At 44.5% G+C, this 53,298-nt stretch overlaps 4 long non-coding RNA genes across 4 annotated transcripts; all 4 read left to right on the top strand.

The window, feature by feature from the left end:
- The first annotated feature begins 218 nt into the window (after positions 1-218).
- LOC309529671 lies at positions 219-17,966 on the top strand. Its single transcript, XR_014218278.1, has 3 exons — positions 219-367; positions 1,090-1,206; positions 17,766-17,966. It is a non-coding gene; the product is annotated as an uncharacterized lncRNA (long non-coding RNA).
- On the top strand, positions 12,095-15,186 carry LOC309528617. Its single transcript, XR_014217850.1, has 3 exons — positions 12,095-12,287; positions 13,808-13,918; positions 15,005-15,186. It is a non-coding gene; the product is annotated as an uncharacterized lncRNA (long non-coding RNA).
- A 9,351-nt stretch (positions 17,967-27,317) lies between the features above and the next one.
- LOC309528931 lies at positions 27,318-30,405 on the top strand. The gene is made up of 3 exons (XR_014217993.1): positions 27,318-27,510; positions 29,029-29,139; positions 30,223-30,405. It is a non-coding gene; the product is annotated as an uncharacterized lncRNA (long non-coding RNA).
- Positions 30,406-44,085: 13,680 nt separating this feature from the next.
- Positions 44,086-47,747, top strand: LOC309530026. The gene is made up of 3 exons (XR_014218590.1): positions 44,086-44,278; positions 46,156-46,266; positions 47,351-47,747. It is a non-coding gene; the product is annotated as an uncharacterized lncRNA (long non-coding RNA).
- The last annotated feature ends 5,551 nt before the right edge of the window (positions 47,748-53,298 follow it).

Genomic DNA, 53,298 nt, shown 5'->3' with positions numbered 1-53,298 from the left:
ATTATTGAGTATGCCACGAAGCTCTGGTCTTTTTGCACCTGATCATCTCCCTGCCCCATCCACATAGATATCTCACTGCAATCTTTCTTGTCCTGCCTATGAGGGGTCAAAGTGTGATTTCATGGCCCAGAAATCTCCACCTACATTTGCTTCTTCAAAGACAGAATCATCTTCCGGGTACTTCTGCATGCAAGCTATAAATGGGAACAACTTGCCCATCCTGTCGAAATGAACAGAGACTAGTCTTCCTTCTTTCATAACTTTCAGCTGTGCTGTGGCACACAGAAGCCTCCAGATAGGAAGATGTCCACAGTGTTTCAGATCCTGTTCCTTGCATTCTGTGCTATCCTTTCTCTTCCATCTGAAGGTAAGTTCTTCTAAGGCTGTTAGAAATATTTTTATGTCACTAATGTGGTATGAAGCATTTCACATAATGCCCTCCTCAGGCATTCACAAGAGAGGAGGCACATAAGTGTCCTAGGACTATTGCTGGCTAGAGATGGATAGCACCTTCAGCATCCCCGGTTCTCCATAGCTAGTGTGGTGTAGTGGTTAGAGTGTCAGACTTGGACCTGGGAGATCAGGGTTCAAATCCCTACTTGGCCATGAAGCTCACTGGTTGACCTTGGGCCCTCAGTCTAACCTATCTCAAGGGTGGTTGCGGGGATTAATTGGGGAGTAGGGAAACCATGTATGCCCCTGTGAGCTTTTTGGAAGAGCTGTCCAGAGTGGCATATAAATGTTGTTGTTATGGTGGTGGTGTACCCAATCACTGTACCTTAACTTATAGTTTCTCCTTGTTTCTTTCTCTATTCAACTTTCAACTCGCCCCAGATGCCTCCTGGACTTAGATTCCTCGTTCCATTATCATGTGCTAGATGTTCTGAAGACAAGACAACATTATCTTGAAGAGGCTGTGCATACAACATATCCCATGCATTAAATCTCTGTTGCTAGTAACATGAGGGGTTTTTTTTTGTCATTGAGCATATGAAGATCTGCAAACCAAATGGCTGTGAAGAATACATTGTTGACCCTGGTGCAATGTTGGCTTGGTGTTCTTGTAATAGTCAATACTTGTCTTTTTAGGAGCAATTGTTCGTTATTGTAGTCACTGCAAATCGGTTGCACCAGGAGCTCTCTGTAGACCAAACCACTGCAAGATTAGCCCAGAAGGAACTTGTGTGGCCCTCATAATTTATAGAGGTAAGAAACCTATCCCAAACTCATATATTCTTTAGATTTTTTGCTCCTCACCCAAACACCTCATTTTCTCTTTAAGCCACATCTTCATTGGGTTTAATGTTTCAAGGAAGTGGGATATTCTGTAGAAGTATTGTGTTAGGAGTTTGCGAAGCTCCCAACATTGGCTGGAGAACCCTGGAAGGAATATTGAATATGTACATCCTAGCTTCTGAGTAGCCACGTAATGGTGGAAGGACAGGGATCTGATAGCTCCTGCTGAGCACTGTCAGATTCGGTTCTGCAGAGGGTCAGAGGAATAATAATAATAATAATTTATTATTTGTACCCCGCCCATCTGGCTGGGTTTCCCCAGCCACTCTGGGCGGCTTCCATAGAAACCAAAAAACACTAAAATATCATACATTAAAAACTTCCCTGAACAGGGCTGCCTTAAGATGTCTTCTGAATGTCAGGTAGTTGTTTATCGTTTTGACATCTGATGGGAGGGCGTTCCACAGGGCGGGCGCCACTACCGAAAAGGCGCTCTGCCTGGTTCCCTGTAGCTTTGCTTCTTGCAATGAGGGAACCGCCAGAAGGCCCTCGGCACTGGACCTCAGCATCTGGGCAGAACAATGGGGGTGGAGACGCTCCTTCAGGTATACTGGGCCGAGGCTGTTTAGGGCTTTAAAGGTCAACACCAGCACTTTGAATTGTGCTCGGAAACGTACTGGGAGCCAATGCAGGTCTTTCAAGACCGGTGTTATGTGGTCTCGGCGGCCGCACCCAGTCACCAGTCTAGCTGCCGCATTCTGGATTAGCTGTAGTTTCCGAGTCACCTTCAAAGGTAGCCCCACGTAGAGCGCATTGCAGCAGTCCAAGCGGGAGATAACTAGAGCATGCACCACTCTGGCGAGACAGTCCGCGGGCAGGTAGGGTCTCAGCCTGCGTACCAGGTGGAGTTGGTAGACAGCTGCCCTGGATACAAAATTGACCTGCGCCTCCATGGACAGCTGTGAGTCCAAAATGACTCCCAGGCTACGCACCTGGTCCTTGAGGGGCACAGTTACCCTATTCAGGACCAGGGAGTCTTCCACACCAGCCCGCCCCCTGTCCCCCAAAAACAGTACTTCTGTCTTCTCAGGATTCAACTTCAATCCATTAGCCACTATCCATCCTCCAACCGCCTCCAGGCACTCACACAGGACCTTCACCGCCTTCACTGGTTCTGATTTGAAAGAGAGGTAGAGCTGGTATCATCTGCATATTGATGGACACCCAGTCCAAACCCCCTGATGATCTCTCCCAGCAGCTTCATATAGATGTTAAAAAGCATGGGGGAGAGGACGGAACCCTGAGGCACCCCACAAGTGAGGGCCCAGGGGTCTGAACACTCATCCCCCACCACCACTTTCTGAACACGGCCCAGGAGGAAGGAGCGAAACCACTGTATAACAGTGCCCCCAGCTCCTAACCCCTCTAGATGGTCCAGAAGGATGTTATGGTCGATTGTATCAAAGGCCGCTGAGAGATCCAGCAGAACTAGGAAACAACTCTCACCTTTGTCCCTAGCTCGCCAGAGATCATCAACCAGTGCGACCAAGGCAGTTTCAGTCCCATGATGAGGCCTGAACCCTGATTGGAAGGGATCCACATGGTCCGCATCCTCCAGGTGTGCCTGGAGTTGTTCAGCAACCACACGCTCAATCACCTTGCCCAAGAATGGAAGATTTGAGACTGGGCGATAGTTGGCCATACTGGCCGGGTCTAAAGATGGTTTTTTAAGAAGCGGTTTAATGACCGCCTCTTTCAGCGGATCTGGGAATGTTCCCTCACAGAGGGAAGCATTCACCACCCCGCAGAGCCCATCGCCCAGCTCTTCCCGGCTTGCATGAGGAAGCATGAGAGTGACACAAACTCCCAAGAAAGCCCTGGTTCTGCAACTGGCAACAGTAATTCGGTGGGCTCCTTTCTCTGTCTCAGTGCTGGATAGTATGGAGAACCGGGGGGGGGGGGGTCGGTGGCGAAAAAGCTGGTCAGTTAGGTGACAACACAACCCTGTGGAGTGAAGCTTTTGTTTCCAGCCTTACAGCAGCTACTTATCAAAGAAATCTTCAAACCAAACTTCAAGGTGAGGAGTTACCAATTTAATTAGGTTGAATAATTCAGTTACAGCGGGGAGTATTAAAAGGAAGTCTACCCCTGTCTGTGGCTGCTTACGAGCATGAGAGACAATGCAAGTGGAAAGTTTGTGGATTACTTTGGAGTTAGAGCCAGCTAATGTTTGAGAAGGAAGTAGGATTATACAGTGTTTTTAATACCAATCTGCACTTTTGACCTTTTCAAATCTTGAATTTGAACTTGACCTGAAGTAGAATTAAGAAGTGAACTTGACTTGAATTTGAGATTGCAATTAAGGTTCTTAAATAAGAGACCCTGATGCTGATGGAAGAAAGGAACATTGGCTAACAGCCAAAAATATAAATATAGTTAAAGACAATTATGAAAAAAACACGGAAAGAGATAAAAAGGAACTTAGAAATTTGGGGAAGAATGAATATTTCATTGATAGGAAGAATATCAGTTATCAAAATGAATGTATTACCAAAAATGTTATTTTTATTCCAGTCAATTCCAGTAATCAACAATGCTTCAAAGAAGGGCAAAGAGATATTTCAATATTGATTTGGAGAGGGAAGAAGCCAAGACTAAAATATAAATCACTAACAACTATAAAAGACAAAGGAGGATTCTTCCACATCTTCAAAAGGGGCAGGGTGCAGGGAGGCTCAAAAGGGGCATTTAATATTTTATATATTTTGTTGAAAACCTCTGCCCAAAATTTGGATTCCAGAGTGAATTTATGTTGACCTTAAGCTCCAGAGATCTGGATTATAATCTTTGATCAGCAGTGGATTTTATTTCCATTGTCCTATCTATAAAATGGGAATATGTTTGACTGATTCCAGGGGCAACTAGTGATTTCAAATGGGGTTGAGCATTTCATGTGAAATCAAGTTGATTACTGGAGAAAATGCTAATGTTTAATCTCCTCACCCCCCCTTCCTCTTCTTCACTCTTCATTTCAGAGGGGAAGGTTTTTGAGAGAATACTTGGTTGCCGGAAGAAGACAGATGTGACATGTGGCCTCATCCATGTTGATAATGAGAATGCTTACCGCTATGATATCATCTGCTGCAGGGATAGACATTTCTGCAATGAGCATTACCCATGAGACAGCGCTTAAAGCAGCCTCTAGGCCCTCCACACACAAATAAAGCTTTTGCTGTGTTTCACTTTGGGTTTTCTCTTTTCGTACTTTCTTTCCTCACATTTGTTGGTTGGAACTTTCAATTCTGTCCATGCACAACAGATAGAATTAGATATGACCATCCAGGTGCTTCACTCATGTCTGGTGTGAGATCCAATAATTCCTGATGGAAGCTATGATTTAAAAAATAAAAAGAAGGTTGGATTATATAATAATCAGGACTACAAAGGGAAACCGATAACCCTACTCCATGATATATCAGGTTTGAAGGTGTGTTGAATCAGGGAAGCATTAAGACCTTCAGTTTCCCATCTGCAGTCAGAAAGAATCAGGACTAGCCTTCACAATGTATCCTTAAGGTAAAGGTAAAGGGACCCCTGACCATGAGGTTCAGTCGTGACCGACTCTGGGGTAGCGACGCTCATCTCACTTTATTAGCCGAGGGAGCCGGCATACAGCTTCCGGGTCATGTGGCCAGCATGACTAAGCCGCTTCTGGCGAACCAGAGCAGTGCACGGAAACGCCATTTACCTCCCCGCTGGAGGGGGACCTATTTATCTACTTGCACTTTGACGTGCTTTTGAACTGGCAATGGGAGCTCACCCTGTTGTGGGGATTTGAACCGCCGACCTTCTGATCGACAAGCCCTAGGCTCTGTGGTTTAACCCACAGCGCCACCCATGTCCCTAATGTATCCTTAGGTGGGTTTAATACAAGGTTGAAATGGTCCAAGTACATTTTCACTGGGAAAGAGCAGCAAGTGGAGTATCCTGCCCCCATCTTGGATTGAAGCCACAAGGCAACATGCACAGAGCTCCCCCTCCTTTCTTCTCTAACTGCATAATGCTTATGACAACCTGGCGTCTCATACTGAATGTAAATGAACTGTGAAAAGACTCTGTGAATTGAAAGTGGAGAGCAGTATGTACTATTTTGTCACACATGAAATTTTTTATTAATTGATTGATTGATTAAACAGAGTGCTTCTACTTCTTTTTTACCCTTACTTCCCTTCAAATAACACAGCATGGCAAAAAAGCAAAGCAATTTAATATGGAAATGCTACTAAATTGCCAGCTCTTCCCTTCTGATTCAGTGTGGATACCCTGACTCCCAAAGTAGGGACTAGGTGATCCATCCATCAGATCTGTTGTTCCAACCACTTCCTGTTCATTCCTGTCCCAAATCTTTGAAAATGTGCCTAGAAAGTACAGTACACCCCTGACTCACCCAATAAGCTTTGAAGATCAATGTGCCTAGTAGTGTACCTCCTTCCCCAATCGCTATGCAGCGAATGCTGACTTTGCCCAGGTTTTGCACTGAGGATCATTCTCTACTCATGAAATTTAGAACTCTGGAAGAAGCATATAGATTTGCATACAAGAGAAGGAACCTTCAGCCCTCAAAAACAGTCATGATGAGTGATGTCGCTGAGGCGACTGACAGGTGTGCAAAAAGCCACCTCCCGCCATGACCCGCCAGCAATGTTGTCCCAAGGGTCATTGGTGGGCAGGGGCTGTTTTTCTCCAAGCTGGTTTTTCAGGGGCGATGCTTTTATCCCTTGAAAATTAATAGCAACACTGCCCCATTGACACGCAAAGGGGGAACTTTCTCCCACAGAAAGTACGGATGGTAGCTAACCAGGATGGGTTGAAATGAGGATTGGTCATTTGGATGGAAGATAAAACTATCCACACTATTAGCCATGATGGGTTCTTCAGCTCTTCTGTTTTTTTTTTTTTATAATAATTTTTATTGCATTTTTTCCAAATTACAGAAAGAACAAAAGAATGAACAAAATAGAAAAAAAAGGAAAAAAAGAACAGAAAATCACAACCATTTCAGGAACTTATTTCAAACTTCCATTGGACTTCCCCACATCTCCCGCATAATGCATTCTTAATAATAAAGTTGTCAGCAAATTATACCCTTATTTCGTGTGTTTCTTTATATTTTCAATTGCAATTTAAGTTTAAATCTCTTATTCTCCATTTACTCTAAAAATATAACATAATGTCATTTTTACCCATTTAAACTTTGATTCTTTCATAAATGTTGTCCAATTTCATAGATAATTAAATTTCGTTGCTGGGGCTAACGTTCCAAATCATACGGCATCTTATGATTCATACAACTTATAATACTTTTGCAGATAGTCTTTAAATTTTTTCCAGTCCTCCTCCATTGCCTCTTCTCCCAGGTCTCGGATCCTTGCAGTCATCTCGGCCAGTTCCATGTAGTTCATCAATTGCGTCTGCCAATCCTCCAGTGTGGGCAAATCTTGGGTCTTCCAGTGCTTGGCGATAAGAATTCTTGCTGCTGTTGTGGCATACATAAAGAAAGTTCTATCCTGTTTTAACACCTTCTGGCCGACTATGCCCAGAAGGAAGGCCTCTGGTTTCTTAGGAAAGGTGTACTTAAACACCTTTTTAAACTCATTATAGATCATTTCCCAGAAGGCCTTCAATCTTGGACAAGTCCACCAGAGGTGAAAGAATGTCCCCTCAGCTTCCTTACATTTCCAACATTTATTATCGGACAAATGGTATATCTTAGCCAGTTTGACCGGGGTCATGTACCACCTGTATACCATTTTCATAATATTTTCTTTCAGAGCATTACATGCAGTAAATTTCATACCGGTGGTCCATAACCTCTCCCAATCTTCAGACAGGATATTATAACCAATGTCCTGAGCCCATTTTATCATTGCTGATTTAACTATCTCATCCTGGGTGTTCCATTTAAGCAGCAAGTTGTACATTCTCGATAATAACTTGGTCTTTGGTTCTAACAACTCTGTCTCAAGTTTCGATTTTTCCACCTGGAATCCTGTTTTTTTATCTAGCTTAAAAACCTCATTAATTTGGGCATAGTGTAGCCAATTTTGCACCTTATCCTTTAATTTTTCAAAGCTCTGCAACCTCCAATTACCTCCAATGTTTTCTATTATTTCCCAATATTTCGGCCAGTATGCCTCCATATTGGGTGTTTTCCGAGCTTTGGCCTCTATTGGTGAAATCCACCTCGGAGTTTTGCTTTCCAATAAGTCTTTATATTTTTTCCAGACCATATATATTGCTTTTCTGACAATATGGTTTTTAAACATTCCATGTGTTTTCCCCTTGTCATACCACAAATACGCATGCCAACCTAATGAATTGTTGAAGCCTTCCAGATCTAGAACATCAGTGTTTTCTAATAAAATCCAATCTTTCATCCAGCAGAAGGCCGCAGCTTCATAATATAACCTTAAGTCTGGCAGGGCAAACCCCCCTCTCTCCTTTGCATCAGTTAGTATTTTAAACTTTATTCGGGGCTTTTTGCCCTGCCAGACAAACCTAGAAATGTCCTTCTGCCACTTTCCAAAACATTCCACTCTGTCCACAACCTGCAAGGCTTGAAACAAAAACAACATCTTTGGCAAAACGTTCATTTTTATAGCTGCAATTCGGCCTAACTAGGATAGTTTCAATATTGACCAAATTTCTAGATCTTTTTTAACTTCTGACCAACATTTCTCATAATTATCTTTAAATAGATTCAAATTCTTAGAAGACAGATTGACCCCCAGGTATTTCACTTTTTTAACAATATTTAGTTCTGTTTCCTTCTGAAACCCCTCTGTTTCAGTAACTGTCAAATTTTTCCCTAACACCTTAGTTTTTTGTTTGTTCAACTTAAAACCCGCCACCCGACCAAATTTCTGGATCAATTCCAAAACTCTTTTTGTACTAGGTTCTGGCTCCTGTAGTGTTAAAACCAAGTCATCTGCAAATGCTTTCAGTTTATATTGTTTCGCTCCGACCCGTATTCCTTGTACCTGCCGATCCTCCCTTATCATATTCAGCAAAACCTCCAGAACTGAAATAAACAATAAAGGGGATAGGGGGCACCCCTGGCGTGTTCCTTTTTCAATATGAAGTTCTTCTGTCACCACATTGTTCACTATCAACTTAGCTTTTTGTTCTGAATAGATTGCTTCTATTCCATTCTCAAACCCCCTTCCCACTCCCATCCCTTCCAAGTTTTTCTTCATAAATTTCCAAGAAATGTTGTCAAAGGCCTTCTCCGCATCAATAAAAATTAGCACTGCTTTGGTGTTAATATTTGTTTGTAAAAGTTCCAGAATATCGATAATGTTCCTGGTGTTATCAAACAAATGTCTGCCTGGGAGAAAGCCTGCTTGGTCCTTATGGATTACTTCATTTAATACTTTTTTAAATCTGTTAGCCAAAATATCCGCAAATATTTTGTAATCCACATTTAGGAGTGAGATGGGACGGTAGTTCTTAAGTTGAGTCTTTTCAGTTTCCACTTTGGGTATCAGTGTGATGAATGCTTCTTTCCACGTATCTGGTGCCCTCCCTCCCCCCATAATCTGGTTGCAAACCTCCATTAATGGTTGTATCAAATAGTCTTTTAACATCCTGTAGTACTTGGAGGTGAGTCCATCAGGGCCTGGAGATTTGCCTAGTTGCATATTCTGAATGGCATCCTCGATTTCCTGTTGTGTTATTTTGCAGTTCAAGATTGATCTTTTCTCTTGGGATAGTTTTGGTAGGCCGTTGTCTTTCAAAAATTGTTCTATCTCAGTTGCTTCCTCGGACCCTTGTGTATACAGTTTTTTAAAATATTTCTGGAAACACTTTCTAATTTCTCCCGGTTTCTGAATGTTTTTCCCTTCAACTTCTAAGTTAGTAACATAATTTAATTTTTGTCTCTTTTTCAACTGCCAAGCTAGCAGTTTCCCACATTTATTCGCAGATTCAAAAGATCTTTGTTTCATTTGTTTGATTTTCCATTCCACTTCTTGGTTAATCAATTTCGCATATTGTGACTGGTGAAATTTGATTTCTCTTAAAGTCTCTTTTGATTTTGGATTCAATCTTAATTTTTTCTCTCCATCTCTTATCTTCTCTAATATCTTGTCTTTTTTACCATTCCAAAATTTTTTCTTGATCGTATTCTGTTGTATCAGAAACCCTCTCATAACAGCTTTGCTTGCGTCCCAGATTATTCTTTTTTCCACCGAGGTATTCAAGTTAATTTCAAAATAGTCCTTTAAAGCTTTTTGGGCCTTCTTTACAATCTCTTGATCTCTTAACAGGTTGTCATTCATTTTCCATCTGAAGGAGTCGGCAGTAGTAAATCTCATTTCCATTTTCAAAGCGTTATGGTCGGAGCAAGTCTTTGGGCAGATTTCTATTTTTGTAGTCTTAGGTGCCAGCCCTCTGGATGCCCAGATTTGGTCGATTCTTGTCCATGACAGGTGGGCCTCAGAAAAGAAAGTTCCTTCTTTACCTAGGGGGTTTCTCGTCCTCCATAAATCAATTAGGTCCATATTGTCAGTTAGTTCAAAGAAAGTTTTTGGTAGTCTTCCATCTTTGGTCAGATTCTGATTCTGTGACTTATCCATAAAAGTAGAGACAACCCCATTCATATCTCCCCATTCATATCTTCTCAGGAAATTGTAAATCCCAAACGCCACTAGAGGGAGTATTGTTCAGTTCATGAAAGAAGAAACAAAGTTTCAGTCGCCATTAAAGTTCCTGCAGTTAAATAAATTAACCATAGTCTTTAGAGAAGACCTTTTCCCTCTGGCAGAGCCCTCTCAATATTGCCACAATAGTTTCTTAAAAGGTGCAAAATACAGTTGCTTAATTGTATCCACCAGTAATGCCTCTAAGTATCCGTTTCAGCTTTGTAAGTGTATCCGCAAAACAACCTTTTGCCCGCTGCAAGTCCGGGACTAGGGGTTTTCAAGTCTTTAAAGTTTTTAAAAGTCCAGCAGAGGAGAAAATCCCCAAACAGAGTAAACACAATAGCAAAAAAATAAAGATAACTTGCCTTTCCCTTCAGTTTCCGACTTCTCCAGACGTATGCTGTCTCTCATTTAAAAACCCTTTTGTACTGCTTCCAGCTTGTCAGTTCCTTTGCCTTTGATCGCTAAGCACCACCGGGACACGGACTTCCTTTTTCTCGTCTCCCGCTTTCAGCCGAATTCATAAATTTGTAATCCAATCTCAGATAAATCTTACTCACGAGTAGTTGATTTGTAATCCAATGTAAAGGAAGAAAGGTCGGCGCTCATCCGTAACAGCCGCGCGGCTTCACTCCCGCAGAAAGAGCGATGAATCCACAGCACCGCTTCCCCTCCGCGCTTCCGGAGCCCCTTACGGGGTCCCTTCTTCGTTTTGGGGGTCGCTCTGGGTGCCCGCCGGATCCCACGGCCACGAGCTCACTCTGCTCGTGGTTTAACTTAATGGGTCGTCGCTTTGCCGTAGCGAACGACCCTTTTCTGCGGAGCCCCTCTTCGCTGCGCAAAGAGGACCGCCATTACTCGTTTCGCGCCGCCTCCGGTTCTTCAGCTCTTCTGCATTGCTCGGTCTCATGTCTCTCATCTTTCTCTTGGCAATGCCCCATAGATTCTCTATGGGGTTCAGGTCAGGTGAGTTTGCTGGCCAATCAAGCACAGTAATCCCATGGGTACTGAACCAGGTTTTGGTACTTTTGGCAGTGTGGGCAGGTGCCAAAGTCCTGCTGGAAAATGAAGTCAGCATCCCCATAAAGCTAATCTGCGCAAGGAAGCATGAAGTGCTCCAAAATCTCCTGGTAGATGGCTGTGTTGACCCTGGACTTAATGAAGCACAGTGGGCCATAACCAGCTGATGACGTGGCTATCCAAATCTCTTTTCTGATGAGAGCAGCTTTTGCATCTCATTTGGAAACCAAGGATCCAGAGTCTGGAGGAAGAATGGGGAGGCATACAATGCCAGATGCTTGAAGTCCAGTGTGACGTTTCCACAGTCTGTGTTGATTTGGGGAGCCATGTCATCCGCATGCTTCTCAGAGGTCCAATATTGCTCTATTTGCAATCCTTGTATTGCTGATTTCATTTAATATTCCAATTTTCTGAGATTGTTAATTTGGGGTTTTCATCAGCTGTACGCCATGATCATCACAATTATAACAAATAAAGGCTCGACATATCTCGCTTTGCATGTCATGAGTCTATCTCATATATTAGTTTCACCTTTTAAGTTGGATTACTGAAATAAATGAACTTTTCCACAATATTGTAATTTTCTGAGTTTCACCTGTATATATAAATATCAGAGCAATGAGCCTCATTCTGCTCAGTGGGACATATTTTTAAATAGGCATGCAACATGAAGCTCTGGCCTTTTTACACCTGATCTGGGAGGACGGTGCTTGAGGTGTTGTTGGGGAGGGAGTGGTTGCTCTTGTGGCTCCTGGGTTTGTTTGGTTTTTTTGTATCTTCTGCTGCGATTTATTGAAATTGTTCAGTTTGGTTTTGCATTTACTATTGATGGCTACTTTTGAGATGTTGTGGTTATGCATTTTTTCATTATGTAAGCTGCCTTGAGTATGGTTTGAACTGTAGAAAGGCAGAATGCAAATAAAAATATGTATGTATGTATGTATGTATGTATGTATTATTACACGTCTTGTCCTGCATGGCCAAATGTCCCAGTGGAGACTTGCAGAGCCCATTGTAGCCCTGAGCTAAAAGACTCTGTTCCTCCCACACATCATTATTGTCCTGTAATGAGTGGCCAGTTCATAATGTCACGGCCCACCAGTTTATCTTTATAAGTCCTTTCTGAGTACACTGTGATCTGTAGAGTGGTTCTAACAGGAACAGAGGAAGAAGCTTTTCTACTCTGGTGGAATCCAGTGAAGGTCTGCATTTGTTCCTCTATTACTTAGGCTTCTGCTGCGACATACACAGTGTCTTCTGCTTCCAAGATGTCCACCCCAGGCCAACTTTTTCTGGTAATCTGTGCTTTCCTGTGCCTTATACCTGGAGGTATGTTTTCTTCTTCTTCCGAGAGTTGGGGAAAGCATTCTCAACTAAGGGAGATAGGTTCAAGGCAGGTAGACTGGGCCAAAGGAGAAGGAAAATGTAACTTAGGTAGATTCACATCGAAATATGAACCAAACCAAACTTCTCCCTCCTCCATAGAATCTCAGCTAAGCCAATAAAATGACCCTGATTCTGTTATCTGCTGCCACTTGATGGAAGGATTGTTTTTAGCTGACAACTGAAGGAGAGGGAGAGCTAAAGACAACAGTAGTTGCAGTCGAGTGGATGGAGGGGTCCTGCTTCACATTTGCACCTTTCCTGCCAACTGCTACAGCCTGCTGAGATATACTTATTTATTTATATACTTATTTATGCATGCCACTCTCCCTAATATTTAAATTGGAATGCCAGTGTAGAGGTATCTCGGTAGAGATACTTTGCAAATACAGAATGAACTCAAGTTGTGGTCAAATCATGGGCTCCATCATCTCAGAGCTGGGGACGGATGGGTCAATTTATTTCCATCCTGTGCCAACTCCTTTTAATCCCATTTGGGGCAAATTATGTAAGGAAAAATCAACCCAGCTTTTCAAGCAGCAATATTGAATATTCTGAAGAGGTGGTCTGTGGAATGCCTCTTTCCCTCTTTAGTATTTTCCAGCTGCTTAGAGCAGCTCTGAGGCCATGTGGCAAAACAAAATTGTGATCTCAGGAATTGACAGTGCTGTCCCTTCCTGGGGAATGGTAATGTAGAAAGGGATGCCTGCCCCTGTGTGCCTATGGGGGCAGCAATTGTAAGATACCAATACAAGAAAGAAAGAAAGAAAGAAAGAAAGAAAGAAAGAAAGAAAGAAAGAAAGAAAAGGGAAGGGGACAGAAGGAAAGGAAGCTGAGTCTGGGCCCATTACCCTTTTTCCATTGTCTGAAAGTAAGTTTACAGATTCAAAAATCTGAAATCAGGCATTCTGAAAACAAGATAGTTTTCCATTTCTTTTTTTGAAGTACACTGTCTGTGAACATTCCGTCAATGTTGTTTTTGTAACCTAGGGGCTGCCAAAGTGTCACCCATAAGTGGATATGCATCCACAGGCACATCCCTGGTACCTACGATATCCCCTCTCCGCCCCTTGAGGAGGCAAGACTTGAAAGAAGAGCCCTATTTGTCACCCGTAGACCAGATAGAGATGTGTGCTTGGTTGCAATGTGTTGCCCATGTCAATTTTTCTTGTTTATAAATATGTCCATAGTCCCCAAAGAGTTAACAATCCTTGTACTAACGTAAGGCAGGGTTTCCCAAACTTGGGGGTCTCCAGCTGTTGTTGGACTACAAGTTGCATCATCCCTAAATAGCAGGACCTGTGGTCAGGGATGATGGGAAATGTAGTCAAAAAACAAACAGAGGCCCAAGTTTGGGAAACCCTGACCTAAGGGATTACTTTCTTGCTGAGAATATGAAGATTTCCAACCAAACGGCTACAAGGCTACCCTCGTTTATTCACATGGGACTTTGTCTTTTGGAGCAGATGCTCTCCAGTGTTCACTGTGCGTAGCCAAGGAAGAAGGAGGAAAATGCGAAATGAGTACTTGTGAAATTGATGGTGAAGGACAGTGCATTGCATTAATTTTCTATAAAGGTAAAAAAAAAAATCACCTGCTATAAGGTTGTACCTTATTTGGGCTCCATATTCCCTTTCCCCTTAAGTGTCTTTTTTTTTGGGGGGGGCTTAGCGATACAATAAAGGGAAATAGAATTCATTGTGGCACTAAGTGAGGAATGTGGGGGGTGGAAAAATTAGATTCTAGTGACAAATTTCAACAACAGAAGAGGTGGGGTCCCTAGATCCGAAGAACAGGGCTAGCACACAGAAAGACCCAGCAGGGTTTAAAATCATGTCACACTTTGTGCAGTAGGACAGCGTGGGGATAGGCTGTTAAAGCTGCTTTAATATCCCATATAATCCACTAAAGCAGTGAACCCATTTCTATCCCTCTTAGCATTTAAAACACCACACCTTGTTAAGGAAGTTTTCAAATACTTTACTTACAGATGCAAAAGACTGATTTATTATTATTTGTTCCACGCAGTGGCAAGCAGAAACCAGGTAGAACGCTCTTTGGTGGAAAACATAGAAGATTAGTTTCAAAAACGCAGTCTGAGCTTGTAGGGAGCAAGCTCAGACACATTGAATGGTGGAAGAGAGTGTGGAAAGGAAGAGAAGGCTTGACTACTTCCCTCACTGGAGAAGACAGTGTGGGACCTCAATGATTCTAGAAAACACAGTTTTCTGGTATTAACCCCTTCATACACTAACTAGCACTCATGCAAAATTATGTTTGACTGCAATGTCCCACAGTATGCATGTGGGTAGCAAGGTCTGATCACATAACAAGTATCCCCCCCCCACCTTCCCTTCCCATATGAACTGCTTAAACCTGTTCTGGGTTTCTGCTAGAGCAGATTAGGGAGCAGGGGAGGAGTGTGTGCCTATACCCAGAATAGCTTTGTTCCCCAATTTTGTGTTTCTTCTTTCCTTCAGTCATCAGTATTACCAGAGTATTTATTTCTAAGCTCTGCAGAACTCTCAGTAGGGGGCACAGCTCAAAGGAGAGCAGTTTAGATCTTTTAAGTGAAATTCAGTTAATCATTGTGGTGGCAATAGTGATGCAAACATTCACTCTTTTCTCTCCTCCTTTTTCCTGCTTTCTGTCCCTTTTCTCAGGTGAGGAAGTTTCTGAAAAAATACTTGGTTGTGCGAAGAAGGATGAGGTCACCTGTGATATAACAAGTGATGACCCAGAAAATGGCATGCATTATAAACTCAACTGCTGTGATGAAAGTGATCTCTGCAATTCAAAGTTTTAAGACTCTGCTCACTTGCAGACAATAAAAGCTTATGCTCTTAGCTTGTCAACTTTTCTTTGAATGTTCTTTATGCAGTGAGGTCATTGTCTGAGACAGTGGCACCAGGTGAGTTCAAAACAGCCAGTACTATTTCTGCAGCAGTGTCCCAAACCTACCCAATCAGCGTGAAAAGGGAGCTTTTGGGCCACTGTACTTTCTAAAGCTAAGCATCTGGAAACACTGCAATCACAAGGCGCTTTGGATTCAAGAGAATGGTGTGCAAGTTCTGTTAAGCACAATGTGTCAATTATTTGGTTAATTAAAAAGAATTCAATGGATTCCTAAATCCAAAGGTGGGGCTAAATACTCTTCAGTAAGAGAGAGCCCAGGGAAGAGTTTTTAGAAGTCACAAAACATGCAGCAGTAAAGCAGGGGAATATAGGCAATTAGATCATTTTAAATATCCCATTCTAAGTCAGTTCCAGTGCTTTCCTTTAGCATTTGACAGAGCACATTGGTTAGTAAGTTAAAATGGTTCTTACTTACAAACTTCTAAAGTTTGATTCATGCATTTTCCCATAAAGCGGCAAGAAAAACTGGAAGAAACCTTGGGTTAAAAATATGGTAAAGTTTATATAAACACACGGTCTAAGCCGGGAGCCCGTGGTTCAGACCTCCATTACATATGGCATTCACATGGTGGGCTGAATAAACAAAGCACTTTTCGAAGCCTTCAGCACCAGAGGGGAGGGGGCATGATCAAAGTCTTGGAAAAGAGTTCTGTGGTCTCAACCCCTTCATGCATTAACTGGTACTAAACACACTGGTTGTATGAGGCTGCAAACCCCCTGATGATCTCTCCCAGCGGCTTCATATAGATGTTAAAAAGCATGGGGGAGAGGACGGAACCCTGAGGCACCCCACAAGTGAGGGCCCAAGGGTCTGAACACTCATCCCCCACCACCACTTTCTGAACACGGCCCAGGAGGAAGGAGCGAAACCACTGTATAACAGTGCCCCCAGCTCCCAACCCCTCTAGATGGTCCAGAAGGATGTTATGGTCGATTGTATCAAAGGCCGCTGAGAGATCCAGCAGAACTAGGAAACAACTCTCACCTTTGTCCCTAGCTCGCCAGAGATCATCAACCAGTGCGACCAAGGCAGTTTCAGTCCCATGATGAGGCCTGAACCCCGATTGGAAGGGATCCAAATGGTCCGCATCCTCCAGGTGTGCCTGGAGTTGTTCAGCAACCACACGCTCAATCACCTTGCCCAAGAATGGCAGATTTGAGACTGGGCGATAGTTGGCCATACTGGCCGGGTCTAAAGATGGTTTTTTAAGAAGCAGTTTAATGACCGCCTCTTTCAGCGGATCTGGGAATGTTCCCTCACAGAGGGAAGCATTCACCACCCCGCAGAGCCCATCGCCCAGCCCTTCCCGGCTTGCATGAGGAAGCATGAGAGTGACACAAACTCCCAAGAAAGCCCTGGTTCTGCAACTGGCAACAGTAATTCGGTGGGCTCCTTTCTCTGTCTCAGTGCTGGAAAGTATGGAGAACGGGGGGGGGGGGGGGTCGGTGGCGAAAAAGCTGGTCAGTTAGGTGACAACACAACCCTGCGGAGTGAAGCTTTTGTTTCCAGCCTTACAGCGGCTACTTATCAAAGAAATCTTCAAACCAAACTTCAAGGTGAGGAGTTACCAATTTAATTAGGTTGAATAATTCAGTTACAGCGGGGAGTATTAAAAGGAAGTCTACCCCTGTCTGTGGCTGCTTGCGAGCATGAGAGACAATGCAAGTGGAAAGTTTGTGGATTACTTTGATGGAGTTAGAGCCAGCTAATGTTTGAGAAGGAAGTAGGATTATACAAGTGTTTTTAATACCAATCTGCACTTTTGACCTTTTCAAATCTTGAATTTGAACTTGACCTGAAGTAGAATTAAGAAGTGAACTTGACTTGAATTTGAGATTGCAATTAAGGTTCTTAAATAAGAGACCCTGATGTTGATGGAAGAAAGGAACATTGGCTAACAGCCAAAAATATAAATATAGTTAAAGACAATTATGAAAAAACACGGAAGGAGATAAAAAGGAATTTAGAAATTTGGGGAAGAATGAATATTTCATTGATAGGAAGAATATCAGTTATCAAAATGAATGTATTACCAAAAATATTATTTTTATTCCAGTAATCAACAATGCTTCAAAGAAGGGCAAAGAGATCTTTCAATATTGATTTGGAGAGGGAAGAAGCCAAGACTAAAATATAAATCACTAACAAATATAAAAGACAAAGGAGGATTCTTCCACATCTTCAAAAGGGGCAGGGTGCAGGGAGGCTCAAAAGGGGCATTTAATATTTTATATATTTTGTTGAAAACCTCTGCCCAAAATTTGAATTCCAGAGTGAATTTATGTTGACCTTAAGCTCCAGAGATCTGGATTATAATCTTTGATCAGCAGTGGATTTTATTTCCATTGTCCTATCTATAAAATGGGGATATGTTTGCCTGGTTTCAGGGGCAACTAGTGATTTCAAATGGGGTTGAGCATTTCATGTGAAATCAAGTTGATTACTGGAGAAAATGCTAATGTTTAATCTCCTCACCCCCCCTTCCTCTTCTTCACTCTTCATTTCAGGGGGGAAGGTTTTTGAGAGAATACTTGGTTGCCGGAAGAAGACAGATGTGACATGTGGCCTCATCCATGTTGATAATGAGAATGCTTACCGCTATGATCTCATCTGCTGCAGGGATAAACATTTCTGCAATGAGCATTACCCATGAGACAGCGCTTAAAGCAGCCTCTAGGCCGTCCACACACAAATAAAGCTTTTGCTGTGTTTCACTTTGGGTTTTCTCTTTTCATACTTTCTTTCCTCACATTTGTTGGTTGGAACTTTCAATTCTGTCCATGCACAACAGATAGAATTAGATATGACCATCCAGGTGCTTCACTCATGTCTGGTGTGAGATCCAATAATTCCTGATGGAAGCTATGATTTAAAAAATAAAAAGAAGGTTGGATTATATAATAATCAGGACTAAAAAGGCAAACCGATAACCCTACTCCATGATATATCAGGTTTGAAGGTGTGTTGAATCAGGGAAGCATTAAGACCTTCAGTTTCCCATCTGCAGTCAGAAAGAATCAGGACTAGCATCATAGCCTTCACAATGTATCCTTAAGGTAAAGGTAAAGGGACCCCTGACCATTAGGTCCAGTCGTGACCGACTCTGGGGTTGCGGAGCTCATCTCGCTTTATTGACTGAGGGAGCCAGCATACAGCTTCCAGGTCATGTGGCCAGCATGACTAAGCCGCTTTTGGCGAACCAGAGCAGTGCACGGAAACGCCATTTACCTCCCCGCTGGAGTGGGACCTATTTATCTACTTGCACTTTGACGTGCTTTTGAACTGGCAATGGGAGCTCACCCCTTTGTGGGGATTTGAACCGCCGACCTTCTGATCGACAAGCCCTAGGCTCTGTGGTTTAACCCACAGCACCACCCACGTCCCTAATGTATCCTTAGGTGGGTTTACTACAAGGCTGAAATGGTCCAGGAACACACTGGCTTAACAGATGGAATCAAAAAGTTGGAAAGTACCTCAAAGATCATCCACAGCAACTTCCTGCCAATGCAGGAAATCCACTGCTACATCATCTCCAATAGGTGGCAGCCCAACCTTTGCTTGACATCTTCTAACCATGGAGATTGTAACACCTTCCAAAGACGGCTGTCTTCTAGTAGGGAGAATTTAAATGACCAACAATGAAAGTGATTAAACATTATTGCATTCCTTGAGCCCAGAGAGATCGAACAGGCTGCACCACTAAGAAGGCCCCCTCTGGTTATAAAATCCAAAATTAAACTATGTTCTACTGTGCCAAATTCCAATTTTGAATCCATGAAAAATACATTCTGTTATATGTTTAACAACTCATAAGGCAGCGGACCACAAAACCATTCTTATTGATATCAATGTTGTTGGGAAAACGCAGCAAGGCAAAAGCCAGCTCCAGATGGCTGGAATGCAAAACAGGATGTTGTGGTTTGCAGATGTACTGTTGGGAAAAAGGAGGCGTTTTTTCTCTGTACTGAGCACCGGATGTTAGCTCAGAGTGTCATCTGACCTGTGCTGGAAGTACAGGGGAGGAGCTGTGTCTCTTCTGATGGAGTCTGAAGGGAGCAGTCGCGTTTCTATGTACTGCTGAATGACAGGAATAAAACATGTAAATGGGACTCCTGTCTGTCTCATTTCCCCTCCCTGGGGAGAATGCAGGGAGGGAGAGAAGCAGAGAGAAGCAGAGGGTGTGTTCTCTTCACGTCTAATGAGGAGAATCGCCGGTTTACGACTACGTCTGCCGGGAGTAGCAGACGGAAGGTAAACAAAGTATCTCACTCAATTGCCCGGGGGAGGCCAGTTTACCTCTGACTGTGAGCTGAGATACTGACATATGGTAGCAGAGGATGGTTGCGATTCATCGAACATCTGCATGAGAGGCTGGTGGATTGTCCTCCTCTGCTCCAAGGGAGAAAAGCGTCTAAGAGAAGCCAGAGGCTGAACAGACGGCTGGACCCAGAGGAAAGTGTTTTCCAAGCCTCAAGGTATGCTGAATTTCGGGCTAAAAGTGTGAACGCAGGTTGATTAATTCCCTGGTTCACGGGAGCTGCGTTTGAAAAAGCCAGCTCTGAAAGAGGAGACTTGCATGCCAGAAATTCTTGTGGTTAAGATAAGCTGTCCTGTAAGAATGCATTGTTGCTAAGTAACGGTCGTGGAAAGTTACTGGCAGAGAAGCTGCTCTGTGAGGCTGGGAAAAGCAAAACAAAACCACGGAGTGTTTTGGCTACAAGTTTACGAGCTCTTGGAAGGGACTTTCCATAGCAGCCAGCGTTTAGCTGCCAGGTGCCAAAAGCGTAAACAGCTTGCAGTTTGCCTGCCAGAAGGCAGAAAACAACTGTTGGATTTTACAGCTTGCTTGAGAGTGTGAGCTGGAGGCTTGGCTTCAAGATGGATGCCAAGAAAGGGGGGCTGCCTTACCCACCTTCCTTAAATAATGACAATTATTCATCTTGGTCTGTAAAGATGAAGGCCGTGCTGCAGAATCAGAGGCTTTTTGATGTAATTGAAAACCCCATCCCTGCAGCACCAACCGGAGGTTGGGAATCACGGAATGTGAGGGCCAGGACTGCTATAATTCTGTGTGTCTCAGATGCGCAATTGGTGCATATTCAGAATTTAGAACATGCGAAAGAGGTTTAGGACACGCTACGTACAACACATCAGAGAGATGCTGGTTCTTCAGCGTTGCTGTATTTTGAGAAGTTGACCAATCTGAGACTAGCACCTGATGGAGATGTTCAAGCGCACCTGACAGAAATGAAGTTTTTGCGTCAACAGATGGTGGAACGCAATTTCAATCTACAGGAGGAAGTGTTTTGCTTCATGATGATAAACAGCCGGAATCGGACTTACAAGGTTGTTGCCAGTCTGCTTGGTTCCCTACCGGCCGCGCAGCTGACCGCGGAGAGAGTGTGAGCTGTGGTCCTTAATGAACACGATCGACTTGCTGCACTGGAAGTGAAGGACAGGGGGAGGGAAGAACAGAGTTCTAATTCCCCCACTGGTGAATCTACTGGAGAGCGAGTTGTAGCATTGAGTGCTGTCCGATGCTACAATTGTGGACAGACTGGGCATCTACAGCAAAACCGTAGGAAGCTGCGCCGGTCAAAAGGAGCAAAAAGCAGCTCTACGAAGCCTGAGGCGTCAGGCAAAAGCCGTACCAAGTGCCAGGTGAAACCTGCAAAGGCTATGATGGCGAAAGGAACCACGCCAGATGTTGGGAACGCCTTCATAATCGACACGGGCGCCACGGTTCATATGTGCCCGCACAGAGAACTGTTTTCAACGTTGAAGAAGCAAAGCTTCGCTGTGAAACAGGCCAACGGTCAGGAGTTGGAAGCGACTGGAATTGGGACTGTGTATCTTGAGAGTCTGAACTTGACTATAAGCAATGTTTACCTGGATCCAGAACTGAGATTTAATCTGCTGAGTGTGTCGCAGATTGCAAAGAAAGGACTGAAACTGACCTATGATTCTAAAAGCTGCAAGATCTACAAAGATGGAGAACTGTATCTTACTGCCAGAGAGAAAGATGGACTGTATTTGTTGACTTTTGATCAAAGTGATTACATGAAATGTAATTCTTCTGATTCTAACGAAATCTCTCTTGCAGGTGTGGCCAAGGACACCAGGAAGGTGACCAAGAAGGTCGACAGAGCATTTCAGCGGGTGTATGCTGATGTGATTGGTCCTCTAGAACAGTGTTTCCCAACCTTTTTTGGGCAAAGGCACACTTGTTTCATGAAAAAAATCTCGAGGCACACCACCATGCCAGATGGGGAAAGGTCACTTTTTACTTATGTAAAAAAAAAAAAAAAAGTAACAGCATAGAAGGTAATGGTAGATGACTGTTAGGGTCTCCCCCCAAATGCAGAATTCTATTAATATCTTCCTTAGCGAGCCGCGTTAACCCCTGTAATGCTTTCTATAGAGTAAGCATAGGGGACACTGGGGGATGTGGAACCAAGGGGGCAGTGGGCCAAAAGAGTTTGGGATCTACTGCTTTAAACAGAAATAAGAGCCAGTGGGTTCTTCCTTTTTTAAAGTATCGTTTCAGCGGGGACTGCAGTCCGGATTTCCAAAAAGCGGCGCTTTTTTGCGTCTGAGCAAAGAAGAGAGAGAGGGGAAAAAAGAGAGAGAGATTGATTTGTGGCTGCGCAAAGGGGGGAGGAGCCCAGGAGTAAAAGTAGGAAGGACGAAGGGAGGGGAAAGGAAAGTTAATAGAAGGAAAGGCGGGTGGGAGAGAAAGAGAAAGAAAGAGGGAAGGAAGGGGGGAAGAGAAGTGGAAAGGAGGGAGACCGAGGCGGGGGAGAAGCGTCTGGAGAGTTGCTCCGAAGTTTGGGGGGCCGCGGGGGTGGGCACGTGTCCCAGGAGGCGGAGGCCAGCCCGGGCTGGGAGCCGCGCCGTGGCCCGGGGGCGGTAGGCGGACCGCGGCTCCTAGGATGTGGAAAGGGGACGGCGGCGCAGGGGGGGGGAGACCCGCACGGCTAGGGCAGCGCACAGGGGGAGGGGAGCGGGCCAGAGGCGGGCAAGGGGGGCCGCGATCCCGCGCGCCGCGAACATGGCCTCCTTCCCCGCGGGCCCCGCCGAGCCCCCCGGCCGGGGAGGGCGGCGCGCCCCCACCGCCGGAGGAGAGCAGAGGCAGGAGGAGGAGGACGAAGGCGCTGCCGAGGAGGCGCGCCAACTTCTGCCAACTTTGGCGCCCGCCCCGTCGCCGCAGGCTCCTCCCGGCCGAGAGCCAGAGGGCGGCGGCGGAGCAGGAGGAGGAGGATCGGGTTTGGCAACGGCTGCTGTGTCCTCTCCAAGCGCGGGGCTGGCCTCCGCCGCGCCCGATCCTCCGCGCTCGCCGCGCTTCTCGGCGGAGCAGGTCTCGTGCGTGTGCGAGGCGCTGCTGCAGGCGGGCGACCCCGGCTGGCTGGGCCGCTTCCTGGGCTCGCTGCCGCCCGACGCCGAGGCGCCGTGCCTGGAGGCACAGGCGGGCGAGAGCCTGGCCAAGGCGCGCGCGCTGCTGGCCTTTCAGCACGGCGACTTCGCCGAGCTCTACCGCCTGGTGCAGAGCCGGCGATGGGATGTGGGAGGGAGCTCGCTCGCCGCCCCGCGTGTGCCTATGTGAGGCACGTTACAGCCCCGTGACGTCAGCGCCATGCAGGCAGCCAGGCAGGCAGACGGCGAGAGCCCCGCGCTGGGCGGCCTCTCCTCGCCGCCGCCGCCCCGCCTCTCGCCGCCCAACTTGCCCGCCTCCCTCCCATCGCACACCAGGCAACGTCTCGCGGCACACTAGTGTGCCGCGGAACACCGGTTGGGAAACACTGCTCTAGAACCATCTAGGGGCGGTGCACGATTTTACCTTCTGTGTGTGGATTGTTTCACTAATTATTCTTGGGTTTTCATGATGGAGAAATCGCACGAAACTTTAGAAAAGTTTCAGGAGTTTTGTGACAAGGTTAAAAATATGCATGATGCTAACATTGTCTTTTCACAGATGAGAAACAAGTTTTTCTGTTACAGAAGTTTCAGAAGTTCCTGGATGGAAAAGGGATAGACCACAAAGTTGCTGTTTCGGCAGAAGCGTGGAACAGGGGGGTCTGTGTGAGGGTGAACAAAGAATTGCAAAAAGGGATGAATGCGCAATTGCTGAGTTCACATTTGCCACATGAATATTGGGCGGAGTCTCTAGCGTCCTATCTTCACGTGTGGGTGAGAAAGGTCTCAACAGAGTTGGGATGTTCTCCTTTTGAGAAGCTGTTCCACAGAAAACCTTCTGTTGCCTATTTTAAGGTTTTCGGGTCTCATGTGAGAACAGAAGCTCCAGGTGGAGTAAAGAATGCCAGAGGCATTTTTGTGGGTTATGAAAAGGGTCTCTACAGAGTAATTTTGTCTGAATCTGGTCAGGTGATTCTCACAAAGTTTCTAGAGAGTGCTCCTGAACAAGAGCGGGTAGTACACACATTTCCCACAGATAACAATTTAGATGATGATGATTTTTCTGATGTCACAGATTACAGTGGTACTGATGATGACAGTGATAGCTCAGAGAGTTCAGTTGTTACAGTCATTGAGAGAAAATCTCACACAATGGATAGACCTTCACAGGTGAAGGAAGAACCACAGTTTGCCATTGCTACTGGTTCTCAACAAAGTCCAGAGGTTGAACCAGTGAACACAGAGGATCAGAACCTCATACGCAGGTCTGAGAGAGTCACAAAGGGTGTACCACCAAAGAGGTACTCAAAAGAGTTTGCTAACTTAGCTGTTGCATGTGTTGCTATTGTTAACAACTCAAAATAGATTAAAGCAGTGTCTAAGTCAGAGACAAAGACACAACAGAGAGTAGCTAGCCAAGGTAATGTAGAAGCACTCATTCCTTGGAAGCCAGACAACCAGAGAGGTACACTGGTGAAACCAGTGGTGGGGAGTTCCAAGGGTGGAACTGAAACAACAGGGGACTGTTATGTGTATAACAACTGTTTGTTTTCTTCTCTGGATCATGTTTTGCCTATTGATGCTTTTGGGGGAGGTTGTTGGGAAAAAGCAGCAAGGCAAAAGCCAGCTCCAGATGGCTGGAATGCAAAACAGGATGTTGTGGTTTGCAGATGTACTGTTGGGGAAAAGGAGGAGTTTTTTCTCTGTACTGAGCACCGGATGTTAGCTCAGAGTGTCATCTGACCTGTGCTGGAAGTACAGGGGAGGAGCTGTGTCTCTTCTGATGGAGTCTGAAAGGAGCAGTCGCGTTTCTATGTACTGCTGAATGACAGGAATAAAACATGTAAATAGGACTCCTGTCTGTCTCATTTCCCCTCCCTGGGGAGAATGCAGGGAGGGAGAGAAGCAGAGAGAAGCAGAGGGTGTGTTCTCTTCACGTCTAATGAGGAGAATCGCTGGTTTACGACTACGTCTGCCGGGAGTAGCAGACGGAAGGTAAACAAAGTATCTCACTCAATTGCCCGGTGGAGGCCAGTTTACCTCTGACTGTGAGCTGAGATACTGACAAATGTAACCAACCATAAGATTATTGCTCTTGTTCATCAATATGATTTTCTAAAGGTTGAAAGGGGTCTGCATGACACTCTTCATATAGTCATCTCTTCCAGGGACTTGGGAACAATATATCCAAGTACATTTTCACTGGGAAAGAGCAGCAAGTGGAGTATCCTGCCCCCATCCTGGATTGAAGCCACAAGGCAACATGCACAGAGCTCCCCCTCCTTTCTTCTCTAACTGCATAATGCTTATGACAACCTGACGTCTCATACTGAATGTAAATGAACTGTGAAAAGACTCTGTGAATTGAAAGTGGAGAGCAGTATGTACTATTTTGTCACACATGAAATTTTTAATTAATTGGTTGATTAATTAATTAATTAAACAGAGTGCTTCTACTTCTTTTTTACCTTTACTTCCTTTCAAATAACACAGCATGGCAAAAAAGCAAAGCAATTTAATATGGAAATGCTACTATTTAAATATACCTTCCCTAAGAAACCAGAGGCCTTCCTTTTGGGCATTGTCGGCCAAAGGGTGTTAAAGAAGGATCGAACTTTCTTTATGTATGCGACAACAGCAGCAAGAATACTCATCGCAAAGCATTGGAAGACTCAAGATTTGCCCACTCTGGAAGAATGGCAGATGCAACTGATAGACTACATGGAATTGGCAGAAATGACTGGCAGAATCCAAGACCTGGGAGAAGAGACAGTGGAAGAGGACTGGAAAAGGTTTAAGGACTATTTGCAAAAGCATTGTAAACTTTATGAAAGTTAAAATGATGCAAGATACAAAAGCAATATGGCATTAGTAAACTAGTGGAAGGGAATATGAAATAATTGAACTATAAGAACAAAGATGAAATTGGAATAATATTATGTCAAGTATAAATATTTAAATTTTTGATAACAAGAGGTAAAATTGGAGTCATAATTGTTGAAGTATATAATCTAAAATAATTTTTAAAAGAAGGTGAAGTATTGCGGAATATGATTTTGTAATCAGGGAAACAGAAAAGGGAGACGTGAGGGAGTCATGAAAGAAGGTTATGAAAACGATATTCAAGAAAATGAACTATTTTCTCTTTTATGTTTTTTTGGGTCTGTATTTTGGTATGTTTTTTATGCCTTTTTTGCTTTCTTTTTTATTTTGATTTAAATATGCTGTATTGTTTGAATGTTTTAAAATTCTTAATAAATATCTTATAAAAAAAATAGAAAGTACAGTACACCCCTGACTCACCCAATAAGCTTTGAAGATCAATGTGCCTAGTAGTGTACCTCCTTCCCCATCGCTATGCAGCGAATGCTGACTTTGCCCAGGTTTTGCACTGAGGATCATTCTCTACTCATGAAATTTAGAACTCTGGAAGAAACATATAGATTTGCATACAAGAGAAGGAACCTTCAGCCCTCAAAAACAGTCATGATGAGTGATGTCGCTGAGGCGACTGACAGGTGTGCAAAAAGCCACCTCCCGCCATGACCAGCCAGCAATGTTGTCCCAAGGGTCATTGGTGGGCAGGGGCTGTTTTTCTCCATGCTGGTTTTTCAGGGGCGATGCTTTTATCCCTTGAAAATTAATAGCAACACTGCCCCATTGACACGCAAAGGGGGAACTTTCTCCCACAGAAAGTACTGATGGTAGCTAACCAGGATGGGTTGAAATGAGGATTGGTCATTTGGATGGAAGATAAAACTATCCACACTATTAGCCATGATGGGTTCTTCAGCTCTTCTGCATTGCTCGATCTCATGACTAATGTCTCTCATCTCAGAGTTCCAATATTGCTCTATTTGCAATCCTTGTATTGCTGATTTCATTTAATATTCCAATTTTCTGAGATTGTTAATTTGGGGTTTTCATCAGCTGTACGCCATGATCATCACAATTATAACAAATAAAGGCTCGACATATCTCGCTTTGCATGTCATGAGTTTATCTCATATATTAGTTTCACCTTTTAAGTTGGATTACTGAAATAAATGAACTTTTCCACAATATTGTAATTTTCTGAGTTTCACCTGTATATATAAATATCAGAGCAATGAGCCTCATTCTGCTCAGTGGGACATATTTTTAAATAGGCATGCAACATGAAGCTCTGGCCTTTTTACACCTGATCTGGGAGGACGGTGCTTGAGGTGTTGTTGGGGAGGGAGTGGTTGCTCTTGTGGCTCCTGGGTTTGTTTGGTTTTTTTGTATCTTCTGCTGCGATTTATTGAAATTGTTCAGTTTGGTTTTGCATTTACTATTGATGGCTACTTTTGAGATGTTGTAGTTATGTATTTTTTCATTATGTAAGCTGCCTTGAGTATGGTTTGAACTGTAGAAAGGCAGAATGCAAATAAAAATATGTATGTATGTATGTATGTATTTATGTATGTATGTATGTATGTATGTATTATTACACGTCTTGTCCTGCAGGGGCAAATGTGCCAGTGGAGACTTGCAGAGCCCATTGTAGCCCTGAGCTAAAAGACTCTGTTCCTCCCACACATCATTATTGTCCTGTAATGAGTGGCCAGTTCATAATGTCACGGCCCACCAGTTTATCTTTATAAGTCCTTTCTGAGTACACTGTGATCTGTAGAGTGGTTCTAACAGGAACAGAGGAAGAAGCTTTTCTACTCTGGTGGAATCCAGTGAAGGTCTGCATTTGTTCCTCTATTACTTAGGCTTCTGCTGTGACATACACAGTGTCTTCTGCTTCCAAGATGTCCACCCCAGGCCAACTTTTTCTGGTAATCTGTGCTTTCCTGTGCCTTATACCTGGAGGTATGTTTTCTTCTTCTTCGGAGTTGGGGAAAGCATTATCAACCAAGGGAGATAGGTTCAAGGCAGGTAGACTGGGCCAAAGGAGAAGGAAAATGTAACTTAGGTAGATTCACATCGAAATATGAACCAAACCAAACTTCTCCCTCCTCCATAGAATCTCAGCTAAGCCAATAAAATGACCCTGATTCTGTTATCTGCTGCCACTTGATGGAAGGATTGTTTTTAGCTGACAACTGAAGGAGAGGGAAAGCTAAAGACAACAGTAGTTGCAGTCGAGTGGATGGAGTGGTCCTGCTTCACATTTGCACCTTTCCTGCCAACTGCTACAGCCTGCTGAGATATACTTACTTATTTATTTATTTATTTATTTATTTATGCATGCCACTCTCCCTAATATTTAAATTGGAATGCCAGGGTAGAGGTATCTCGGTAGAGATAATTTGCAAATACAGAATGAACTCAAGCTGTGGTCAAATCATGGGCTCCATCATCTCAGAGCTGGGGACGGATGGGTCAATTTATTTCCATCCTGTGCCAACTCCTTTTAATCCCATTTGGGGCAAATTATGTAAGGAAAAATCAGCCCAGCTTTTCAAGCAGCAATATTGAATATTCTGAAGAGGTGGTCTGTGGAATGCCTCTTTCCCTCTTTAGTATTTTCCAGCTGCTTAGAGCAGCTCTGAGGCCATGTGGCAAAACAAAATTGTGATCTCAGGAATTGACAGTGCTGTCCCTTCCTGGGGAATGGTAATGTAGAAAGGGATGCCTGCCCCTGTGTGCCTATGGGGGCAGCAATTGTAAGATACCAATACAAGAAAGAAAGAAAGAAAGAAAGAAAGAAAGAAAGAAAGAAAGAAAAGGGAAGGGGACAGAAGGAAAGGAAGCTGAGTCTGGGCCCATTACCCTTTTTCCATTGTCTGAAAGTAAGTTTACAGATTCAAAAATCTGAAATCAGGCATTCTGAAAACAAGATAGTTTTCCATTTCTTTTTTTGAAGTACACTGTCTGTGAACATTCCGTCAATGTTGTTTTTGTAACCTAGGGGCTGCCAAAGTGTCACCCATAAGTGGATATGCATCCACAGGCACATCCCTGGTACCTACGATATCTCCTCTCCGCCCCTTGAGGAGGCAAGACTTGAAAGAAGAGCCCTATTTGTCACCCGTAGACCAGATAGAGATGTGTGCTTGGTTGCAATGTGTTGCCCATGTCAATTTTTCTTGTTTATAAATATGTCCATAGTCCCCAAAGAGTTAACAATCCTTGTACTAACGTAAGGCAGGGTTTCCCAAACTTGGGGGTCTCCAGCTGTTGTTGGACCACAAGTTGCATCATCCCTAAATAGCAGGATCTGTGGTCAGGGATGATGGGAAATGTAGTCAAAAAACAAACAGAGGCCCAAGTTTGGGAAACCCTGACCTAAGGGATTACTTTCTTGCTGAGAATATGAAGATTTCCAACCAAACGGCTACAAGGCTACCCTCGTTTATTCACATGGGACTTTGTCTTTTGGAGCAGATGCTCTCCAGTGTTCACTGTGCGTAGCCGAGGAAGAAGGAGGAAAATGCGAAATGAGTACTTGTGAAATTGATGGTGAAGGACAGTGCATTGCATTAATTTTCTATAAAGGTAAAAAAAAACATCACCTGCTATAAGGTTGTACCTTATTTGGGCTCCATATTCCCTTTCCCCTTAAGTGTCTTTTTTGGGGGGGGGGCTTAGCGATACAATAAAGGGAAATAGAATTCATTGTGGCACTAAGTGAGGAATGTGGGGGGTGGAAAAATTAGATTCTAGTGACGAATTTCAACAACAGAAGAGGTGGGGTCCCTAGATCCGAAGAGCAGGGCTAGCACACAGAAAGACCCAGCAGGGTTTAAAATCATGTCACACTTTGTGCAGTAGGACAGCGTGGGGATAGGCTGTTAAAGCTGCTTTAATATCCCATATAATCCACTAAAGCAGTGAACCCATTTCTATCCCTCTTAGCATTTAAAACACCACACCTTGTTAAGGAAGTTTTCAAATACTTTACTTACAGATGCAAAAGACTGATTTATTATTTGTTCCACGCAGTGGCAAGCAGAAACCAGGTAGAACGCTCTTTGGTGGAAAACATAGAAGATTAGTTTCAAAAACGCAGTCTGAGCTTGTAGGGAGCAAGCTCAGACACATTGAATGGTGGAAGAGAGTGTGGAAAGGAAGAGAAGGCTTGACTACTTCCCTCACTGGAGAAGACAGTGTGGGACCTCAATGATTCTAGAAAACACAGTTTTCTGGTATTAACCCCTTCATACACTAACTAGCACTCATGCACAATTATGTTTGACTGCAATGTCCCACAGTATGCATGTGGGTAGCAAGGTCTGATCACATAACAAGTATCCCCCCCCCCACCTTCCCTTCCCATATGAACTGCTTAAACCTGTTCTGGGTTTCTGCTAGAGCAGATTAGGGAGCAGGGGAGGAGTGTGTGCCTATACCCAGAATAGCTTTGTTCCCCAATTTTGTGTTTCTTCTTTCCTTCAGTCATCAGTATTACCAGAGTATTTATTTCTAAGCTCTGCAGAACTCTCAGTAGGGGGCACAGCTCAAAGGAGAGCAGTTTAGATCTTTTAAGTGAAATTCAGTTAATCATTGTGGTGGCAATAGTGATGCAAACATTCACTCTTTTCTCTCCTCCTTTTTCCTGCTTTCTGTCCCTTTTCTCAGGTGAGGAAGTTTCTGAAAAAATACTTGGTTGTGCGAAGAAGGATGAGGTCACCTGTGATACAACAAGTGATGACCCAGAAAATGGCATGCATTATAAACTCAACTGCTGTGATGAAAGTGATCTCTGCAATTCAAAGTTTTAAGACTCTGCTCACTTGCAGACAATAAAAGCTTATGCTCTTAGCTTGTCAACTTTTCTTTGAATGTTCTTTATGCAGTGAGGTCATTGTCTGAGACAGTGGCACCAGGTGAGTTCAAAACAGCCAGTACTATTTCTGCAGCAGTGTCCCAAACCTACCCAATCAGCGTGAAAAGGGAGCTTTTGGGCCACTGTACTTTCTAAAGCTAAGCATCTGGAAACACTGCAATCACAAGGCGCTTTGGATTCAAGAGAATGGTGTGCAAGTTCTGTTAAGCACAATGTGTCAATTATTTGGTTAATTAAAAAGAATTCAATGGATTCCTAAATCCAAAGGTGGGGCTAAATACTCTCCAGTAAGAGAGAGCCCAGGGAAGAGTTTTTAGAAGTCACAAAACATGCAGCAGTAAAGCAGGGGAATATAGGCAATTAGATCATTTTAAATATCCCATTCTAAGTCAGTTCCAGTGCTTTCCTTTAGCATTTGACAGAGCACATTGGTTAGTAAGTTAAAATGGTTCTTACTTACAAACTTCTAAAGTTTGATTCATGCATTTTCCCATAAAGCGGCAAGAAAAACTGGAAGAAACCTTGGGTTAAAAATATGGTAAAGTTTATATAAACACACGGTCTAAGCCGGGAGCCCGTGGTTCAGACCTCCATTACATATGGCATTCACATGGTGGGCTGAATAAACAAAGCACTTTTCTAAGCCTTCAGCACCAGAGGGGAGGGGGCATGATCAAAGTCTAGGAAAAGAGTTCTGTGGTCTCAACCCCTTCATGCATTAACTGGTACTAAACACACTGGTTGTATGAGGCTGCAAACCCCCTGATGATCTCTCCCAGCGGCTTCATATAGATGTTAAAAAGCATGGGGGAGAGGACGGAACCCTGAGGCACCCCACAAGTGAGGGCCCAAGGGTCTGAACACTCATCCCCCACCACCACTTTCTGAACACGGCCCAGGAGGAAGGAGCGAAACCACTGTATAACAGTGCCCCCAGCTCCCAACCCCTCTAGATGGTCCAGAAGGATGTTATGGTCGATTGTATCAAAGGCCGCTGAGAGATCCAGCAGAACTAGGAAACAACTCTCACCTTTGTCCCTAGCTCGCCAGAGATCATCAACCAGTGCGACCAAGGCAGTTTCAGTCCCATGATGAGGCCTGAACCCCGATTGGAAGGGATCCAAATGGTCCGCATCCTCCAGGTGTGCCTAGAGTTGTTCAGCAACCACACGCTCAATCACCTTGCCCAAGAATGGCAGATTTGAGACTGGGCGATAGTTGGCCATACTGGCCGGGTCTAAAGATGGTTTTTTAAGAAGCAGTTTAATGACCGCCTCTTTCAGCGGATCTGGGAATGTTCCCTCACAGAGGGAAGCATTCACCACCCCGCAGAGCCCATCGCCCAGCCCTTCCCGGCTTGCATGAGGAAGCATGAGAGTGACACAAACTCCCAAGAAAGCCCTGGTTCTGCAACTGGCAACAGTAATTCGGTGGGCTCCTTTCTCTGTCTCAGTGCTGGAAAGTATGGAGAACGGGGGGGGGGGGGTCGGTGGCGAAAAAGCTGGTCAGTTAGGTGACAACACAACCCTGCGGAGTGAAGCTTTTGTTTCCAGCCTTACAGCGGCTACTTATCAAAGAAATCTTCAAACCAAACTTCAAGGTGAGGAGTTACCAATTTAATTAGGTTGAATAATTCAGTTACAGCGGGGAGTATTAAAAGGAAGTCTACCCTGTCTGTGGCTGCTTGCGAGCATGAGAGACAATGCAAGTGGAAAGTTTGTGGATTACTTTGATGGAGTTAGAGCCAGCTAATGTTTGAGAAGGAAGTAGGATTATACAAGTGTTTTTAATACCAATCTGCACTTTTGACCTTTTCAAATCTTGAATTTGAACTTGACCTGAAGTAGAATTAAGAAGTGAACTTGACTTGAATTTGAGATTGCAATTAAGGTTCTTAAATAAGAGACCCTGATGCTGATGGAAGAAAGGAACATTGGCTAACAGCCAAAAATATAAATATAGTTAAAGACAATTATGAAAAAACACGGAAGGAGATAAAAAGGAATTTAGAAATTTGGGGAAGAATGAATATTTCATTGATAGGAAGAATATCAGTTATCAAAATGAATGTATTACCAAAAATATTATTTTTATTCCAGTAATCAACAATGCTTCAAAGAAGGGCAAAGAGATCTTTCAATATTGATTTGGAGAGGGAAGAAGCCAAGACTAAAATATAAATCACTAACAAATATAAAAGACAAAGGAGGATTCTTCCACATCTTCAAAAGGGGCAGGGTGCAGGGAGGCTCAAAAGGGGCATTTAATATTTTATATATTTTGTTGAAAACCTCTGCCCAAAATTTGAATTCCAGAGTGAATTTATGTTGACCTTAAGCTCCAGAGATCTGGATTATAATCTTTGATCAGCAGTGGATTTTATTTCCATTGTCCTATCTATAAAATGGGGATATGTTTGCCTGGTTTCAGGGGCAACTAGTGATTTCAAATGGGGTTGAGCATTTCATGTGAAATCAAGTTGATTACTGGAGAAAATGCTAATGTTTAATCTCCTCACCCCCCCTTCCTCTTCTTCACTCTTCATTTCAGGGGGGAAGGTTTTTGAGAGAATACTTGGTTGCCGGAAGAAGACAGATGTGACATGTGGCCTCATCCATGTTGATAATGAGAATGCTTACCGCTATGATCTCATCTGCTGGGATAAACATTTCTGCAATGAGCATTACCCATGAGACAGCGCTTAAAGCAGCCTCTAGGCCGTCCACACACAAATAAAGCTTTTGCTGTGTTTCACTTTGGGTTTTCTCTTTTCATACTTTCTTTCCTCACATTTGTTGGTTGGAACTTTCAATTCTGTCCATGCACAACAGATAGAATTAGATATGACCATCCAGGTGCTTCACTCATGTCTGGTGTGAGATCCAATAATTCCTGATGGAAGCTATGATTTAAAAAATAAAAAGAAGGTTGGATTATATAATAATCAGGACTAAAAAGGCAAACCGATAACCCTACTCCATGATATATCAGGTTTGAAGGTGTGTTGAATCAGGGAAGCATTAAGACCTTCAGTTTCCCATCTGCAGTCAGAAAGAATCAGGACTAGCATCATAGCCTTCACAATGTATCCTTAAGGTAAAGGTAAAGGGACCCCTGACCATTAGGTCCAGTCGTGACCGACTCTGGGGTTGCGGCGCTCATCTCGCTTTATTGACCGAGGGAGCCAGCATACAGCTTCCGGGTCATGACTAAGCCGCTTCTGGCGAACCAGAGCAGTGCACGGAAACGCCATTTACCTCCCCGCTGGAGTGGGACCTATTTATCTACTTGCACTTTGACGTGCTTTTGAACTGGCAATGGGAGCTCACCCCTTTGTGGGGATTTGAACCGCCGACCTTCTGATCGACAAGCCCTAGGCTCTGTGGTTTAACCCACAGCACCACCCACGTCCCTAATGTATCCTTAGGTGGGTTTACTACAAGGCTGAAATGGTCCAGGAACACACTGGCTTAACAGATGGAATCAAAAAGTTGGAAAGTACCTCAAAGATCATCCACAGCAACTTCCTGCCAATGCAGGAAATCCACTGCTACATCATCTCCAATAGGTGGCAGCCCAACCTTTGCTTGACATCTTCTAACCATGGAGATTGTAACACCTTCCAAAGACGGCTGTCTTCTAGTAGGGAGAATTTAAATGACCAACAATGAAAGTGATTAAACATTATTGCATTCCTTGAGCCCAGAGAGATCGAACAGGCTGCACCACTAAGAAGGCCCCCTCTGGTTATAAAATCCAAAATTAAACTATGTTCTACTGTGCCAAATTCCAATTTTGAATCCATGAAAAATACATTCTGTTATATGTTTAACAACTCATAAGGCAGCGGACCACAAAACCATTCTTATTGATATCAATGTTGTTGGGAAAACGCAGCAAGGCAAAAGCCAGCTCCAGATGGCTGGAATGCAAAACAGGATGTTGTGGTTTGCAGATGTACTGTTGGGAAAAAGGAGGCGTTTTTTCTCTGTACTGAGCACCGGATGTTAGCTCAGAGTGTCATCTGACCTGTGCTGGAAGTACAGGGGAGGAGCTGTGTCTCTTCTGATGGAGTCTGAAGGGAGCAGTCGCGTTTCTATGTACTGCTGAATGACAGGAATAAAACATGTAAATGGGACTCCTGTCTGTCTCATTTCCCCTCCCTGGGGAGAATGCAGGGAGGGAGAGAAGCAGAGAGAAGCAGAGGGTGTGTTCTCTTCACGTCTAATGAGGAGAATCGCCGGTTTACGACTACGTCTGCCGGGAGTAGCAGACGGAAGGTAAACAAAGTATCTCACTCAATTGCCCGGGGGAGGCCAGTTTACCTCTGACTGTGAGCTGAGATACTGACATATGGTAGCAGAGGATGGTTGCGATTCATCGAACATCTGCATGAGAGGCTGGTGGATTGTCCTCCTCTGCTCCAAGGGAGAAAAGCGTCTAAGAGAAGCCAGAGGCTGAACAGACGGCTGGACCCAGAGGAAAGTGTTTTCCAAGCCTCAAGGTATGCTGAATTTCGGGCTAAAAGTGTGAACGCAGGTTGATTAATTCCCTGGTTCACGGGAGCTGCGTTTGAAAAAGCCAGCTCTGAAAGAGGAGACTTGCATGCCAGAAATTCTTGTGGTTAAGATAAGCTGTCCTGTAAGAATGCATTGTTGCTAAGTAACGGTCGTGGAAAGTTACTGGCAGAGAAGCTGCTCTGTGAGGCTGGGAAAAGCAAAACAAAACCACGGAGTGTTTTGGCTACAAGTTTACGAGCTCTTGGAAGGGACTTTCCATAGCAGCCAGCGTTTAGCTGCCAGGTGCCAAAAGCGTAAACAGCTTGCAGTTTGCCTGCCAGAAGGCAGAAAACAACTGTTGGATTTTACAGCTTGCTTGAGAGTGTGAGCTGGAGGCTTGGCTTCAAGATGGATGCCAAGAAAGGGGGGCTGCCTTACCCACCTTCCTTAAATAATGACAATTATTCATCTTGGTCTGTAAAGATGAAGGCCGTGCTGCAGAATCAGAGGCTTTTTGATGTAATTGAAAACCCCATCCCTGCAGCACTAACCGGAGGTTGGGAATCACGGAATGTGAGGGCCAGGACTGCTATAATTCTGTGTGTCTCAGATGCGCAATTGGTGCATATTCAGAATTTAGAACATGCGAAAGAGGTTTGGGACACGCTACGTACAACACATCAGAGAGATGCTGGTTCTTCAGCGTTGCTGTATTTTGAGAAGTTGACCAATCTGAGACTAGCGCCTGATGGAGATGTTCAAGCGCACCTGACAGAAATGAAGTTTTTGCGTCAACAGATGGTGGAACGCAATTTCAATCTACAGGAGGAAGTGTTTTGCTTCATGATGATAAACAGCCTGAATCGGACTTACAAGGTTGTTGCCAGTCAGCTTGGTTCCCTACCGGCCGCGCAGCTGACCGCGGAGAGAGTGTGAGCTGTGGTCCTTAATGAACACGATCGACTTGCTGCACTGGACAGGGGGAGGGAAGAACAGAGTTCTAATTCCCCCACTGGTGAATCTACTGGAGAGCGAGTTGTAGCATTGAGTGCTGTCCGATGCTACAATTGTGGACAGACTGGGCATCTACAGCAAAACCGTAGGAAGCTGCGCCAGTCAAAAGGAGCAAAAAGCAGCTCTACGAAGCCTGAGGCGTCAGGCAAAAGCCGTACCAAGTGCCAGGTGAAACCTGCAAAGGCTATGATGGTGAAAGGAACCACGCCAGATGTTGGGAACGCCTTCATAATCGACACGGGCGCCACGGTTCATATGTGCCCGCACAGAGAACTGTTTTCGACGTTGAAGAAGCAAAGCTTCGCTGTGAAACAGGCCAACGGTCAGGAGTTGGAAGCGACTGGAATTGGGACTGTGTATCTTGAGAGTCTGAACTTGACTATAAGCAATGTTTACCTGGATCCAGAACTGAGATTTAATCTGCTGAGTGTGTCGCAGATTGCAAAGAAAGGACTGAAACTGACCTATGATTCTAAAAGCTGCAAGATCTACAAAGATGGAGAACTGTATCTTACTGCCAGAGAGAAAGATGGACTGTATTTGTTGACTTTTGATCAAAGTGATTACATGAAATGTAATTCTTCTGATTCTAACGAAATCTCTCTTGCAGGTGTGGCCAAGGACACCAGGAAGGTGACCAAGAAGGTCGACAGAGCATTTCAGCGGGTGTATGCTGATGTGATTGGTCCTCTAGAACAGTGTTTCCCAACCTTTTTTGGGCAAAGGCACACTTGTTTCATGAAAAAAATCTCGAGGCACACCACCATGCCAGATGGGGAAAGGTCACTTTTTACTTATGTAAAAAAAAAAAAAAAAGTAACAGCATAGAAGGTAATGGTAGATGACTGTTAGGGTCTCCCCCCAAATGCAGAATTCTATTAATATCTTCCTTAGCGAGCCGCGTTAACCCCTGTAATGCTTTCTATAGAGTAAGCATAGGGGACACTGGGGGATGTGGAACCAAGGGGGCAGTGGGCCAAAAGAGTTCGGGATCTACTGCTTTAAACAGAAATAAGAGCCAGTGGGTTCTTCCTTTTTTAAAGTATCATTTCAGCGGGGACAGCAGTCCGGATTTCCAAAAAGCGGTGCTTTTTTGCGTCTGAGCAAAGAAGAGAGAGAGGGGAAAAAAGAGAGAGAGATTGATTTGTGGCTGCGCAAAGGGGGGAGGAGCCCAGGAGTAAAAGTAGGAAGGACGAAGGGAGGGGAAAGGAAAGTTAATAGAAGGAAAGGCGGGTGGGAGAGAAAGAGAAAGAAAGAGGGAAGGAAGGGGGGAAGAGAAGTGGAAAGGAGGGAGACCGAGGCGGGGGAGAAGCGTCTGGAGAGTTGCTCCGAAGTTTGGGGGGCCGCGGGGGTGGGCGCGCGTCCCAGGAGGCGGAGGCCAGCCCGGGCTGGGAGCCGCGCCGCGGCCCGGGGGCGGTAGGCAGACCGCGGCTCCTAGGATGTGGAAAGGGGACGGCGGCGCAGGGGGAGGAGACCCGCACGGCTAGGGCAGCGCGCAGGGGGAGGGGAGCGGGCCAGAGGCGGGCGAGGGGGGCCGCGATCCCGCGCGCCGCGAACATGGCCTCCTTCCCCGTGGGCCCCGCCGAGCCCCCCGGCCGGGGAGGGCAGCACGCCCCCACCGCCGGAGGAGAGCAGAGGCAGGAGGAGGAGGACGAAGGCGCTGCCGAGGAGGCGCGCCAACTTCTGCCAACTTTGGCGCCCGCCCCGTCGCCACAGGCTCCTCCCGGCCGAGAGCCAGAGGGCGGCGGCGGAGCAGGAGGAGGAGGATCGGGTTTGGCAACGGCTGCTGTGTCCTCTCCAAGCGCGGGGCTGGCCTCCGCCGCGCCCGATCCTCCGCGCTCGCCGCGCTTCTCGGCGGAGCAGGTCTCGTGCGTGTGCGAGGCGCTGCTGCAGGCGGGCGACCCCGGCTGGCTGGGCCGCTTCCTGGGCTCGCTGCCGCCCGACGCCGAGGCGCCGTGCCTGGAGGCACAGGCGGGCGAGAGCCTGGCCAAGGCGCGCGCGCTGCTGGCCTTTCAGCACGGCGACTTCGCCGAGCTCTACCGCCTGGTGCAGAGCCGGCGATGGGATGTGGGAGGGAGCTCGCTCGCCGCCCCGCGTGTGCCTATGTGAGGCACGTTACAGCCCCGTGACGTCAGCGCCATGCAGGCAGCCAGGCAGGCAGACGGCGAGAGCCCCGCGCTGGGCGGCCTCTCCTCGCTGCCGCCGCCCCGCCTCTCGCCGCCCAACTTGCCCGCCTCCCTCCCATGGCACACCAGGCAACGTCTCGCGGCACACTAGTGTGCCGCGGAACACCGGTTGGGAAACACTGCTCTAGAACCATCTAGGGGCGGTGCACGATTTTACCTTCTGTGTGTGGATTGTTTCACTAATTATTCTTGGGTTTTCATGATGGAGAAACCGCACGAAACTTTAGAAAAGTTTCAGGAGTTTTGTGACAAGGTTAAAAATATGCATGATGCTAACATTGTCTTTTCACAGATGAGAAACAAGTTTTTCTGTTACAGAAGTTTCAGAAGTTCCTGGATGGAAAAGGGATAGACCACAAAGTTGCTGTTTCGGCAGAAGCGTGGAACAGGGGGGTCTGTGTGAGGGTGAACAAAGAATTGCAAAAAGGGATGAATGCGCAATTGCTGAGTTCACATTTGCCACATGAATATTGGGCGGAGTCTCTAGCGTCCTATCTTCACGTGTGGGTGAGAAAGGTCTCAACAGAGTTGGGATGTGCTCCTTTTGAGAAGCTGTTCCACAGAAAACCTTCTGTTGCCTATTTTAAGGTTTTCGGGTCTCATGTGAGAACAGAAGCTCCAGGTGGAGTAAAGAATGCCAGAGGCATTTTTGTGGGTTATGAAAAGGGTCTCTACAGGGACTTCCGGGTTGGCGCGATCTGGAAATGGCGTATTCCCTCCGAGCTGCGGAGGGAATCGGCTCAACTGAGGACTGGTCTTGCCGCGCCGGCGACGCGGGGACCCTTAAAAACCGCAGGCGCTGAAGCCTGCGGACTGAAGACTCGGTGGGCGCCTTAAGCGCCCCCCGATCCACGAAGAGCCTTTTTAAAGGCTGCGGAGAGGATACGGAGGGTGGCGTGGCGCTGAGAGTCGATCGCTACCTCGGTTGAGCGAAGCCGCGAGCCATGACCGGAGAGCACTGACTCCCTTCCTTGAAATTCGGACTGAAAGGAACAACCCGTGAGTAAGACGAAATTGGACTTTAAGAATTTTATCCCGTGAATTTGAGACGACCGGGGGGGTGTGCTAAAAGGAAGTCCGCACCCCCCCTCTTGCAGACGATCTAAAGCAAAGATATAAGAACTAAGCTGGAGAGCCTACCCTTTGTGGGGTGAGTTAAAAAAAAAAGACATTAACTTCCAAGATTTGGCAAAAAGAAATTTTGAGCTGGAGAGTGGAGTTTTGGAAGCTTTCTTTTTGTTGTAAACAACCCCCCCTCCCGGGCCCGGGAGCGTCCTGTTTTTGAGCTTGTGGAAGAGGTGCGGAGTTTGACAGCTGTCAAAGCTGTCAAACGGACAGTTTAGAGCGGAAAAATTGTCATTTAAGATCCCTCTGGACTAAAATGAGTTATAACTGAACTAAAATTGTTGGAAACAAAGTAACAACAATAAGTTAGAGGATTGTTGGAGAAAGATTACCAAGTAACCAGATTCCCTCTAGGGGGAACTCTGTGAAATTACAATGGCTGTGGATGGAAAGTTACTAGTGGAAATCGAAAGAATGTTTCATTTGGTGGGAATCTTACAAGAGCAGAGTCTGGCTATGAATAAACAACTCATGACCTTGACTTCTGGAACAAGCAGCTCTGCTGAATGTATTGAGGACCTGAATGAGAAAGAATCCACAGCTGAATCGGAAATGATATCTAAAGAAGTGGAAGAGACTAAACAAGAAAAAGTGAAAGTAAAGTTGGAAAGTACCAACCAGAAGCTGACATCTGTGGAATATAAGCAAGGAGACTTTTGGATTACATCTACCACAAATCTGCGAAAGATGCAAAAGACGAAGGAGGAGGCCCCGGGAGTTTATGGAATACAGGAACTTAAAATAAAGAAATATGATTGGGGCCTCCACTTTGACTCTGACTCTGAAGATGCAGGCCTTGTGGAAATTTTCCAGCAGCTGTTTCCAAATGTCCTTGTGGGAAGAGAATATGGTTGGATGGTGATAGAACTCTTTCGAGATTCGACGACCGACATAAAGGATTACCAACAAGACCGGCGGAGAGGGACTGAAAGAGACTTGAAAGCCTCGGACGTGAGGAACCCTGGCTAAGAACTGCTATTTTGGACATGTATTGGGAAGGGACGAAAACCGGGGATGGGAGGGAGGGAAGAATAGAATTTTAAAAACACTCAAGACCTTTGGGTTCAGATAATATGACCTTTATCTAAGACAAAATGGGAAATCGATGGAAGGGAATTTGAGTCCAACTTAGAAAAAAATTATTTTTCCTTATAAAAGAGGTAATATTAAGATGGTTAAGAGGAGAAATACCAATTTGCTGACACAATTCTGGGAATTGGGATGCATGAAGGGGGGTGGGGGGAAGTCAGGGAACAAGGTTAGGAAAGTAGGATTTTCTGAAATTATACATGTTTTTGTCTTTTGTCTTTTCTGTGTGTATTTTGTCTTTATAAAAGGTGAAAAACCAATAAAAATTTTATATAAAAAAAATGAAAAGGGTCTCTACAGAGTAATTTTGTCTGAATCTGGTCGGGTGATTCTCACAAAGTTTCTACAGAGTGCTCCTGAACAAGAGCGGGTAGTACACACATTTCCCACAGATAACAATTCAGATGATGATGATTTTTCTGATGTCACAGATTACAGTGGTACTGATGATGACAGTGATAGCTCAGAGAGTTCAGTTGTAACAGTCATTGAGAGGAAATCTCACACAATGGATAGACCTTCACAGGTGAAGGAAGAACCACAGTTTGCCATTGCTACTGGTTCTCAACAAAGTCCAGAGGTTGAACCAGTGAGCACAGAGGATCAGAACCTCATACGCAGGTCTGAGAGAGTCACAAAGGGTGTACCACCAAAGAGGTACTCAAAAGAGTTTGCTAACTTAGCTGTTGCATGTGTTGCTATTGTTAACAACTCAAAACAGATTAAAGCAGTGTCTAAGTCAGAGACAAAGACACAACAGAGAGTAGCTAGCCAAGGTAATGTAGAAGCACTCATTCCTTGGAAGCCAGACAACCAGAGAGGTACACTGGTGAAACCAGTGGTGGGGAGTTCCAAGGGTGGAACTGAAACAACAGGGGACTGTTATGTGTATAACAACTGTTTGTTTTCTTCTCTGGATCATGTTTTGCCTATTGATGCTTTTGGGGGAGGTTGTTGGGAAAAGGCAGCAAGGCAAAAGCCAGCTCCAGATGGCTGGAATGCAAAACAGGATGTGGTGGTTTGCAGATGTACTGTTGGGGAAAAGGAGGAGTTTTTTCTCTGTACTGAGCACCGGATGTTAGCTCAGAGTGTCATCTGACCTGTGCTGGAAGTACAGGGGAGGAGCTGTGTCTCTTCTGATGGAGTCTGAAAGGAGCAGTCGCGTTTCTATGTACTGCTGAATGACAGGAATAAAACATGTAAATAGGACTCCTGTCTGTCTCATTTCCCCTCCCTGGGGAGAATGCAGGGAGGGAGAGAAGCAGAGAGAAGCAGAGGGTGTGTTCTCTTCACGTCTAATGAGGAGATTCGCCGGTTTACGACTACGTCTGCCAGGAGTAGCAGACGGAAGGTAAACAAAGTATCTCACTCAATTGCCCGGTGGAGGCCAGTTTACCTCTGACTGTGAGCTGAGATACTGACAAATGTAACCAACCATAAGATTATTGCTCTTGTTCATCAATATGATATTCTAAAGGTTGAAAGGGGTCTGCATGACACTCTTCATATAGTCATCTCTTCCAGGGACTTGGGAACAATATATCCAAGTACATTTTCACTGGGAAAGAGCAGCAAGTGGAGTATCCTGCCCCCATCCTGGATTGAAGCCACAAGGCAACATGCACAGAGCTCCCCCTCCTTTCTTCTCTAACTGCATAATGCTTATGACAACCTGACGTCTCATACTGAATGTAAATGAACTGTGAAAAGACTCTGTGAATTGAAAGTGGAGAGCAGTATGTACTATTTTGTCACACATGAAATTTTTAATTAATTGGTTGATTTGCCCACTCTGGAAGAATGGCAGATGCAACTGATAGACTACATGGAATTGGCAGAAATGACTGGCAGAATCCAAGACCTGGGAGAAGAGACAGTGGAAGAGGACTGGAAAAGGTTTAAGGACTATTTGCAAAAGCATTGTAAACTTTATGAAAGTTAAAATGATGCAAGATACAAAAGGAATATGGCATTAGTAAACTAGTGGAAGGGAATATGAAATAATTGAACTATAAGAACAAAGATGAAATTGGAATAATATCATGTCAAGTATAAATATTTAAATTTTTGATAACAAGAGGTAAAATTGGAGACATAATTGTTGAAGTATATAATCTAAAATTATTTTTAAAAGAAGGTGAAGTATTGCGGAATATGATTTTGTAATCAGGGAAACAGAAAAGGGAGACGTGAGGGAGTCATGAAAGAGGGTTATGAAAACGATATTCAAGAAAATGAACTATTTTCTCTTTTGTGTTTTTTGGGGTCTGTATTTTGGTATGTTTTTTATGCCTTTTTTGCTTTCTTTTTTATTTTGATTTAAATATGCTGTGTTGTTTGAATGTTTTAAAATTCTTAATAAATATCTTATAAAAAAAATAGAAAGTACAGTACACCCCTGACTCACCCAATAAGCTTTGAAGATCAATGTGCCTAGTAGTGTACCTACTTCCCCATCGCTATGCAGCGAATGCTGACTTTGCCCAGGTTTTGCACTGAGGATCATTCTCTACTTATGAAATTTAGAACTCTGGAAGAAACATATAGATTTGCATACAAGAGAAGGAACCTTCAGCCCTCAAAAACAGTCATGATGAGTGATGTCGCTGAGGCGACTGACAGGTGTGCAAAAAGCCACCTCCCGCCATGACCAGCCAGCAATGTTGTCCCAAGGGTCATTGGTGGGCAGGGGCTGTTTAGCTCCAAGCTAGTTTTTCAGGGGCAATGCTTTTATCCCTTGAAAATTAATAGCAACACTGCCCCATTGACACGCAAAGGGGGAACTTTCTCCCACAGAAAGTACTGATCGTAGCTAACCAGGATGGGTTGAAATGAGGATTGGTCATTTGGATGGAAGATAAAACTATCCACACTATTAGCCATGATGGGTTCTTCAGCTCTTCTGCATTGCTCGGTCTCATGTCTCATGTCTCTCATCTCAGAGGTCCAATATTGCTCTATTTGCAATCCTTGTATTGCTGATTTCATTTAATATTCCAATTTTCTGAGATTGTTAATTTGGGGTTTTCATCAGCTGTACGCCATGATCATCACAATTATAACAAATAAAGGCTCGACATATCTCGCTTTGCATGTCATGAGTTTATCTCATATATTAGTTTCACCTTTTAAGTTGGATTACTGAAATAAATGAACTTTTCCACAATATTGTAATTTTCTGAGTTTCACCTGTATATATAAATATCAGAGCAATGAGCCTCATTCTGCTCAGTGGGACATATTTTTAAATAGGCATGCAACATGAAGCTCTGGCCTTTTTACACCTGATCTGCGAGGACGGTGCTTGAGGTGTTGTTGGGGAGGGAGTGGTTGCTCTTGTGGCTGCTGGGTTTGTTTGGTTTTTTTGTATCTTCTGCTGCGATTTATTGAAATTGTTCAGTTTGGTTTTGCATTTACTATTGATGGCTACTTTTGAGATGTTGTAGTTATGTATTTTTTCATTATGTAAGCTGCCTTGAGTATGGTTTGAACTGTAGAAAGGCAGAATGCAAATAAAAATATGTATGTATGTATGTATGTATGTATGTATGTATGTATGTATTATTACACGTCTTGTCCTGCAGGGGCAAATGTGCCAGTGGAGACTTGCAGAGCCCATTGTAGCCCTGAGCTAAAAGACTCTGTTCCTCCCACACATCATTATTGTCCTGTAATGAGTGGCCAGTTCATAATGTCACGGCCCACCAGTTTATCTTTATAAGTCCTTTCTGAGTACACTGTGATCTGTAGAGTGGTTCTAACAGGAACAGAGGAAGAAGCTTTTCTACTCTGGTGGAATCCAGTGAAGGTCTGCATTTGTTCCTCTATTACTTAGGCTTCTGCTGCGACATACACAGTGTCTTCTGCTTCCAAGATGTCCACCCCAGGCCAACTTTTTCTGGTAATCTGTGCTTTCCTGTGCCTTATACCTGGAGGTATGTTTTCTTCTTCTTCCGAGAGTTGGGGAAAGCATTATCAACCAAGGGAGATAGGTTCAAGGCAGGTAGACTGGGCCAAGGGAGAAGGAAAATGTAACTTAGGTAGCTTCACATCAAAATATGAACCAAACCAAACTTCTCCCTCCTCAATAGAATCTCAGCTAAGCCAATAAAATGACCCTGATTCTGTTATCTGCTGCCGCTTGATGGAAGGATTCTTTTTAGCTGACAACTGAAGGAGAGGGAGAGCTAAAGACAACAGTAGTTGCAGTCGAGTGGATGGAGTGGTCCTGCTTCACATTTGCACCTTTCCTGCCAACTGCTACAGCCTGTTGAGATATACTTATTTATTTATTTATTTATGCATGCCACTCTCCCTAATATTTAAATTGGAATGCCAGGGTAGAGGTATCTCGGTAGAGATACTTTGCAAATACAGAATGAACTCAAGCTGTGGTCAAATCATGGGCTCCATCATCTCAGAGCTGGGGACGGATGGGTCAATATATTTCTATCCTGTGCCAACTCCTTTTAATCCCATTTGGGGCAAATTATGTAAGGAAAAATCAACCCAGCTTTTCAAGCAGCAATATTGAATATTCTGAAGAGGTGGTCTGTGGAATGCCTCTTTCCCTCTTTTATTTTACAGCTGCTTAGAGCAGCTCTGAGGCCATGCGGCAAAACAAAATTGTGATCTCAGGAATTGACAGTGCTGACTCTTTCTGAGGAATGGTAATGTACAGTGGTGCCTCGCAAGACGAAATTAATTCGTTCCGCGAGTTTTGTCGTCTTGCGATTTTTTTCGTCTTGCGAAGCACGGTGTTGGGAACGTTTTGGAAAAGCTTCAAAAATCACCAAAGTCTTTAAAAACCTCAAAAAAGGCTACCACACCGTGTTCTATGAGTTGCTCGAAGTCAAGTCGCAACTGTATTAATGGTGTTAAGAAAAAGGAAACAAACTTGCAAGACTTTTACGTCTTCCGAAGCAAGCCTATATGGAAAATCGTCTTGCGAAGCAGCTCAAAAAACAAAAAACCCTTTCGTCTAGCGAGTTTTTTGTCTTGCGAGGCATTCGTCTTGCGTGGTACCACTGTAGAAAGGGATGCCTGCCCCTGTGTGCCTATGGGGGCAGCAATTGTAAGATACCAATACAAGGAAGGAAGGAAGGAAGGGAGGGAGGGAGGGAGGGAGGGAGGGAGGGAGGGAGGGAGGGAAGGGAAGGGGACAGAAGGAAAGGAAGCTGAGTCTGGGCCCATTACCCTTTTTCCATTGTCTGAAAGTAAGTTTACAGATTCAAAAATCTGAAATCAGGCATTCTGAAAACAAGATAGTTTTCCATTTCTTTTTTTTGAAGTACACTGTCTGTGAACATTCCGTCAATGTTGTTTTTGTAACCTAGGGGCTGCCAAAGTGTCACCCATAAGTGGATATGCATCCACAGGCACATCCCTGGTACCTACGATATCCCCTCTCCGCCCCTTGAGGAGGCAAGACTTGAAAGAAGAGCCCTATTTGTCACCCGTAGACCAGATAGTGATGTGTGCTTGGTTGCAATGTGTTGCCCATGTCAATTTTTCTTGTTTATAAATATGTCCATAGTCCCCAAAGAGTTAACAATCCTTGTACTAACCTAAGGCAGGGTTTCCCAAACTTGGGGGTCTCCAGCTGTTGTTGGACTACAAGTTGCATCATCCCTAAATAGCAGGACCTGTGGTCAGGGATGATGGGAAATGTAGTCAAAAAACAAACAGAGGCCCAAGTTTGGGAAACCCTGACCTAAGGGATTACTTTCTTGCCGAGAATATGAAGATTTCCAACCAAACGGCTACAAGGCTACCCTCGTTTATTCACATGAGACTTTGTCTTTTGGAGCAGATGCTCTCCAGTGTTCATTCTGCGTAGCCAAGGAAGAAGGAGGAAAATGCGAAATGAGTACCTGTGAAACTGATGGTGAAGGAAAGTGTATTGCATTAATTTTCTATAAAGGTAAAAAAAAAAACATCACCTGCTATAAGGTTGCACCTTCTTTGGGCTCCATATTCCCATTCCCCTTAAGTGTCTTTTTTGGGGGCGGGGCTTAGTGATACAATAAAGGGAAGTAGAATTCAATGTGGCACTAAGTGAGGAATGTGGGGGGTGGAAAAATTAGATTCTAGTGACGAATTTCAACAACAGAAGAGGTGGGGTCCCTAGATCCGAAGAGCAGGGCTAGCACACAGAAAGACCCAGCAGGGTTTAAAATCATGTCACACTTTGTGCAGTAGGACAGCGTGGGGATAGGCTGTTAAAGTTGCTTTAATATCCCATTTAATCCACTATAGCAGTGAACCCATTTCTATCCCTCTTAGCATTTAAAACACCACACCCTGTTAAGGAAGTTTTCAAATGCTTTACTTACAGATGCAAAAGACTGATTTATTATTTGTTCCACGCAGTGGCAAGCAGAAATCAGGTAGAATGCTCTTTGGTGGAAAACATAGAAGTTTAGTTTCAAAAACGCAGTCTGAGCTTGTAGGGAGCAAGCTCAGACACATTGAATGGTGGAAGAGAGTGTGGAAAGGAAGAGAAGGCTTGACTACTTCCCTCACTGGAGAAGACAGTGTGGGACCTCAATGATTCTAGAAAACACAGTTTTCTGGTATTAACCCCTTCATACACTAACTAGCACTCATGCACAATTATGTTTGACTGCAATGTCCCACAGTATGCATGTGGGTAGCAAGGTCTGATCACATAACAAGTATCCCCCCCCCACCTTTCCTTCCCATATGAACTGCTTAAACCTGTTCTGGGTTTCTGCTAGAGCAGATTAGGGAGCAGGGGAGGAGTGTGTGCCTATACCCAGAATAGCTTTGTTCCCCAATTTTGTGTTTCTTCTTTCCTTCATTCATCAGTATTACCAGACTATTTATTTCTAAGCTCTGCAGAACTCTCAGTAGGGGGCACAACTCAAAGGAGAGCAGTTTAGATCTTTTAGGTGAAATTCAGTTAATCATTGTGGTGGCAATAGTGTTGCAAACATTCACTCTTTTCTCTCCTCCTTTTTCCTGCTTTCTGTCCCTTTTCTCAGCTGAGGAAGTTTATGAAAAAATACTTGGTTGTGCGACGAAGGGGCTTGAGGTCCCCTGTGATACAGCAACTGATGACCCAGAAAATGGCATGCATTATAAACTCAACTGCTGTGATGATAGTGATCTCTGCAATTCAAAGTTTTAAGACTCTGCTCACTTGCAGACAATAAAAGCTTATGCTCTTAGCTTGTCAACTTTTCTTTGAATGTTCTTTATGCAGTGAGGTCATTGTCTGAGACAGTGGCACCAGGTGAGTTCAAAACAGCCAGTACTATTTCTGCAGCAGTGTCCCAAACCTACCCAATCAGCGTGAAAAGGGAGCTTTTGGGCCACTGTACTTTCTAAAGCTAAGCATCTGGAAACACTGCAATCACAAGGGGCTTTGGATTCAAGAGAATGGTGTGCAAGTTCTGTTAAGCACAATGTGTCAATTATTTGGTTAATTAAAAAGAATTCAATGGATTCCTAAATCCAAAGGTGGGGCTAAATACTCTCCAGTAAGAGAGAGCCCAGGGAAGAGTTTTTAGAAGTCACAAAACATGCAGCAGTAAAGCATGGGAATATAGGCAATTAGATCATTTTAAATATCCCATTCTAAGTCAGTTCCAGTGCTTTCCTTTAGCATTTGACAGAGCACATTGGTTAGTAAGTTAAAATGGTTCTTACTTACAAACTTCTAAAGTTTGATTCATACATTTTCCCATAAAGTGGCAAGAAAAACTGGAAGAAACCTTGGGTTAAAAATATGGTAAAGTTTATATGAACACACGGTCTAAGCCAGGAGCCCGTGGTTCAGACCTCCATTACATATGGCATTCACATGGTGGGCTGAATAAACAAAGCACTTTTCTAAGCCTTCAGCACCAGGGGGGGGGCATGATCAAAGTCTAGGAAAAGAGTTCTGTGGTCTTAACCTCTTCATGCATTAACTGGTACTAAACACACTGGTTGTATGAGGCTGCAATTACCCCACAAAATGGAACTTCATGGAAAACACATCTGAAGTAATTCCAAAGCATTATATTAGAAAATATTAGATCTAGCTGAAAGACAACATATGGAGATCAGCATTGATTGTGGCAATACAACCTCCATCATCACCATCACCATAGCCATCATCACCACTACCCCCTGCAAGGCAGGGAGCAGCTCTTCCAGGCCTTTCCTTAAAATATTTTAACCATGGAGATTCTACCAACTTCCTAGCCTTCCTAGGAAGGCTGTCTTCTAATGGAGACCCTTAAAAGAAAGCAATGAAAATGATCAAGCATTTCTGCACTCCTTCTGCCCAGAGAGATCAAACAGGTTGTACCATTAATAGGCCTCCACTGAGCATCAGATCCAATTTAAAGCTACAATTTGTTGTGCCAAACGCCTTTTCTGTATCCATGAAATATAATACTATGGTTTTACACAATTCCCTACTATATTATAGTTAATAACTCCTAATTTAAGGCAGCCGGCTATAAAACCATTCTTATGGATATCAATATAACCAACCACAAGCACATCACGTTTCCTGATCAATATGATATTCTAAAGGTTGAAAGGAGTCTGTATAATACGCCTGCTACATTTTATTCTGCTTTGCATTCAGGACTATATTGGTTTCTTTTCAAGAATGATGGAGATTTCCATGGCAATTTGATAGTGAAATGATGGGGTGAAAAGCAAGGAGCACAGAAGAATGAATGGAGCCAAATCTTCACCGTGAACAATAAACTTCCACATACAGTGGTACCTTGGGTTACATACGCTTCAGGTTACAGACGCTCCATGTTACAGACTCCACTAACACAGAAATAGTACCTCAGGTTAAGAACTTTGCTTCAGGATGAGAACAGAAATTGTGCTCCGGCGGTGTGGCAGCAGCTGGAGGCCCCATTAACTAATGTGGTGCTTCAGGTTAAGAACAGTTTCAGGTTAAGAACGGACCTCCGGAATGAATTAAGTACTTAACCCAGGGTACCACTGTACTTGGAAACAATATATACAAGTACAGTGGTAACTTGGTTCTCAAACGGCTTAGTTGATTATCAAATCATTTCCCGAACGCCAAATTCCCAGAAGTAAGTGTTCCGGTTTTTTAATGTTTTTTGGAAGCTGAACATCCGACACAGCTGTCGGTTATCTTTTTCTGGGGCGCCTGCACCAATTGAAAGCCGGACCTTGGTTTTCAAATGTCTCAGGAGTCGAACTGACATCTGGAACAGTTTAAGTTTGAAAACCAAGGTTCCATTTCCTGGATTGAAGTCACAAGGGAACATGAACAGAGGGCTTCTCCTTAAAAAAAAAAGTAACACGGCATGGCTAAAAAGCAAGGCTATTTAATATCTAACTTCAGTTTAAGTGCCAGGTCACTACTATTGATTCTGTGTAGATATCCTCACTCCTGAACAGAAGACTAGGTGATGCACCCTGACTTCAAGTATCAAATCTGTTATTCCAACCACTTCTTGTTATCCTTGCCCACAAACCTTTGGAAAGTGCCTAGAACGTCCAGTACACTGTTGATTCCCGCAACTAACTTGGAAGATCAATGAGTTTAGTAGTATTTCAATCCTTAAATTTTGACATGACAAACATTATTTTGCATTCCTAGAAACTGAAATGACACAGCCATCAGTCTATGGGCCTTGTCCGAGTTTTTCATTTCTTGATTTGCCTTTCATGTATGTTTGTTCTCGGCCAGCGAAGGCATTTGCTCTGGTACACTTCCCACAGTGTACTGTGCTATCTGGAACATCTGGTAGAGATCAGCCAGATTCAACTATACTGTGTACTTTGAGTACAATGTGCGATTATGTGCTCTGCTTAAGGGTTTCCTGTGTGCCCTGAATGCGTTTCTAATGTGCAGGAGCTTTGCGTACCTATATGTTGGGAATACTTTCTCTGGCAATCACACTTTGAGAGCTGCTTCTGAATACTAGTTGCTGAAAATAACTGGAGGGGAGAAGACCCACTGCTCCTGTTGTTCGGTGCAGCTCCTGCCCATATAGTAGTTCAAAAGCATGTTAAGTGCAAGTAGATAAATAGGTACCACTCCAGCAGGAAGGTAAATGGCGTTTCCGTGAGCTGCTCTGGTTTGCCAGAAGCGGCTTAGTCATGCTGGCCACATGACCCGGAAGCTGTCTGCTGACAAACGCCAGCTCCCTTGGCCTATAGAGCAAAATGAGCGCTCAACCCCAGAGTTGTCCGCAACTGGACCTAACGATCAGGGGTACCTTTACCTTTTACTATCAAAATCTGCTACAAGATTGTTACCTCCGTCTTTTGTATAAAGTGACTGCAATCCTGTATGCACCTGAGGAGAAAGGCTCATTGAACTCACTGGGGCTTACTGTTGAATAGGCATGTCCAAGGTTGCAATGTAAATATAGCCTTGTTTGTGGTATTAAAATGGACATTTCTACAATTTAATTACAGTAAAATATAAATATTAAAACCACCATCCATAGATTAGTGTGCAAGAAGTGAAAATATTGATGATTACAGATCTTGTCCTGCAGTTTTTTGGTCCTAAAAGCGGCAGGTGTGCCAGTGGAGACTTGCAGAGGCCATTGAAGCCCTGACATCAAAGAATCTGTTCCACATACACTTCAAGTCCTCACTTAAATTGGGATTTTTGTTCTGTGATGAGTGGCCAGTTCATGATGTTATGGCCCACTCATTTATCTTTATAGTCCCTTTCCGAGGACACCATGATCTCTAGGCTGTTGTTAAAAGGATCAAAGGAAGAAGCTTCTCCACCCTGGAGGAATCTAGTGAAGGTCCACATCTATTCCTCTGTGATTTGGGGCTCTTCTGGAGAACACACCTTTTGATACCAAGATGTCCATCCCAAGTCAAATACTTCTGGCAATCTCTATTTTCCTGTTCCTCACACCTGGAGGTATGTTCTTTTTGCAAGAGCTGGGAAAAGCACTGTCAGCCAAGGAAGGCAGCTTAAGTGCAGGTTGACAGGCCTAAGAGAGAAGGCAAATGCAACTTAGGTAGTTCAATACTGAACCAAACCAAACTTAACCCTGCCCCTCCATAAAATCTGAACTTAGCCAATGAAATGGCCCTTCTTCTGTTCTCTCCCTCTGTTGCACCTGAATGGAAAGACTGTTCCTAGGTGATAACTGAGGGAGAGGGTGAGCCAAGGGCAGCTGTTGTTGCAGTAGAGCTGATCAGAGAATCTTAGAGTTGGAAGGGACCCAAGGGTCATCTAGTCCAATCCCCTGCAATCTATGATGGGGTGGCCCTGCTTCACATCTCTTCCTTTACTGCAGCCTGCTAGTCTGCTCAAATTTATTTATTTAAGCCTCTCACCCTAATATTTAAATTTGTGTGTCAGGGCTTTTCTGAGTAAAGATACTTTGCAAGTAGAAAATAAGATTCAAGATTTGAGCAGGCTATCGGTGTCGTGCAGTGGTAAATTAATCAAAGCAGAGTCTTCTTCATAAACAGAATAAAACTTCTACTCGAGAAAATAAAGTTGTTCATAAACAGCATAGTTAAAGAGTATACACAGAGTGCTCATAGCAGCTATCTGACTCTTCACAGAGGCACAGTCTTAGTTACTGATTTACTAGAGTCCTGGAGCCACTCTGTCTGCAACAACGCAACACACACACCTAGCTGAGACACACACTGGCTGGCTACTTTTGTAGGGAGAATGAGTCTTCACTCAAGATGAGTCATGGGTAACAGTGACTTAGCAGTTTGCTGTTAACAGTTAGCAGTTAGCAGGCTTGAATGATTGTGTAGGCCTTACTGCTTCTGCTCTCAAGAACCTTTGTCTCAGGACAATAGGTTCCATCATCTAAGAGCTAGGGATGGGTGGATCAATATATTTCCCTCCTGGGGTGGCACCCATTTGGTGCCTATTGTGTGAGGAACAAGCCATCAGAAATCCACCCAACTTTACAAGCAGAAATATGAAGTTCTGAAGAGGTGGTCTGGGGGCTGCCTCTTTCTCCCTTTAACATTTTACAACTGCTTAGAACAGTTCTGTGGTCATGTTCTGTCCCTTCCTGCGGAATTGTATGGCGAAAGGGATGCCTGCCCCTATGTGCTTATGGGGGCAGCAATTTTAAAGCTATCAGATACATTGTACAGAAATAAGAGAAGAGAGCTGAGCCAGTCCCTGTTGTTGTTTTCCAAATGTCTGTACAGTGGTGCCCCGCAAGACGAATGCCTCGCAAGACGAAAAACTCGCTAGACGAAAGGGTTTTGCGTTTTTTGAGCTGCTTCGCAAGACGAATTTCCCTATGGGCTTGCTTCGCAAGACGAAAACGTCTTGCAATTTTGTTTCCTTTTTCTTAACACCATTAATACAGTTGCGACTTGACTTCGAGGGGCAACTCATAGAACGCGGTGTGGTAGCCTTTTTTTGAGGTTTTTGAAGACTTTGGCTGGAGGGTCCAGGACGAGCAACGTCTCCAGACGGAAGCGAGGGAGAGACGGACATGGACGTTTTCGGGGACGACCCGGGTTTCGAGCACGGCGGCACAGAGATGGAAGCGGAGGTGACCGTCGTCGACGAGAGCAGGGAGGAAGAACCGGAAGACTTCAGATGGAGGCCCGCCACGGGAAGCGAACTGTATCCGACATTCGTCCCCCTGACACGGCAGCACCCAGCTCCCGCACCGGAAGGAGGGGAGGGGGGAAGGGGGGGCTTTGAGGGGGGGATGGATGTCAGGGGTTCAGGAGCAGAGGCAAGGGCAAGGGAGGAAACAGAGAGCGAGGGGGAGGAGGCAGAAGAAAAGATGAGTGATGACGACGACCCGAGATCTCCGAGTCTTTCCAGTGAATCAGAAGATTCACAGAAAGGAGCACCAGTGGCCAGGGCAAGGGGGGAGCCTAGGGGGACACCCCAGGAAGATAGAGCCAGAGGGGACTCAGAGGGGAGCAGTTGGAAATCGGGACCAGCGTCACCGCCAGAGAGCAGGGAAGAGGAAGG

Source organism: Podarcis vaucheri, assembly GCF_965113315.1.
Source record: "Podarcis vaucheri genome assembly, chromosome: 3".
NCBI classification, from domain to species: domain Eukaryota; kingdom Metazoa; phylum Chordata; class Lepidosauria; order Squamata; family Lacertidae; genus Podarcis; species Podarcis vaucheri.
Note: the sequence above shows the minus strand (reverse complement) of the source record. Positions and strands in the feature narration are given on the sequence as shown.